We start from the raw sequence: 61,409 nt of genomic DNA, 5'->3' as shown, positions 1-61,409 counted from the left end.
AAGCAATTTAGCCAATTTTTCATTTTTGTTTAGGAGTATTGGGTGTTTTTCTCTATAGTTCATGATTGACTCAGCTCAACGCCCACCTACATAAATAAGTCTCTGGTCGTTAAGGATGGGTTGGAGAGTGGCTATTTTTGAATTTGGATCTATGGGCTCTCCGGCTTTTAACGCAACTAATTCGCGTGCATAAATGCTAGATTGGATTGACTTAACCCACGTGATCTCAGCTAGTACCAGTTCCTCAGCGGTTATGGGCCCACCATTTTTATTTAAGTTTTTTCCTTTGGTGTTCCTAATGAACCTCATAACACATGCTGTGATCCTTAAGTTTTTGTCTAGGAAATTGTGCCAATTTAAATCCATTAAATGGTGAATGCCTGCATGATCCTTTACGTTAAGCGCTAATGATGTAACCTTCCGTCTTTCATTGGCAACAGTGGACATATCTGGGTTTTCTGGACGCAGTTTTGGCCAGTGGTTTTCCGATTCTTTAAACCAGCTAGGACCTTCCCACCAGAGTTTACAGTTTTCTACCTCTCCCCCTTTTATCCCCCTTGTTGGCAAATCCGCCGGGTTTTGTATACATGGACAATGAAAGCACGTGTTCTTGTCTGTCTGTTTTTGAATTTCGCTAGCTCTGTTAGAAATAAACGGCTTCCAATATTTTGCGGTACCCGTTACCCAAGCTAAGGCGATTGTGGAATCAGTCCAATAATAGTGTTTTATGGCGAGGGGCTCAAAAGTGGGTTTAATGTAGTTTGTGATCCTAGCTCCCAAGAGACATCCCATTAACTCGAGTTTGGGTAGTGTGAGTTCTTGCTCTTTTAATAATTTTACAGGGGCTACTCTGGATTTGGCCGTCACTAAGGTTACACCCATTTGACCTGATATGGTTTCAAAGCGAACGAAAACAGTGGCGGCGTAAGCCTTTGTACTAGCATCAGAGAAGCAGTGAATTTCTAATTGTTTAATTTTATCACGTGCTCTCTTGAAATAAAGCCTATTTATCTTAATATTTTGTAAATAGGGCACTTCTTTTGTCCAATTTTCGAAATCCTTTCTCAATTCTTCTCCAAGTTCTCGTGCCTTTGGGATTATTGTTTTAATAAATTTCTAATTGCTACTGACATATTTTAGCAGTTATCGATGCAAGTTTCAAAAAACGATAGTTTCTATAAAATTTAGAGTCTTGTTCTATCTTTCTTTTACAATAAATTAATATGAAAGCGCCAGGGAAGAAAACATAACCTATTACACGAGACTAGAATACCCAACAGCACCGCCGGAGAGTCCGTTATCGCACATTCACAAATAAACATTAACAAGGTAACCGACCTACTACCAAAAAAAATCAGTTTTCAAAACGCAGATATTCTCACTACCCAGAAAAATTAGATTTCAATACGCAGATATTCCAAGTACCCAAAAAAAATCAGGTTTCAAATCGCAGATATTAGCAGCCTCCAACGGCAGATTTTAATTCGCAAATATTAGCAGCCGTCAACTTTAGGTTTCAAATCCCTCATAATAGCAGCCGTCAATTTTAGGTTTCAAATCCCAAATAATAGCAGACCCCAATGGCCGGTATCAAATCCCAAATAATAGCAGACCCCAACGGCCGGTTTCAAATCCCTCATAATAGCAGCCGTCAATTTTAGGTTTCAAATCCCAAATAATAGCAGACCCCAACGGCCGGTATCAAATCCCAAATAATAGCAGACCCCAACGGCAGGTATCAAATCCCAGATATTAGCAGCCCCCAACGGCAGGTATCAAATCCCAGATATTAGCAGCCCCCAACGGCAGGTATCAAATCCCAGATATTAGCAGCCCCCAACGGCAGGTATGAAATCCCAGATATTAGCAGCCCCCAACGGCAGGTAACAAATTCCAGATATTAGCAAACCCCAATGGCAGGTATCAAATCCCAGATATTAGCAAACCCCAAAGACAGGTATCAAATCCGAGATATTAGCAAACCCCAACGACAGGTATCAAATCCCAGATATTAGCAAACCCCAACGACAGGTATCAAATCCCAGATATTAGCAAACCCCATTACCCCAACGACAGGTATCAAATTCTAGATATTAGGAAACCCCAACGACAGGTATCTTTTCACAAATATTAGCAGCCCCCAACGGTAGGTATCAAATCCCAGAGGGTCCGTGACATTTAGGCGCCGCGACATTTAGGTACTGCGACATTTAGGCGTCGAGACATTTACGAGCCAATAATTTTTCCATTAGTTCTACTAAAAATCCGTTATGACCTCCCAATTTCGCAATCTGTGTATTGTCCCTGTGCGTCACTGTATGACTATGTTCGCAATCCCCATTAAAAGATCGACACGAAACCTTACTTGTTTTTACAAAACAATCCTAAAATAATAAAAGAAAAACATAACCTAACCTAAGTTGGGAGGTCAATGAAAATAAACAATAATATTTGGAAAAGGCATATTATTTTGGGAAGTCAATGAAGATAAACAACAACATGGTTGAACTCTGATGTCAGTTGAAAAAAAAAGAATTTAAGCCTAAAAGTACTTGTCATGTTCCTTTATTAAATATCTCAAATCTTTCACGAAAATTTTACGGCAATGTCGCGACGCCTAATTGTCTGGGCGCCTAAATGTCTCGGTGCCAAATTGTCGCGGAGCCTAAATGTCTCGGTGCCAAATTGTCGCGGAGCCTAAATGTCTCGGTGCCAAATTGTCGCGGAGCCTAAATGTCTCGGTGCCAAATTGTCGCGGAGCCTAAATGTCGAGGTGCCTAACTGTCCCGACGCCTAAGTGGCGGTGCCTAAATGTCGGCGCCCAAATGTAACGTTCCGAATACCAGATATTAGCAGCCCTTAAAGGCAGTTTTCAAATCCAAGATATTCCCAGCCCCCAATGGCAGGCTACTCTTAAAAAACATTGCCATGTGTAAAGATTTTAAATCACAATTTATATTTTTCAAACAAATTGGAAGGGAGATGGCTTACAAAGCCAAGCGAAACCTACCATACCACGATATTGAAATATTTAAAAAACGTTAAGCATTATTGGGATAAGTTCTTTACAAAATATTTTCCTTGTTTTACAGTAGTTAGTATATTTACAATAATTATTTAAACTTCCATCGACATCTGCGAGTAACGAAGGTTTCTGTGTTCTAACTAAGAAAGCCGTATTTACGTTCCGAGAGCGCATTAAGGCTCCTCAGAGAAGTCATACTTTTACTTCAATTGAATTTTATCAACTTAAAGTCATTTTCATTACTATATTACCTAATTTGAACCCAGGTTAAGCGATACTGTGACTATCCAATACCACGCTGCCCCGCTGTCCTCCAAGAAATGAAAATAATGAACTTTCTGCTGAGTAACGTTGAGACTAGAGAGAGTGAGAGGCGAGAAAAGAGGTTACGCGATTTTGTCAGCGTGCTTGCCAAAGCAGGCGTATTAAAGAAGGGTTAAGACACATTTCCTAGTAAAGCATTACACTTCTCGTGCCTTTGGGATTATGGTTTTAATAAATTTCTAATTGCTACTGACATATTTTAACAGTTTGCGAGTGAAGTTAGAAAAAGCGATAGTTTCTACATAATTTAGAGTCTCAGTTCTATGTTTGTTTCACAATATATATATGAAACCTCCAGGGAAAAAACATAACCGACTACAGGAGACAAGTATCACTAACAGCACCGGCGGAGGGTCAGTTATCGCACATCCATATAGAAACATTCACAAGGTAACACCAAAAAAATCAGTTTTCAAGACGTAGATATTTCCAGTACCCCCCAAAAAATTGGACGTTGCTATTTTGGCCTGTTTTACGGGCTAAAATAGCCTAACACAATTTTGGCGATCTTGTTCCAGTCTGTAGTGTTAGTGGCCCCTACTCTGCTAGAACCACATCCATACGTTTTATCGAGAAAAGACAGCCGATTAATTCAGCGGGTTCTAAGTCCCGTAGCTCGTAGGTAGCGGTAAATATTTTTGGCGATCCGGGTTTCGTCCATGAATATAAGGCGACCAAGGTACCTTAATTTACTTTAAGCCTCTCGGGAAACAAAGGTAGACCATGCCATTTCGCCACTTATAGCCAAGGATGCTGTCATAAAATTTCCGCCAACAGCGGCTTTGCCAGCAGCGAATTGGGCACGTTCACACGCTTTCGTAGTATAGTCCCTAAAGCATAGCACTTCATTGCCACAGGTTAGGGCCGGTACAGCTACACTCTTCCACAGTGAACGAATGACACGGTATTTGTTGTAAGAGTGGCAACCTTTGTGTTTAATAGCTCCGAGAAGTCGATTAGCTTTACTAGCGAGATGTTTTTCGAAGGTTGCCAGGTACTCGTCATGCGGGGTAAAGGATATTCCCAGGTAAGTCGCCTCTTCTACGATCCGTAGTTCGCTTCCTTGGAGAGTTATGGGGATATCCGTTAACTTGTTGCTTCCAAAGTGCAAGACTTGACATTTATTCGGGCAAAATAGTAAACCGAAGTCATTCGCGTAGTCGCCACAAATTTTTAAGAGATCATTTAGTGTGACTTCGGTTTCAGCCATGACGCAAATATCGTCCGCAAAAAAAACGCCGGGTCTCATAAAATCGAGTGTCGCGTACGATGGGTGTTTAAAATGGTAACCTTTGTGAGACGCCAGTAAGTTCTTTTCCAACGGTTCTAGGTACAGCGCGAAGAGAATAGGAGATAACGGACAACCTTGTTTAAGACCAACTGTACTCTCTATAAAGTCCGTCTTCGTATCTCCAAGCCAATAGCGATAGTGAGTATCGTTGTAAAGTTGGGATATATGGTTAACCAGTGTTGCTGGTATACCCAGTTCGGCCATAGTACTCCATAGTTTTTGACGGTTAACACTGTCATAGGCTTTCTTCAGGTCCAAAAACCCCAAGTATACCTCTCTATTTTCTAATTTAGCCATTTCAATGGTCTGGGTTACGATGAACAGATTGTCTGAGCCACGTCTATCTCGTCTAAAGCCATTTTGTAGTTCTCCAATAATCTTATTATTCTCAACAAATTTTTCGAGGCGGTCCTTCAGGATAGACATGTACAACTTTGAAATGCATTGCGATAGCGCTATAGGTCTGTAGGACGAGAGGTCTTCTTCGTCTTCATTTCCCCCTTTGTATATCAGCCTTATTTCTGTGCGGCTCCATGAGGTCGGTATTATATTAGTGTGGCGCACCTGGTTAAAAAGGTCGCGTAAGCTCTGCAAGGTAAGTGGGCCCAGTCCTTTTAAAAGTTCATTTGCTATGGTATCCTCACCAGCGGACTTTCCAGACACCAAATTAGATATTGCTGCTTTCAATTCGCATAGTGAGATTTCGTCCATTAGATTAGCATTTGACAACAATGCTTTTGATACATCTTCTCTTGGCGTTATCGATAATGGAATGTGTTCATGTTGTCTTTTAAAGTCGGCTTCCACCTCACGACAGTATTCTTCTATTCTGGATTTAATGGAATGTGGCTTGTCAAGGAGTGATCCGTGCGAGTCTTTAATTCTAGTGATCGTTTCTGATTTGTGTGGGTCTTTGAAAAGCTTCCAGAATTTCTTTGCAGCTAGTTGTTTATCAGCTAATATGTCATTCTCTGTTCATTTATCAATTTCTTTTATTTTCCTAGCTACTAAGCGAGCCACGTCTCCCTTCCGCTCCAAGTAGGTCCTCCATGCTTCAGAAGTGTCTATATTAGCGTTTCTTTTCTTTTTCAGAGTTGCCTTACGGTATTCTTTATTAGCTTCTTTTCGCAATTTAATGGCTTCCTTCACCTCCTTATCAAACCAGCGTTTGTGGACCCTTTTCTTCGCATCTTGTACCGTTTAACCCAAATTGGTCTTCGCTGCATCTAATAAAATTTCTTTGAAGCCATCATAGGTGACAGACTCTGAGTCCCTTAGACACTCCTCAACATTAAGTCGGTACTCTTGAATGTTTTCCAAATCGTCCGTACGCCACCTGGTTTGATTCTGAACCGCGGGTTGGGGTGTTGCCCGAGAATTTCTCAACGATAGTGTTAACGTCATGGCATTGTGATCGCTGCCTAGACTTATTAGGCCGTCTTCATCTATCTCCATTTTCTGGATATGCGAGCCCAGGACCCCATTTACTACAGCATAGTCGATGGTAATCGCTAGACCCCTTGCCGACCAAGTATACCGTCCGTCACATAAGGTCTTGTCAAGATTAACAAGGTTTAGATCATTTTGCGAAATCCAGTCTAATAATAACCGTCCAGTGGCATTTTCCCGACCATCCAGTTCTCTAATGTGTGCATTGAAGTCGCCTAGGATACATACTGGACTGTCATTGTCAGGATTCAAGCTCATTAAATCTCGCGATAGGCAGTTTAAAATGTTTTTATTCCAGTCAATGTTTTCCTTCTCCGTTGCCATGTACACTATGGCTAAGAATAAAGGTTGCAGTTGTAAATGGATTTTCACCCAGAGATGTTCCGTGCATTCTTTGAGGACCTCGCATTTTATTTTGTCCATGACCATCAAACCTATACCACCGCCCTTTTTATCGGAGCCTGTTCGATTTAAGCTAGATTCCCACTCGACGGAAAACACGACGGAAACCCGGCAGAAAGGGGTTTGACCGAAAACTCTTTACGCCGAGCCCGACGGAATTTCCGTTCAGTCGGGCGTAAGTTGTGTTCTATTTTTTCGGTCGTGTTCGGCGTTACGCCGGGGTCTCAGCCAATGAAATTATACCAATGAAAACGTCATAAATTTCAAGAGCGCACGCATACGCGAGATCGATTGATAGCCGCCATTTTTTGTGGTTGACCAAGGCTTATCGGAAACATACCACCATGAAAGAAAAATTAAATTAACGGAAGTAAAAAGAGATAAGATGTTAATAAGGAAGACTTTTCTGAGGAGGTTGGAAAATATCCCTTCTTGTACGATCTAAGCGAAAAGGGGACAAAGATACCAATTAAGAGTGTGAAATAGATGCTGTAGAAACAACTCAAATTTGTCACGTGACCCGAAAAGATCTACCGCCAAACTGAAAATTCAGTCGTAGTGTGAACGGTCTACCGCCGGACGCCGGCGTAAGTCAAAATTTCTACCGTTGGCTGTGTGATTTCCGTCGGTTTTTTTCGGTCGAGTGGGAATCTAGTTTTAGACCATACCAAGAATAACCAGGACAAGATTCGGGATACTCTTGATCTCGTAAGAATGTTTCCGCCACCCCGAAGATTGGAGTGTCAGTCGCGCACATTTGGGCGTATAGTTCAGACCATAATTCCCGTTTCCTGCCACCCTGAATATTAAGAAAACCGATTTTTACAGATTTATTTACAGTTTTTCCCCTCCCACGCCGACGACGCTTTCGTTGGCACGGGGAAGCCAAAGGGACCCATCACTGGGAATCCCGGGAATCAGGATCCGCGGGAGTGTTGCGTGATACGCTCCCATTTCTTCTTCTCGACCCAAATCGGCGACGTTCATATTGCTCAGCTCTAGTCAAGTCTGGTCTGAGGAAGATTTTAGAGCACCCTTCTGCGGTAGCCAGAGCTTTAGACTTTCCCAGGACGGATTTCTTCATTTCTACATCTCGAAAAGTAATGCGGATCGGTCTCGGGGAACGGCTGTTGCCTTTGAAACGTTGACAGTTCAAAACTACAAGATAACCTTTTTCCAGGCCTAGTTTTTCTTCCAACCAATGACCGGCTGAAGTTTGCTGTTCCAATTGTTCCTCTGTGGCCCCAAAAACGATGATGTTGTTGGCTTTCTCTTGTTTGTAACTGATTTCGTGCACTGCTCTCTTTACTACATTAGCCACTAAGCCCTTTTGTTCATCCTTCTGTTCCGGTAAATTTGTGAAAACTTCCAGTTGCTGTTTTAAAACTTTCACTTCTTCCCCCATTTTATCCCAATCAGCAGAGGCAGACTTAAAATTTGCTTTTAGTTCTTTGAGATCTGTCAGATTACTTTCTATTCTGTCTTCTACGATGTCATAGCAATGTTGTTCAAGGTCTTGTTTTATATCCTCCAACTTCAGTGAAATCTCTTCAGTAATCTCATTTTTAATTCTATCCAGAGGGGCTAGTTTCTCAGCTAAGTCCCGATTTATTTCCGATCTGAAGTTATCTAGTTTAGAGTTAATCAATTGGGACAAGGCAGCCAGTAACTCCGCATTTGGCCCCGAACATTTTAACTGATCATCCTCTTTCACTTTCAGCTTCGCGGGCATAGTAGAGTTTTTACTTGATTTGCTCGATAGATGGGGCGACAATAGATTTGAAGCATTTAATTTCTCTTTTAATCTAGTGCGTATTTCTAACACTTCAACGTTAGCTGCCTTAGACATCCCTAAACCGATATTGTTTGCATCAGTTCACTAGTGTGTATACTGGACACAGGGTGGCAGCACCTCGTTACGTCTAGCACTCGTGCAGTCCTATGTTGGCCGAGGCCCAAAATGGCGGCATTCACCCAACCGATTTTCGTAGAACGATACGATTTACTAACCTTGATAATATTAAAACCACGAAATCCCCGCTAATAAGGAATATCTCTAACGAAAGCTGGACTTAAGAGCTAACCGTTTTGATAGTATAAATTTTTAATAGCGCGCTATTGCCGTAAAAATAACACTATACAGAGCAGCAAAACAATGTAAGCACCGGTGTGCCTCACTCCCAACCTAACAATAGATTGATGTGGCTTAGTTATGGGCTAGACGCCCTTGTTTTATTGGTAACATTATTACATTGAATGTTGCCAGACTAAATTGTTGCTGGTGATTTTGCGAACTATGTTAATGATATATTAAAATTAGGCCTGTTCGAGTACTCGAATGAAGACGAGTACTCGATCGAGTCTCGAGTCTAGTACTCGACTCGAGACTCGAAAATCAAAATTTTAGGACTTGAAAATTATTTCGAGTCCTTTAAAATCTTCACTACTGGACTCGAGGAGGACTCGAACCGAGACTGGACACCTTATCAAGTCCAAAAATATTTTCCCGGTGACACAGAATTTTAAGTAGAGTGCCGCATCTAGTGGGGTTTAATCGATTTAAAGTTTAGAATAGACCGGTGATTGGACAAAACTTGATTTCAGCTAACCAGAACCAAAAGTTAAAATTATTGTTACTCCGCGTCATTTTCGTCGTGAAATTTATACTTTGCTAGTAAAATTTATCCTTATTAGAAATTAATTTATTATAATTCTTGTATTATTAATTATGTAAAATTAAAGTAATTAAATTAAAATAAAAATAGTATTAATAGAAATTATTTAATAGGACTCGAGCGGGACTTGCCATAAATTATCAGGACTCGACACTGGACTTGAAACCTAGTTCTTAAGCTGACTTAAGGACTCGAGGACTCGATACCAATTAAAAGACTCGACTCGAGATTCTATGAGAGCTTTTTTAAGGACTCGAGACTCGACTCGAACCCTAAAAAACTGGACTCGCACAGGTCTAATTAAAATTTAAATGGAAAAGTTTCATTTTGACACATTCCTTACCCTAAAATTTTGTATTTGGAGCCTATTAATGTATTATAGTGATAATGTAATTAATTTTAGTGTTAAATAGGAAAACATTTAGGCTGAAAGAACAACTCGCGTAGTTTGATCTTATTTTATTATTTCAGTTCAGGGTTATCTATAGTTACCCAAAAAACGTATTGTTTTCGATTAATTTCACGTTAAATATGGTTATTAAGATGAAATTAACGGCTTATCTTCTTTTACTAGTCTTATTTCAGTTTATTATACGAGTTTGAACGAGAAATTGTCCCTAACTGCAAACTTTAGAGGAGTGACTGTTTGACTCTTGCGGAACAATCACTATTTTGCCCCAAAACTTTTAAATATCGCTCCTTTTCAATGGCTCTCTTTTCAAAATGGGGTAAAATGCTTTTAAATGACAATTTAATTAATCGTAAGAATTAAACAGGAAAGTGGAGCCTGGGTGAAAGATAAGTGTAGTTTTAATTTTAATTTGTTAGTTTAATTATACGGTATCCATGAATTTACCCAAAACACATTAATTATACTTGATTGAGTTTAATTTAACGGCTTATCTTGTTTATCTAGTGTGGATTTTGTTTAAATACAAGTTTCAATAAAATATCAACTTTAATTGCAATTACCCTAAAATTTTAATGTATGCGCTTTTGATATATTTTAATGATCATTTAAATTAATTTGAAAGTGAAATAGGAAACTACTGTGGCTGTACGAAAAACTTGTCAGGTTTTAATCTTAATTTGAGCGTGGTTCGTGAGAGTGGATTAAGCTTAAAATTTATTTAAATTTTTTACCCTTATTGCAATGTTTAGTGCAGTTTAATATTTTTGCCATATATTCATCATTATGGTACCCTAAACTTTTGAATTTCGCGGCAATTAATGTACTTTAAAGATAGTTTAAATTATCTTAAGTGTGAAATAGAAAATATTGGGTTTACCAATGGCTTGGGCAGTTTTAATCATAATTAAACAGTTTATTTAAAAGTTATTTGAGATTTTATCCAAAAATGTATATTTTTGTTTAATTTCACGTTAATTTTATTAAATTGAGTTAAAATTAACGTAGGATTGGGTTTTGGCAGTGTACATTTAGGTTATAAAATGAGTTTAAATTTATACTTCACCTTAATTGCAATTTTTAGTGGAGTTTTCGATTCTCATTTTACCCCCAAACTTTTGAATTTCGAGATAATTTAAACTAGCTTAAGTGTGAAAGAGAAAACATGGGGCTTTACCAACGGCTTGGGTAGATATAATCTTAATCAAGAACATCATTTAAGAATTATCTGAGTTTTCATCCCAAAAAATTGTATATTTGGGGTTTAATTTCACGTTAACTACACTTAATTACGTTGAAATTAACTTGTCGTCAGTGCTCATTAAGCTTATAAAATGACTTTCAACAATTAATTCACCTTAATTCTAATGTTTAGAGGAGTTTTTGATTATTTCCAACACATTGCGTTCAATTTTTATCATATCCTGTTCTAGGTTTGTGGTAAGGTAAAGATTATCTATACAATATGTTAATGAATGATGTTATTCTATAGCTCAGCTTATATACCAGTAATTAAATCAAATACCTATACAATTCATAGCAATTTAAACCAATAAACAAACGGCAATGTGGACTATGGAAATAGCAAACAACGTAACCCTCCGTTTCTAACGTGGTTACGTTGAGAGAATCTGTGATGTAAACCTGAAAATTATTTCACCAATTAAATTACATAACGACACTGACCTCCTGGATTAACCAGTACCACTGTTACTTATGAATTAAACAATCCACTGTTGGTAACAAATAGTTTATAAAATGATAACGTAACATCACAGTATGACTGATTCAATAGGATCAAAATTGTTTTAACGAATAATCTGGTCCTCTACATTGGTTTAGTTTCAGGAATTATATCACACACCTTCACAATTAGTAGCATTCTAGTCAGATTAACAAATAATGAAACCGTTTATACGGGGAACACTATTTTACCCCGATTTTATTTTTGCCGAACTTTTGCCGAATTACCCCGAATTCTAAAATAGTAGAAATCTCCCATGCGTCGTCTGCTAAAACATCCTAAATGACTTCTGGCTTCGCCTTCGGCTTTTCGGGGTAAATTAGTGACCGTTTCGGCACTTTTCGGCACAAAAGAGTGGGGTAAAATATAAAAATACGGCCCCCACACTAAAAGTCGCAATTAAATCAAGCAATCATTCAAATCCATTTTAGAAACTAAATAAGCCTAACTAAACTAGCTTCTCTCACCCCAACGACTATTAAAATAATAATTTTTTCGGCAAAGATCAAAAACTCAACTAAACATTGACATTAATGTGAAATGTTTATTGAAACTCAATTTATAAGCTAAATCTACTCTACCGAAGCACAATCCAACGATAATTTCAACTTAATTAAGTATAATTAACGTAAAATTCGACCAAAACCATACAATTTTTCGACAAAAATTAAAATAACTTTTAATTGAACAACATAATTAAGATTAAAACTAAGCTATAAGCTGGTAAATCCCCTTTTTTCCTATTTAACACTGAAATTAAATTACATTATCTTTATAATACATTAATATTCAGGAAATTCCAAAGTTTGGGGTAAAATAGGGTTTTTTCGGCAAGGATTGAATTTTCAATTAAACATTGATATTAATGTGAATTATTTATTGAATCTCAATTTATGAGCTAAATCTACTCTGCCGAACCACAATCCAATGTTGATTTCAACTTAATTAAGTTTAATTAACGTAAAATTCGACCAAAAACGTGCATTTTTGGGACAAAAATTAAAATAACTTTTAATTAAGCCTCATAATTAAGACTAAAACTAAGCTAGAAGTTGGTAAAACCCGTTTTTTCGTATTTGACACTGAAATTAATTATTATTATCTTTTTAATACATTAATATTCAGGAAATTCGAAAGTTTGGGGTAAAATATTGTTTTTTCGGCAGGGATTGAATTTTCAATTAAAAATTGATATTAATGTGAATTATTTATAGAATCTCAATTTATAAGCTAAATCTACTCTGCCGAATCACAATAAAACGTTAATTTCAACTTAATTAAGTATAATTAACGTAAAATTGGACCAAAACGTACATTTTGGGACAAAAATTAAAAAACTTTTAATTTAGCTACATAATTAAGATTAAAACTAAGGTATAAGCTGGTAAATCCCCTTTTTTCCTATCTAACACTGAAATTAATTTATGTTAACTCTATAATACATTAATATTCAGGAAATTCAAAAGTTTGGGGTAAAATAGGGGTTTTTCGGCAAAGATTGAATTTTCAATTAAACATGGATATTTATGGTAATTTTGTATTGAATCTCAATTTATAAGATAAATCTACTCTGCCGAGCCACGATCCAACGTTAATTTCAACTTAATTAAGTATAATTAACGTAAAATTCGACCAAAACGTACATTTTTAGGACAAAAATTTAAATAACTTTTAATTAAGCTACATAATTAAGACTAAAACTAAGCTTGAAGTTGGTAAAGCCCCTTTTTTCCTATTTGACACTTACATTAATTTATATTATCTCTATAATAGATTAATAGTCACGAAATTGAAAAGATTGGGGTAAATTAGGGATTGTTCGGCAGAATATTATAATGCAAAAATATGCCGAACCTTTGAAGAAGTGCGAAATTCCAAAGTTTGGGGTAAAGTAGGGATTGTTCGGCAAGGATTGAATTTTCAATTAAACATTGATATTAATGTGAATTATTTTTAGAATCTCAATTTATAAGCTAAATCTACTCTGCTGAACCACAAGAAAACGTTAATTTCAACTTAATTAACGTAAAACTCGACCAAAAACGTACATTTTGGGACAAAAATTAAAATAACTTTTAATTAAACTACATAATTAAGATTAAAACTAAGCTATAAGCTGGTAAATCCCTTTTTTCCCATTTAACACTGAAATTAATTTATATTATCTTTATAATACATTAATATTCAGGAAATTCCAAAGTTTGGGGTAAAATAGGGTTTTTTCGGCAAAATATTATGGGCGTGAAATGAAAAAATATGCCGAGTCTTTGATGAAGCGCGAAATTCCAAAGTTTGGGGTAAAATAGGGTTTTATCGGCAAGGATTGAATTTTCAATAAAACATTGATATTAATGTGAATTATTTATTGAATCTCAATTAATAAGCTAAAACTACTTTGCCGAACCACAATCCAACGTTAATTTCAACTTAATTAAGTTTAGTTAACGTAAAATTCAACCAAAACGTGCATTTTTGGGACAAAAATTAAAATAACTTTTAATTAAACTACATAATTAAGATTAAAACTATGCTATAAGCTGGTAAACCCGCTTTTTTCCTATTTCACACTTAAATTAATTTATATTATCTTTAAAAAACATCAATATGCACGAAGAATTGAATTTTCAATTAAACCTTGGTATTAATGTGATTTTTTTAATGAATCTCAATTTATAAGCTAAATCCACTCTGCCGAACCACAATCCAACGTTAATTTCCTCTTAAATAGGTATAATTATCGTGAAATGAGACAAAATACGTACATTTCTGGTTAAATATTAAATTAACTTTTAATTAAACTACATAATTAAGATTAAAACTAAGGTAGAAATTGGTAAAGCTCTTTTTTTCTATTTCACCCTTAAATTAATTTATAGTATCTTTAAAAAACATTAATAGGCGCGAACTTCGAAAGTTTGGGGTAAATTAGGGATTTTTCGGCAAGTATTGAATATTCAGTTAAACATTGATATTTATAGGAATTATTTATTGAATCTCAATTTATAAGCTTAATCTACTCTGCCGAACCAAAATCCAACGTTATTTTCAACTTAATTAATCATAGTTAACGTGAAACTAGACCACAAATATACAATTTTTGCACAAAAATTAAAATAACGTTTAATTAAACCACTTTATTACGATTAAACTAAGCTAGAAGTTGGTAAAGCCCCTTTTTCCTATTTCATACTGAAATTAACTTATATTAATTAAATTATCTCTAAAATGCATTAATAGTCGCGAAATTCAAATCATTTTAATTAAGTATTATTAATGAGATATTAACGCAAAACATCCATATTTTTTGAATAGACAGGAATAATTTTTAATGAAACTAAATAATTCATTATACAATTACACGAGTTGTTCGTACAACCGATTTTTTCACTTAAAACTTAAATAAATTTACATTATCATAGAAAAACATTTAAGGCGCGAATGTTCGGCAAAAGATAATTAGGGAAAATTATTTATTGAAACTCATTTTATAAGCTAAAACAATACTGCGGAACCACATTTAAGTGTTAATTTCATATTAATTTGACGTAATTAAAGTGGAATGAACCGAAAACAACCGTTTTTGGGTAAAATTCATGGATAACTTTAATTTGGGTAAAAGTCTAAAATTATAACTACACAAGTAGTTCGTCTAATCTCAAATTGCCTATTTCACACTTAGCACTTAAATAAATTTACACTATCATCTAAATTCATGAAAAGGCGCGAAATTTAAAAATTCAGGTAGTTCGGCGAAAACTAAACTACACTATAAATTGAACTAACACTATTGCGCTACACTTCAGCATTAATTTCAGCTTTACTGAGCATTTTTAATTTGAAATTCACCCTCAACGTCCATTTCCTGGAAAGAGCATAATCCAGATGGATACTAATTAAATTATAATAAAAACTGTCTTTGCAGACAAAGATGAGAAAAAGTAAGAGATAATTGCCGGAAGAAACAGAAATTCAAATTTTGACTTTTGTAGACATGATTATAAAACATTGAATATTTTAAAAAAATTCTTATCTTAGTTTTTTTCAACAAAATACCTTAACTAAAAATATTTTATTATGAAATATCTGCATCGTTTTAAAAACATTAGCAGGAGCATTTTGCTTTGTATTAAAAATATACAGTTAGGTTTGAGTATTCGGCTCCACAAGGAGAATAAAATATACTGAAAATCGTTGATCGCTGATAAAATAAAATTAGTATTGAGACCGATTGAGACCTAACAAAACGTGTTAGTTAATTTTAAGTTTTCAAACATGAACGTGTTGTGTAGCTCTCAAAAAGTCACGATCAAGATGCAGATCTTTTTATCGACTCTAATAACTATATCACATTCAAACGGGCTCTGTAATTTTCCGCTTCGCATTATTTTCAATATTAAAATATCAAAATTTAAATTCGTCAAGTTAAATTTTTCAGAATCCGAGTATTAAAAGCACTTCTTACTCAAAAAAAAAATTCTGGCATCACGCTGGTATCCCTTAAAATATTTTTTGAAATGCCATTTTTTTCTAGAACTATTATTAAGAGCAAAATACTTATTTAAATAATGTTGAAAAATGTTTTCAGCAAATGAAATTTTGTTGAAAAAAACTAAGATAAGAATTTTTTTAAAATATTTAATGTTTTATAATCATGTCTACAAAAGTCAAAATTTGAATTTCTGTTTCTTCCGGCAATTATCTCTTACTTTTTCTCATCTTTGTCTGCAAAGACAGTTTTTATTATAATTTAATTAGTATCCATCTGGATTATGCTCTTTCCAGGAAATGGACGTTGAGGGTGAATTTCAAATTAAAAATGCTCAGTGAAGCTAAAATTAATGCTGAAGTGTAGCGCAATAGTGTTAGTTCAATTTATAGTGTAGTTTAGTTTTCGCCGAACTACCTGAATTTTTAAATTTCGCGCCTTTTCATGAATTTAGATGATAGTGTAAATTTATTTAAGTGCTAAGTGTGACATAGGCAATTTGAGATTAGACGAACTACTTGTGTAGTTATAATTTTAGACTTTTACCAAAATTAAAAGTTATCCATGAATTTTACCCAAAAAAGGTTGTTTTCGGTTCATTCAACTTTAATTACGTCAAATTAATATGAAATTAGCACTTAAATGTGGTTCCGCAGTATTGTTTTAGCTTATAAAATGAGTTTCAATAAATAATTTTCCCTAATTATCTTTTGCCGACCATTCGCGCCTTAAATGTTTTTCTATGATATTGTAAATTTATTTAAGTTTTAAATGAAAAAATCGGTTGGACGAACAACTCGTGTAATTGTATAATGAATTATTTAGTTTCATTAAAAATTATTCCTGTCTATTCAAAAAATATGGATGTTTTGCGTTAATATCTCATTAATTATACTTAATTAAGTTGATTTGAATTTCGCGACTATTAATGCATTTTAGAGATAATTTAATTAATATAAGTTAATTTCAGTGTGAAATAGGAAAAAGGGGCTTTACCAACTTCTAGCTTAGTTTAATCGTAATAAAGTGGTTTAATTAAACGTTATTTTAATTTTTGTGCAAAAATTGTATATTTTTGGTCTAGTTTCACGTTAACTATGATTAATTAAGTTGAAAATAACGTTGGATTTTGGTTCGGCAGAGTAGATTAAGCTTATAAATTGAGATTCAATAAATAATTCCCATAAATATCAATGTTTAACTGAATATTCAATACTTGCCGAAAAATCCCTAATTTACCCCAAACTTTGGAAGTTCGCGCCTATTAATGTTTTTTAAAGATACTATAAATTAATTTAAGGGTGAAATAGAAAAAAAGAGCTTTATCAACTTCTAGCTTAGTTTTAATCTTAATTATGTAGTTTAATTAAAAGTTAATTTAATATTTTACACAAAAATGTACGTATTTTGTCTCATTTCACGTTAATTATACCTATTTAAGTGGAAATTAACGTTGGCTTGTGGTTCGGCAGAGTGGATTTAGCTTATAAATTGAGATTCATTAAAAAAATCACATTAATACCAAGGTTTTTAATTGAAAATTCAATTCTTGCCGAACAATCCCTACTTTACCCCAAACTTTTGAATTTCGCGCTTCATCAAATGTTCGGCATATTTTTTCATTTCACCCCATAATATTCTGCTGAACAATCCCTAATTTACCCCAATCTTTGGAATTTCGTGCATATTAATGTTTTTTAAAGATAATATAAATTAATTTAAGTGTGAAATAGGAAACAAGTTTGGAAAGCCAAAATATTACCTCTCCGAGTGGAGATGACTATCACTACCCCTTAAACAACCTAAATATATGCATCTATCGCTTTTTTTAATTCTTTGCAAGTGCTGGAATTCAATTTTAAAATAGTCAATTGTTCAAGCCTATTCAATATCTCTCAATTGCTGTGGAAACTCTACTCTCTCGCTATACCTCAACCGTATTCTTAGTCTACCACTATGATTTGTAACATTTGTCCATATCAAAGCTGAATCATACCTCGCCACACAAAAAGCAAATGTCCCCAAAACATGAAAGCCACAACCCAATCACACATAAGCTAAGCTCCCACTTAACCAAAATAATTATTAAACAGTTAAATACTCACAAAGATTGGCAAAATCAATCTCCTTCAGTAATACGTAGCGCTTAAATATATTATTTTTCGAACAAAATTAATCGAGCAAATTTAACGTTTAACTTCTGCCTTTGAAATTCTATCATCATAGAGTGATTCAACTGTTTAAAAAAAGGTTTTTTTCGCAAATAGAGTGCTATCATATCAACCGCAATTCCGTAATATTTAAAAAATATACATTGCGAACACTTTTTAGACACAATAGTGGAATTTTTAGCCTCATTTATAACATTATCTCATCTACAAATAGCTTACACATGTCTTTTTTACCAATACCTAGCCGTTTGGATTTTTCTAAAGCAATCTTAGCACCAAAATATTTTTTGATACAAAATAAATGTTCTATATTCTTCATTTTTGAAAATATATTTTTAAGCGTTTATAATGATTACTCTCTACACCTACACTAATCTTACACAAACAAGGAGTATAAATCCACTAGTGGAAGCGGTGTTTTTATTGAAAATATATATTTTTAAGTGTTTACCATGATTACGCTCTACAGCTACACTAATCTTACACAAACAAGGAGTACTATAAACCCACTACTGGAAGCGGTATTTTTATTCAAACGTAAAACAATTTCGCTTAAGTTTATCATCTCTAGGCATCGTTAAAAATGTCTCTATCACTCCTAGGTAACTGTATGCACAGGATTTTACGACATTGTAACTCAAATTCATCTGATTATGTTTTAACAAGGTTAAATCTAACTGGGAGTAAGATGAAAGGAGTAGAAGCTTATCTGTCTTAGGAAATATGAAATTTTATCTTAACAGTTCGTTTAATCATAAGTTTATAACGAAAGAACGCGGAAGGGGAAAACGAGCAGACAACAGTGATTTTTGGGGGTAGAAGGTTAAGAGCGCCATCTGTCGTCCGTGCCAAAGTTGAACTTCCTCTCGAAACGCAATGAGAAAGTGGATAAAATAATGCCATCAGCTACTTAACTGCGTCGATATATTTAACGACTTGACCCATGACATGCGCTTAATGAATCCTATTTAATGTTGGATGCTAGGAAACTTGGTAGACGTAACAGTCTGTACTAGTACCCAAGCATCCTTGTGGTACGCATGGTACAACTAAAAACTAGGATGTGTATTTATCTTTCGACTCACTCCAAGCCTTTAAGCCCTCATTACAGAGGATTTGAAACACTATCGTAATTCCTAGTGTCTCGAATCTCTACGTTCCTGTCCATTATGTGTTAGTAGGCATTAAAAACCCAATCAGAAATAAAAAAGCGTGTTGAGATAAAGAACTGTTTATTAAGTATACAAAAAAGGATGCGCGAGACTGAGTGATACAGAAAAAAACGCGAGACTCGCAAGTCTCCTAAAATGGCTATGGCCTATTTCAAACACCTGCTAACACCCCTCCTGGATTTTGTAATCCCATTTCAATCAGGTGTTCGCGCATTTTAGGACTAGGAACAATTTTCGTCATTTGGTCCGCGATATTGTGTTCTGTTGGGACATAGGTCAGTTTGATTTTTTCTTCATCTATCAATTCCCGTACATGAAAGATTCTTAGCTGTATGTGTTTAGACCGATCAGAAGTAGTTGGGTTTTCTGCCAACTTGATAGCGCCTTGATTGTCAATATTCACGTCGATTTCCTTTTGTCCAATCAAAGGTCGTAGATCTAGTTCTTCCAAAAAATGTCGAATCCATGAGCATTCTTTTGCTACTTCACTTAAAGCGACGAATTCCGCTTCAACTGTGCTAAGTTCGACACATTTCTGCTTTCGGCTGGTCCAATTCACTGCAGTCCCTGCTAGAATGAATGTATAGCCAGTAAAGGATCTTCTATCCATAATATTGGAACCCCAGTCTGCGTCTGTATACACTTGTAACGACTTCTTCGTTTTTCTAAATACTAGGCCAAGCTTCTTTGTCCCATTTAGGTATTTCAGGATGTGTTGGACACCGTTCCAATGATCCTTTGATGGATTTTGACTGAATTGACTCATAAATGAAACAGCAAACGCTATGTCTGGCCTGGTATGCGTAGCCAGACATAGCAGGCTTCCTACCGCACGCCTATAGGTATATGCCATATTTTCGCTGAGCTCTTGCCCTTCTGTACAAGCTTCGTACTTAGTTCCCAAGCATAAAGGTGTTGCGACACTTTTCGCTTTTTCCATACCCATTTCTTTTAGTAATGTTTCCGTGTAGCGTGTTTGATCCATGGTCATTGCATTTGCGGTTTTACTTATTCTCATGGAAAGAATGTGTCTTACTTCTCCTAGATCTTTTATTTCAAGGTTGTTCGATAAGGCTGTCTTCATTTTCTATATCTCTTCATCTGTTCCGTACAGCACTAAGTCATCGACATAGACCGTTATTACGAGTTCATGACCAGGCATATGATACACGCAAGGGTCGGCTCTAGATCTTTTAAAACCTTTTTCCTTCAGTATTTTGTCATTGTGCTTGTTCCATTGACGACCTGACTGATGTAAGCCATAAATGCTTTTGTTCAGTTTCCACACATAATCTTCTGTTTTAAAAGCTTCTCTAGACGGTATGTGTTTGAAGGTTTTTCGTAATTCGTCGGTCAGTTCTTCAAAATTCTCCGGCATATCCATGTAAACTTCTTCTTCAAGATGCGCATTTAAATATGCCGCGGTTACGTCTAGATGATGAATATTCCAATCCTTTTCCATGGCAATTCCAAACAGAATTCTGGTCGTCTTTGCTTGCACTACGGGAGCGTATGTTTTATCGTAGTCCAATCCTGGCCTTTGGGTGTGGCCCAAAGCGACTAGTCTGGCTCTGTATCTGGCCAGGTTGCCTTGTTCATCATACTTTGTTTTGAATATCCATTTTCCTTTCACGGTTTTTCTTTGCTTTGGTCGAGATAGAAACTGGAAGGAATCATTTCGAAGTAAATTCTTTGCTTCTTCCATCATTGCGTTTCGCCATTCTCCGCTTTCTTTCGTCGATAGAGCTTCATTCTAGGGCTGGGAGTATCGAAGATTTTTGGTATCGATACCGGTATCGAATACTGAATATTGTACTCGATACCGGGTATCGGTATCGGAGAAAAAAATACTCGATACCCAAAGTATCGAGTACTTTTTTTTAAAGCGCCACCTATGATAGATTTTGCGTATTTAATTATAATAAGCTATGTTATTAGTTTTTATTTCTTGGAAAAGCATTGCTGCAATATTTTAACATTTAATTTAAATTTATTTAATCTAATGTTTAAGATGTGATTTTAGTTTAGTTAGCGCTATTCACATAAACTTTCTGAAAGCTAGAATCCTTTTAAGTATAATAAAACACGTCGAAACGCGTCTAAGAAAATTTCAGGTCATTTGTATCAATAGGACGAAGGAACTGGCCAAAAAACATACCTCCTCCTATAAAACTTAATATTAATTTTCGGTTACTCCGAATTTTCTTCAAAAGTCGCGCTTATATATGTAAATCCAATTCTTTGATCGGGATTCTATAGCACGAGCAGGTTGCGTAGTATTGGGCGCGATCGAATGGGCTATGGTTGAAGAAGCTACGTCTGACATCAGTCTACTCTAGGGATGGAATATAGAGACTAATCTATGTCGACGAGGGAAACATTCACGTGTTAAAATATAAAGCAAATGATTGGCCGCAAGTTTGAAAAAGAAACGTTCCTTCTATTCCAGGGGGAAAAGATAGGGGGATAAAGAACTCGATGCTTCGGATTTTTCGAAACTACTCGATACCAGTATCGGATCCCAAAAACGGTACTCGATACCGGTATCGAAAGACTGAAGTACTCGATACCAAGTTGGCATCGAGTAGTATCGAGTAGCCCTACTTCATTCGCGGTTAGAGGATCAACTCGTGCTGCATCTATGTTATCCATGATCGTCGGGTTTCGAAGAGCTTTTGAACAAGTTGGGTCTTCACTCATGTCGTAGTCTTTCGTCCAAGTAGGTGGGTTAATTTGTCTTCCCGATCTTGTTTGTATTTCACGAGGTTGTTCTTGTACTTCTAGGGGTTGCAATGATGCGTTATCTTCTTCCATTTCTTCTTCCTCTTCAATGTCAGATTCCTCTTCGCTGATTACTTGAACATTTATATCTTCTTCAATTTCAATGTTCTAGTTTTCCTCTACATCAGCTGATTTGTTTTCTGACTCTAACATGCACCACATGGTATCTTCTAAAAATCGTTCTTTCAAATCGCTTTCACGCTTGATTTTCATAGGGAAGACGTCCTCTTCAAACTTCACATCACGACTTATAAATACAATGTCCGCTTCTGAATCCCAAAGTCGATAAGCTTTAGCGTTCGCGTCGTATCCAATGAAAATGCAGGCAATGCCCTTTGGAGAAAACTTGTTGGTCCTATGTTTGTTTACAGCCCAAGCTCTGCAACCAAAGACATGTAAGTGCGATATATTTGCTTGCTCCCCTTTCCATAGTTCGTACGGGGTCTCTCCTTGATTACTAGCGGTTGGACATCTGTTTCTTATGTATGTTGCTGTTGCTAAAGCGTCGGCCCAGAACTGGGTTGGCATTCCGGATTGCAATAGCAAACATCTTGCCGTGTCGAGGAGGGTCTGTTTGCTCTTTCCGCAACACCATTTTGTTGAGGAGTTCCTGGTATCGTCAATTGCCTGTCAATTCCGAGTTCGCTAAGCGTCGCCTTGAACGAATTTCCCATATATTCTCCCCCGTTTTCACTTCGTAAAGTGCCTATCTTCGTTTCTTGAGCATTTTCTACTTTTCGTCTATACACGTCAAATTTCTCCTCAACTTCGCTCTTTTTAGTAATCAAGTAAACCTCCGTGTATCGTGAATAGTCGTCTATAAAGGTCACGAAGTATTTCTTGCCTCCCTTCGATATTGGCGTGATAGGACCACAAACGTCCGTATGAACCAATCGTAAGGGTTTTTCTTCTCTAGTGAAACTTTTCTTCGGGAAAGGAGTAGCTTTCAATTTTCCTTCCATGCATGTTTCGCATTTGGAATAGATCTTCTCTTCCATGACGTCTAGTTGTATATTACTTTTGTTTGACACTTCTTTAACAGCCGTAACATGTAAGTGACCTAAACGTTGGTGCCATAAGTCTAGCGTCTTTGACATGGCTTTGTTGGCAACCTTCTTTGGTTGTACTTCATGAAAGTAATAGAGACGTTGTTCTTTTCGTCCTATTGCTATTTGTGCTCCGTCTTTTCTTTCTATCGTCGCGGAATGTTTCTCGAGTAAGATGCTGGCGTCTTTATCAGTGATTTGGCTTTCTGATAGTAAATTTCCTTCTTGCTCCGGTATGTACAACGTATTTGCCAAAGTTAGGGTGCAACCTCCATTTTCTGCCGATAACTCGATTTGCACGTCTCCGATTCCAGTTGCAGTTAATACTCCACCCCCTGCCACATCCACAGTAGTACTTTCTTCTTTGAAGGTAATGAAATTTTTCCGGCATGACGTCATATGATCAGTGCATCCACTGTCCAACATCCAACGACCATTGGACGAAGCATGTCCATGTCTTATGGCAGTGAGAGCCGCGTGTGATATGGTTGGGTTTGCTCTGTTAGAATTTTCTTGTCTCTTCCTTACATATGTCGCCTCATGTTTAACGGAAGTCGCTTTGTACTTTCCATTCTTTTCGTCTTCTTCTCTTGTGCAGTTTCTCGCTATATGTCCAAATTCTAGACAAGTATAACATCGCAGTCTAGCGTGGGATTTTGTGTCGTCAACTATACTTTCCACGTTTTTCCTGCTGCTGTTGGACCTATGCATTCTATTATCACGTACTGTGCTTCTGCCTCTGCTATATCGTCCAGTGTTCGACTGTCTGTAGTTACTTTGTGCAGCCATAGCGGAGTTACTGTCGTCTTCGTCTTTCACGCTTCTTCTATACTGGTTGGGAGATTCAAGCCTTCTCTCTTCCTCGAGTAATTTCGACTTCAATGTTGATAAATCAAGGTCATTTTTATCAATTCGTAAACTTCTGACAAGAAATTCATACTCTTTCGGTAGTCCAAGAACGGCAAAACCAGCCAAGACTACTTCCTCAAATTCAAAACCAGAGTGGCTTACTTTATGGTACAGAGCACTTCTTCTAGTGAGGCATTCTCCAATACTTTCATTTTGACCTTTTCCGGTGTTAACGAAATCCTTTAAAATAAGAAGTCCGTGCCACGTGTCGAAAGTAGTGTGTATATTTTTTAACGTATTCCAAATCGCTTTTGCACTTATGCAGTCTGCAATGTCATCTAAACTTTCGTCATTTACAATCAGATACAAGATGGATTTCGCTTTATGATCTAACGCGCTTTGTGCGGTTGACATTTCTTCACGATTTGCATAACCAGGGTTTATGGCTGGCCAGCAACCTTTTGATTCAAGTAGGCCTTGGGCCCTCATAGACCAATGTCGATAGTTTTTCTGGTTAAGCTTCTCAATTCGATATTCGTCTCCCATCTTTGCAGGTATCTTCGTCAGTTATATACTTTCTGCAGCTAAGGTTAATAATCTTCGTCAGTTAGAATTTTCTATCGCGTCGTCTTGTTATCTCGCCGTCTATTTACAATCCTCGTCAGTTAGAAATGTTAGCACGTCTTTTTATGTATTCTTCCGTCGCGAGTTTTGCGAACTTGTGCGTCTATTGTGATGATTGTTCTTTTTTCTCCGTCCTAAGCCTTGGCTACCAAACACGACTTATGTTTTCTTTCTAATTTCTATACAAAACGTCGTCTTACGTTTGTTTTACGCGTTTTCGTCGTACCTAACGCGCATTTATGAAGGGTACCTGGGCCCATAACCTGTTAGTAGGCATTAAAAACCCAATCAGAAATAAAAAAGCGTGTTGAGATAAAGAACTGTTTATTAAGTATACAAAAAAGGATGCGCGAGACTGAGTGATACAGAAAAAAACGCGAGACTCGCAAGTCTCCTAAAATGGCTATGGCCTATTTCAAACACCTGCTAACATTATGAACAGTGCTGTGAGAATGATACATCAGAAAGAGCCATTCAAATCGAATTGCCGAAAATATTATCCATATTTTCATTTCATATATCAGAGAAATCAAACTATTATGGTTCTGAGAGGAGCTTCCCATTTTGGTTGTTGTTCTCAAAAATATATCGCAATGCACGGGCCTTGTTGGATATAGGAGGCAATGAAGGAAATTTATCACAATGCGTGGGACTTGATAGAAACAGGAGGCAATGTAGGAAATATAACGCAATGCACGGGCCTTGATAGATATAGGAGGCAATGATTTAACGAGTTCGGTACTTGGGTTTATCTTTAATATTTAAATAAATATAATTATTTTTAATTATTTTAATCGCCAGTAATTAACTTTAAAAATAGTTAAATCGTTTAAAATAAAGTTGGTCCTATTATCTTTCGAAACTTTGCTAATATTGACGTTTAAAGTGAAGGGTACCCCTCTTGCCCGCTTTTTTCAAATTTTGGGATATATATACGATTCGTTTCCATTATAATAATAGATAAAAACGCATTCGCGTGAACCTTTGGTGGAAGCCCTGACATTGGGAGGCTAGACGTTTCTCGTAACCCTAGCTGATCGCCGCGTAAATCTTGAAACCAAACGATGACGGAGGAAAAGAAGCCAGAATGTACTGACTGGCGTCCATGTGGAATGGACAAAAGACCCGAAGATGGTGGTGCATTGAAGCTGGTGTCAATGTGGAATTGACGAAGAACGGAAGATTGTGGTGTATAGAAGCTGGTGTCAATGTGGAATTGACGAAGAACAGAAGATGGTCGTGCTTGGAAACTAGCAAGTACAGACTAGTGTCCATGTGGAGTGGACGAAAACCAAAGCTGGTGGTGTTGGAACTAAAGTAGAATAGCCAGAGGAGACAAACCCAAATTTCCGTGAACTGTCAATGCAGTCCGGAAATTGGGAACACGTTTGCTCCGATACGCAAACTGCGAACGCGGTCACGTGAGGCGTGACAGACAGACACACAGACAGACACACTCACACACGTCCAGTGTAATACCTCTCCGTGACATACGTCACTCGGAGAGGTAAAAAGCGGGTTTACCAGCTTATACCATAGTTTTAATCTTAATTATGTAGTTTAATTAAAAGTTATTTTAATTTTTGTCCCAAAATGTACGTTTTTGGACGAGTTTTACGTTAATTATACTTAATTAAGATGAAATTAACGTTTTATTGTGGTTCGGCAGAGTAGATTTAGCTTATTAATTGAGATTCTATAAATAATTCACATTAATATCAATGTTTCATTGAAAATTCAATCCTTGCCGAACAATCCCTACTTTACCCCAAACTTTGGAATTTCGCGCTTCTTCAAAGGTTCGGCATATTTTTGCATAATAATATTCTGCCGAACAATCCCTAATTTACCCCACTTTTCAATTTCGTGACTATTAATCTATTATAGAGATAATATAAATTAATTTAAGTGTCAAATAGGAAAAAAGGGGCTTTACCAACTTCTAGCTTAGTTTTAGTCTTAATTATGTAGTTTAATTAAAAGTTATTTAAATTTTTGTCCTAAAAATGTACGTTTTGGTCGAATTTTACGTTAATTATACTTAATTAAGTTGAAATTAACGTTGGATCGTGGCTCGGCAGAGTAGATTTAGCTTATAAATTGAGATTCAATACAAAATTACCATAAATATCCATGTTTAATTAAAAATTCATTCCTTGCCGAACTATCCCTATTTTACCCCAAAGTTTGGAAGTTCGCGCCTGTTAATGTTTTTTAATGATCATATAAATTAATTTAAGTGTGAAATAGGAAAAAAGCGGGTTTACCTACTTCTAGCTTAGTTTTAATCTTAATTATGTAGAGTAATTAAAAGTTATTTTAATTTTTGTCCAAAAATGTACGTTTTTGGTCGAATTTTACGTTAATTAAACTTAATTAAGTTGAAATTAACGTTGGATTGTGGTTCGGCAAAGTAGTTTTAGCTTATTAATTGAGATTCAATAAATAATTCAATTAATATCAATGTTTAATTGAAAATTCAATCCTAGCCGAAAAAACCCTATTTTACCCCAAACTTTTGCATTTCGCGCTTCTTCAAAGACACGGCATATTTTTTAATGTCACACTATATTATTTTGCGGAAAAACCCTTATTTTACCCCAAACTTTGGAATTTCCTGAATATTAATGAATTATAAAGATGATGTAAATTAAGATGATGTAATGGGAAAAAAGGGTATTTACCAGCTTAAAGCTTAGTTTTAATCTTAATTATGTAGTTTAATTAAAAGTTATTTTAATTTTTGTCCCATAAATGTACGTTTTTGGTCTAATTTTACGTTAATTATACTTAATTAAGTTGAAATTAACGTTGGATTGTGGTTCGGCAGAGTATATTTAGCTTATAAATTGAGATTCTATAAATAATTCACATTAATATCAATGTTTAATTGAAAACTCAATCCCTGCCGAAAAAACCCTATTTTACCCCAAACTTTCGAATTTCCTGAATATTAATGTATTAAAAAGATAATAATAATTAATTTAAGTGTCAAATAGGAAAAAAGGGGCTTTACCAACTTCTAGCTTAGTTTTAGTCTTAATTATGAAGCTTAATTAAAAGTTATTTTAATTTTTGTCCCAAAAATGTACGTTTTTGGTCGAGTTTTACGTTAATTATGCTTAATTAAGTTGAAATTAACGTTTTATTGTGGTTCGGCAGAGTAGATTTAGCTTAAAAATTGAGATTCAATAAAGAATTCACATTAATATAAATGTTTAGTGGAAAATTAAATCCTTGCCGAAAAAACCCAATTTTACCCCAAACTTTGGAATTTCACGCCTATTAATGTTTTTTAAAGATAATATAAATTAATTTAACAGTAAAATAGGAAAAAAGGGGCTTTAACAACTTCTACCTTAGGTTTAAACTTAATTATGTAGATCAATTAAAAGTTATTTTAATTTTTGTCCCAAAAATGTACGTTTTTGGTCGAATTTCACTTTAATTATACTTAATTAAGTTGAAATTAACGTTGGATTGTGGTTCGGCAGAGTAGATTTAGCTTATAAATTGAGATTCAATAAATAATTCACATTAATATCAATGTTTAATTGAAAATTCAATCCTGGCCGAAAAAACCCTTTTTTACCCCAAACTTTTGCATTTCGCGCTTCTTCAAAGACTCGGCATATTTTTTAATGTCACACTATAATATTTTGCCGAAAAACCCCTATTTTACCCCAAACTTTGGAATTTCCTGAATATTAATGAATTATAAAGATGATGTAAATTAATTTCAGTGTTAAATGGGAAAAAAGGGGATTTACCAGCTTATAGCTTAGTTTTAATCTTAATTATGTAGTTTAATTAAAAGTTATTTTAATTTTTGTCCCAAAAATGTATGTTTTTGGTCTAATTTTACGTTAATTATACTTAATTAAGTTGAAATTAACGTTGGATTGTGGTTCGGCTAGCTTATAAATTGAGATTCAATAAACAGTTCAAATTAATGTCAATGTTTAGTTGAGTTTTTGATCTTTGCCGAAAAATTTATTATTTAAATAGTCGTCGGGGCGAGAGAGGGTAGATTAGTTAAGCTTATTTAGTTTCTGAAATGGATTTGAATTTTTGCTTGATTTAATTGCTACTTTTAGTGTGGGGGCCGTATTTTTATATTTTACCCCACTCTTTTGTGCCGAAAAGTGCCGAAACGGTCACTAATTTACCCCGAAAAGGCGAAGCCAGAAGTCATTTAGGATGTTTTGGCAGACGACGCATGGGAGATTTCTACTATTTTAGAATTTGGGGTAATTCGGCAAAAGTTCGGCAAAAATAATTTCGGGGTAAAATAGTGTTTGCCCGTTTATACCTGTCCTCAAATGAGAATGTTGAATTAACTGCGCTAAGGTAAACACTAATCTTTTAACCGCCGTAGGGAAAACACATTGAACATTTGGTCATCTTTCCTGTAATATATTGAAGTTGAATTCTTCACAGGGTGAAAACACTACCGTTCAATTCTAAACCATAATAATTTGGATATATATGCCATTTTTTACCAACAAACGGTCATGATCAATACAGTATTAAGTTACGCGTAAAACCTAGGCCCTAGGGTTAGGATTTGCAGCATGAATCGAAGCAGACTGCGTATTTTTGTAAATCCAATCCAAAACAGTGCTGGAAATAAGCTTTCTTATAATCTTTAAAAGGAAAGACACTATAAACACTATATTACATAGACAAACTAAAACTTGAGCCTTGGCCGTAAAGAACGTCGAAAAGCTTGCTTTAAATGATATAAAAACCTCTATTAACTGTAATTATTTACCTGAATTACTTTTCTAGACGAAAATTCGACCTGATAACGTCATATTTCTTATTAAGGGTGCTACAGTTAATTAGAAAATACATATAAAGGTGCTCAAGCTCGGATGAAATACCTAAGTAATTTGTTAGCGTCTACTGCTAAGAAATTATTAAAATCAGCAAGAAACCCAACATTTGAAATTTGTCAACGTAACTTGTTAGCACCCACAAACTTAGGACCTTCTAGTTGTCAACGAGAACGAAATGAAGAAAATAGGTTTAAGCGCGCTATAAGGTTAGGCTGACCTCTGACCCAAAATTAATTTTTTGACGTACTGTCTTAATTAGTTAAATTACAAAAATTAGAATTCATTAATTAAAAATCGAAACAGGTAAGTTTCCCATTTAATAAATGCTTGTTAATTTAGAAGTATTCCGAAGACTAACTTCGCTATAATTTTCCGTATGGCCTATGACCATTTCGTTAAAAAAACGAAACTTTTTTAATGCTTTTTCTATGGGACGCTAACCCTAAAAGGTGTGACTTTTTCTTTAACATTACGGAAGGGTGTCATGTCATATCTACAAGGGCCTACCGGCCCTGTAGAATTTTGACGGGGCATCAACATAGAGAGGAAGCTTAACGGTTTCCACTGCTTTAAAACAACTGCTCAACTGTAGGTTTCTTAGCTAGTTCAAAATATATACGGCCACATAACAAATTATTGCAAGGCCTACTGCACGAGTCGCTTAAAATAAAATGATAAACGTAAGGAAACATTTTTTTACTTAAAGAAAAACAAAAAAAAAACATTTGTAGAGCGTTAATACCACCTTTTTTCACGCTTAATTTCAAAAAATATTCAAACTAATGTTTGCGTTTAATATTCCCGTGATTGAGGTTATTCAATTGTGTCTGGAGCACAATGGAATTGGCATAACCATTCGTATCCTTTTTTTGGATGGTTTTTCTAGTCATTGACACAGGTTTGATGGAACCATTCTGAACACCCGTCACATTGTATCATCTTGCTGCCATCGTATTCTTTTCTGCAGATACAATAAACTAGGCTGCGTGTACTTTCATAGTACACCTTTAAAGTTCCAGGATTCTTTTCTTTGATTGGAAATGACGATAAATGATTCTTTTCAAGACAATCATGGAGATGCTTCCTCATAGTGTTTTTGCTCGTGTTGTATATGACACTGTAACGGGATAAATCCTACAATCCGTACTTTTAAGCTATTTCGCGGGTCAGAGCATACATCGTACTATTACTGGGGTCCGATAATTAATAAAGGAAGAATACGTTACTTTCTCTAGTTACTCTTTATTAATATCAAAAACGTTCCTTATCGTATGGGGATGTGTTGTCCATCCCCGTGACCGGCAGACCGCTAACTAACCCCTAAACTATGCCGCCCCTACTGCAGGTTAGACCCGGGCTTATATACCATATAAGCGGGTACTGTGAGGTTAAAGGTCAGGTCACGAACGTCTAACGGCGCCATCTGGCGGCGGCCGTTACATATTCCCCCCAACACATTCGCATACGATAAGTATAAGGAAATATTTAAAAGGTTACAATCGTTAATGATAATAAACATAACAAAATATAATTTCATTAAGTAACAAAACTAGTTTAGAATTTAAAATTTTAGTATATTATTTAAATTTAAAAGTTAGTTAGTTGTGAACCATATTCGAATGGACTCCAGCGTCTCACTTCTAGCCTGTATCGCTTGCGATACAATTCGGCCCTGGGTCTTCTTTCTGGCTTGCATATAGCCCAGGAACTTCGGCTTCTCGTTTCGCACTAGCGCATCTTGCTTCCGTTAACGATTCCGCTTCCAGGACGTTTGGTACGGTCCCCCTTCGACGGAGGGTAACGGACCCTTGGAATACCAGTCCTTCCGTGGTGTTGCATGATGGAGCCCGCGATGAGGGTAACTCTTCCGGTGGTTCCAGTTGCGGCAAGGTATCTTGTCCCCGTAATAGGAAGGAAATCCTCCTCCGATGTCGTACAAAGTTGACTTCCCAAGGAGTTCCGAGGCATCAGATACAATTGATTTGATGGACTGGTGACAATCCTCCAAAACGACCCGGAGTTGTTTACGCAGGGCCCTTGCTGCTTGTTTGGGTATGGAAGGTGCATGTAAAACACTAGGTTTCGTACTCACGTCCTTTTGCGGAGGCTGGATCGGCTTCATCCCGACTGAACTTTCATCATTTACCGTGGCTAGCAGCGGTTGTTCTTTCTGATGAGGTGCTGTTGGGGTACTGGTTAAGGCTGCAGGGCGCAATGATTCTTTAGGCCTGGCATCTGCCGTTGCTTGACTGAGTTCATGGTGACAGTAAGGGCATTCCCACAGACCTGAGATCGATCCACTTGCTTCCGTTGGCATCGTTGGCATAGGGAGGGGGCAGCGTTCCCCCAACGTGTCCTCAGCTTTTTCAGTACGTCAAGCGGTTGAAACATAAAGAGTTGACTTATCTTATTTCCAATGAAGGATATGATTATAATACATAATCCCATATCGATTATGCTCAGTAATATAGGTTCCATCCTGAAAATCGTCCTTCCCCCAGTATGAGGGCTTGTCACAAGGCCAAGGTCCTGTGATCCACGTTGCTACAAGTCCGGACTACCACGGGCCACGAGTTTATCGGCCCTAACTTGTCCAAAGTAAGGGGAAGTAGGCAAGTTAGGCCCAAACTAGGCTTAGCGAGAATGACGGCAAAGTACGTTAAAACGTAGGACGGCTACGATTGAGAAACTTAATTCGTCCGCCGAGGCTTAATGACAGTTCCCCACATGGGTCACCATATGTAACGGGATAAATCCTACAATCCGTACTTTTAAGCTATTTCGCGGGTCAGAGCATACATCGTACTATTACTGGGGTCCGATAATTAATAAAGGAAGAATACGTTACTTTCTCTAGTTACTCTTTATTAATATCAAAAACGTTCCTTATCGTATGGGGATGTGTTGTCCATCCCCGTGACCGGCAGACTGCTAACTAACCCCTAAACTATGCCGCCCTTACTGCAGGTAAGACCCGGGCTTATATACCGTATAAGCGGGTACTGTGAGGTTAAAGGTCAGGTCACGAACGAATAACGGCGCCATCTGGCGGCGGCCGTTACAACACATCCAGGCTCAACGTGTAAGCAAGCATTTACATCATTGGCCACAGCATGAGCACCGCACTCCACTGCTTCTTGCTCGGAAACTTTTATGAATCTGAGATGCAATTTCTCGACATTAGTATTTTTGAATTGAGCGCTTAACAGTGATACCAATTGTGGCAATCTGGAACATCGTTGTTCTAGCGAAAAGTATTTAAGGGAATCGTAAATGGAGATGTTGGCATCTTCTTCATTGTAAAACAGAGCGCAACAAATCAAATGCTTCTCGATATTATAAATCTGCACGAAATAGCCTTCGTTGGGCACTGTGTTCTGGATGAACGGAATTCGATGTTTTCCATAGTCAATATTTGTTCTGAATAAGGAATTTAATCCAGCAGTGACGCTTTTAAATTGGGTTTTTAATATCAGCTGAGCAGCGTCCATCACCTCACAATGCATATATGTTCTTGATAATACTCCCATTTTGTGTTCTTTGGTTAAGGTCATGGGTTTACTCAGCCAAATATCCATTTCTTTTACGTCTTGGGGAGGATCCGGATAGTCTTATTTTGGAATTTTACAGGCGTTAGTGAATGCCTGTTATTTTTCGCCCTTTTAGGACTGTTTTCAACGTTTCCTTGAACTTTCCTTCTAAGACGGCTTCTCTTAAGACCAATAACGGTTTGGAATATGCCTTTCCGCCTTCCCACAACACTCAATTTCTGTGGTTCTTTTACTTCTGGCAAAGTCAAACATCCTTTTAAATCTGCTTTGCTTTCAACATTTTGCTTTCCATCATTAATAAACCCGTTAAACCCTTGAGCTGATACTCTTCTTCGTCAGTTTCCTCAATCACCGGATTTTCTACGTCACCACTATCGTTGTCTTCATTTGCATGACGTATGTCACTTTCCATGTCATCATCCTTTCCTTCATTTGCCACACTACTGTCACTTTCCTCGTCACCACGTTCCTTTCCTTTATTTTCCTGATACTTGTCATCTTCCTCGTCATCATCGTGTCCTTCATTTGAGGGATTTTCGCCCCTATCGATGCTCGAGAAGCTTTCCTCATCATCATCGTTTCCTTCATCATCATTTTCGTCACTTTCATCTGATTTACGAGACTCATCCTCGCTTTGCTCCTCTAACTGACTTTTTCCTTTCAACCCTCTTTCCAGTTTCTTACGTTCGCTATCTTCGAGATCAGGATCGAACTCTTTATTTCCAATCCTTAGTTCGGCCCAGGAACTACCAATTTTATTAATAATTTTGATCCTTCTTTTGAATGTTTCTTGGCCACAAGATGACAAAACATTTCCAAGAGTTTCGAGAATAGGCATAGCTTCTCTATACTTTTCTTGAGAAGTCTTGCACTTCTGGGGTTTTGCTGGATACCGAGTTTGAAATAGTACTCTTTTATTGTGAACGCTTTTTGATTTCAACCCTTCCACCCAGAATGATTTTGAGAGCCTTTTGGACAAAATTTCGTCGGCGAAAAGTGTCTTTTCCAAGTGTTTTCGAGCAATAAAAATGTGTCTGAATGGAATTTCTTTTGTAACAAAAGTAGAACAGGAACATTTAATGTCACTTGCGATTGCTTTCGGATGGTTGTCTATTTTTATGATGAAGGAATCGCAATTGTCGACTGGTGTACAGCTAATTTTGCAAGTCAAAGATTTTAGAAGGTTTTGGACTATTGTTTCCGCAAACGCTGGAACCACTTTGTCGTGAATGTCTTGGGCCAGATTCTTCATTTTCGAAAGTGTTTCGAGAAAATGTGTTTTTAGTTTTTGCTTCAAATTTTTCGTGATCATTAAGTGTCTCTACGTAGGAACAAAAAATCTTTAAATCATTGTAGAATTCGTCTAGCTCAGCGTTTCTTTTGCAAATTCCTTTGATTTTCTGATTATAAGACTTCAATCTATTGTTCGTGGCTTCTCCTAGGTTAAAATGTTGCCTACGGTAGACTTGAACCCACATTTCCTTAATTGAAATCCAATTTTCCTGCATGTACTTTTGGAATTCGCGATTGTTAGCTAGTTCCTCGTCAGCTAACAAAGCCTCGACATTGTCTCGGAACGTATTTGCCCTATAAGAAAACGCCATTTTTTGGGCATGATTTCTTGCCGCTAAACTTGCAGCGGTCGTCATTCTTAGGGATGATATTTTTACTTTTATCGCCTTTAACACGTGAAATGAACAAATTTCGATATCAGCATGAGAAAAAAGTTCTCTTAGCACGGAAATTTCTCTTAGATCTTTATCCACCATAATTGATCTCGTATTCTTCCAATTTTCGTTGTGGGCCTGGAAAGCCTCGAAAAGCTTGTAACCGTCCACACCAAGCACCTCCTTCCCGGGGAAAACTGCGTCGTCTGCTTTGTTCATTTTTCATTATTTACATTTATTTTTGTATAATGTTAAATTGTCCCGAAGTGGCGCCTTAAGCGCCACTGCTGTCAAACTGATTAAAAAACGTTTTCGCGCGAATAAAAACCCCCGCCTCCGTCCATAACGTGGGTCAGTCGGTAGTTCCTTTGTATTCGCGCTCCTGTCTGGACGCTTTTATTTTTGTCAATAAAGACCAGTATTATTTCAATTACAACTGCGTTTTATTCTACGATGGATTACCTGGTAAAAATTTTTAGTCATGGACAATAAGTCCTTTAAACGGGAACCTGGAAACTTCTTAGTTTTCTAGTTTTGTATTAATATCTTTGTGAGCCGTGAAATTAGGCCCCCTTCCTACATTTAAATTTTACGGTTACATAAAGTGGCGAGCTTGCCAGGACCCGTTAAGACTAACATTACGTTGCACTTACTACACGCGTACTTGTGAATATTACTTGTGCCATTGCTTGAACTAACTGTCGCGTCATGAATCCCGCCGATCCGCAAGCTTTGTTCGCGGCTCTCAACGCGCATTTACCGGGATCCTATACTCCCCCAAGGAGGAACATTCCTCCTCCAAGCCTTGGTACTAGTCCGGCCTATGGACAAGGACAAGCGACAGGAGGAATCCCACCTCCGCCGCCACCACCGCAAGGTGCTGTGTCAAATGTTTTGATTCAAACTATTCAAACACTTGCGACTACGTTAGCGAACATAGGAACTAGACCAGCCGCCAAAAATAGGCCAAAACCACCCCCTGACTTAATATTTAGTGGTGTTGAAGGTGAAAGCGCGCCGGAATTCCTTTGGACTATGACGGAATTCGCTGAATATCACAGCATGACTGGAAATAACATTATCGCGCTTCTACCCCAAATATTAAGGGGCCGTGCATTAATCTTGTTTAGAGACATGAATAGGCCTAATCAAGTTCTAACGTGTCGTACAGTGAAAGGCGCGTTTAGAGACTATTTATTTTCTTTAAGAGCGGAGGAATCCCTCCGCCAAGAAATAGCGCAGTTGAAACAACCCGCCGATGTATCTTTTGACGCGTATATCGCCAGTATTACCGCGATGAATCAAAACCTACGCGTTCCGTACACTGACTCTGAACTTGTTGGTATTTGCAAGAAAAATATCCTCCCCGAAATACGCATCCACGTATTTAACGACAACATAAGGACAATGCGCAGTTTCATTGAGAAGGGCCGCGTAACAGAAGAAATTTTACGAGCGACCCCCTCTAGCTCATTTTATCCTAGAGACAGTGCAAAGTCTACCCCGCGTGAATCCAGTGGGAGAAGAAATTTGATAAAACCGCTGGGGGGGGGGTGCAAAATCAAAGGTTGCTACATCAAAGGCAAGAAGTACCAATAGACCAAAGACTTCGACACAGGTTAAGCCCGAGCAAAACGATTTAAGTCACGTAGAATGCTATAAGTGCGGACTCTTAGGGCATAATGCCACAACCTGTCCGGACAAACAAGAAGTCGCACAAAGACAAGCTTCGGAAAACGCAAAAGCGGGAAGACAAAAAGGGGATCGTCTTCCCGCCGCGCGAAGAAAGTAAAGCCCCTTATGGAATTTGGCTCTATGGATGTGCGTCGCTGTGAGGTTGATCCTCCCGTGGCCATAGAGGCAGTGTATTCGCATGGGACTTTCGCGACTAGACTAGATTCAGGCGCTGATGCTTGGTTTATCAGCTTATATCAGTGGCGTAATTTAGTCAGAACTTTGAAACCAGACTTAGTACTTCCGGAAGAAGAAGAGACTCAGTAAATAGTGTTAGGCGATGGACGTTATAGCTTCACGAAGGGACGCGCGCGAATAGACTTCCGCTTAGGACAGTTGAAACTAAAGCAGGAATTTCACGTAGTTCCCTCACTACCAAAAGACTTTATTTTGGAAAAAAATTTCCTGTATAAACATCGTGCCATTTTGGATGTTGGTACAAAAATTTGTCAGATTGACGGAACAACGTTTCCATTCGTGCTTAATCTCGCTGGGTTAAAGACACCGACCCCTCAGATTATCGAGGATATTGCACAAGCTGTCGCGTCGCCAACACTGAGTCCTAAACAGAAGGAAGACTTAAAAACTGGTTTACTACGATTTCCAAAACTATTTTCGGAAAAAGCGGGACGTACGAACTTAGTCTATCATGAGATACATACTACCACCGAAGTTCCCGTTAGTCAACGCGCGTATCGTGTTAGCGACGAGAAAAAACGGATAATTGAGGATCATTTTCACGAAATGATCCGCGACGGTATCGTGAAGCCATCCGTTAGTCCTTACGCGTCGCCTGTAGTACTTGTCCACCAGAAATGCGGAAAGATACGTTTCTGCGTCGACTATTGCGCGTTAAATAAAGTGACCGTGAAAGATCCATATCCGCTTCCCCGAATAGAAGAACTCTTAGGAAAATGGGAGCCCCGAAGTTCATCACAGCACTGGACTTAAAGAGCGGCTATTGGCAGATAGATCTCCATCCGCAGGCAAAAGCAAAGACTGCTTTTATCACGCATGCGGGGTAGTACGAGTTCAAGGTACTTCCGTTCGGTCTATGCAATGCGCCGTCATCGTTTCAACGACTCATTGACGAAGTCTTCAGGAATGGACATCACTTTTCCATCTGTGTCTATCTGGATGACATCGTCATTCCATCCAGTACTTGGGCAGACCATTTACTAGCCTTGGAATATGTCTTTCACTGACTGTCTGAAGCGGGGCTTACGCTTCAGACTAAGAAATGTCGCTTTGCGCAAAGCGAAGCGACCGTATTAGGGTACAATGTCAATGAACGAGGGATTCATATTGATCCCTCCAAGACTAGGGCTATAGTAGACTTTCCCGTCCCAAAGAACGTGAAAGAAATCCAAAGATTTCTTGGCTTAGCGGGATGGCACTCTCGATTCATCCCGCAGTATTCCAAGATCGTTGCCCCGTTAAACCATCTCAAGAAGAAAGACGTGCCGTTCCAGTGGAAAGAAGAATAGCAGAAAGCGTTCCAGGCCATCAAGGATGCGATCTGTATGGCGCCTCCTTTAGCGGCTTACAACCCTAAGTTGCCGTGTATCTTGACCACGGATGCTAGCGACGCTGGACTTGGAGCTTCCCTGTCACAAATCCAGGATGACGTCGAGGTACCTATTGCCTATGCCAGTAAGCAACTGACCGACGTCCAGAGAAGATATACCACCACGGAAAAGCAATGTCTTGCCATCTATTGGAGAGTTGGAAAGATCAGGCCATACTTGGAGAATATCCCGTTCACCGTGATCACGGATCACAAGGCACTACAGTGGTTATTCACCTTGAAAGAACGCAATTCTCGACTTTTTCGTTGGGCAATGTACCTGCAGACGTATGACTTTAAGATCATACACAAGAAGGGAGTTGAGAACAAGGTTGCGGACGCATTATCAAGAGCGCCTGTCTCTTTATTAGCCATGTCTTTAGAAGACATGACTTCACCGTCCTCGTCAGAAGATTCCAGTCCAGCGGAATCTTCTTCAGTGACGTCGACCTCGTCCTCAACCAGTAACGGATTAGCTCCTCCCGCCAATCACGCATTGTACCACTCTTTCACGCTGGACGAAGTGCGAAAGGCCCAGAGAGACGAACAAGCCAGCCATGACATCATAGTCCAGTTATCCGGAGATAATCCTCAAAGACATCGGTACTACGAACTAAAGAACGATGTCTTATACCGAAAGGCCTATGGTAGACAACCAGCGAAAATCTATTTGCCACAGCGGTTCCGGCGGGACGCCATCCGCTTATTTCACGACCACCCTCTATCTGGACATCGTGGTCGGGATCGTACATTCGATAAGGTTCGGGCCAGATACTGGTGGCCATCGTTCCGGCAGGACGTTACCGAGTACGTCCGCGGATGTTCTTTGTGTCAGATGCACAAGGGCCGCAAAAGAAAACGTCCAGGTCTCATGCAACCTACTGCCATTACTGAGCCATTTGATTTGCTGGGAGTGGACATAATGGGACCTCTACCAAGAAGCCGTCATCATCACAAATACCTCCTGGTATTTACGGACTATGCTACCAAATTTGTCGAACTGTACCCGATGAAGAACATCACCGCCAGAACGTGTGCGAAGAAATTCGTCTCCGTGATAGTTCGCTACGGATGTCCGAAAGTCATCGTAAGCGACAACGGGACACAATTCGTTTCTCAACTTTGGAAGGACATTCTCAAGATATTCAAATTCAAACCACGATACATCACTCCGTATCATCCACACAGTTACATCGTGGAGCGCACAAACAGAGAGAAATTATTTCGGTGTTCGTTGGTCGAGATCACCGAAGATGGGACGAGAACTTGCCATTGATCCAGTTCGCCATCAACTCGACTACACATACCACAAAAGGAAGAACTACTTTCTACCTTAACATGGTCAGGGAGTAAGGAACGTTAGAGGGAGTGTTGATCTAATGCTAAAAAAAACCGTCATACAGTGGCAAATGGAGAAAGAAAGTGGGGGGTAGGAATTTTTATCTCCGTTCCTCAATTTCAGCTAACGCGCAGGCGCGAGTGACGTCGTTCACTACCGCTAGCAGAGAGAATTTAAAAATTCTCTCTGCCACCAGCGCCAGCTTCCGCTTCCATCGACTGCTGCCCCACTCACTCTGTTCAACCAACAATCAACGTCTGTTGGGACAAAGAGAGTATAGGGAGGAGTGGAAAGAGGGGAAAATCTTGTTTCTCTTTTCTACCGCGCATCTTCAATGAGCAGTACCGAGGCATTTCCGTTTGAAACATTAAATAGTATCGTAGGTGGCGCGACTGAGCCGGAAACTCCCTCGTACCACTAGTATAATTTAGGGGCAACATTGTAATTTAGCCTTGTGGAGCGGGGGAGCTTCCACTCCTCCCCTATACTCTCTTTGGTTGGGAGGAAACCGAGGCTTAATAAAAATGCCATTTTTTTTTGTAACGGTTGTAGGAATGGATTCAAGGTATTCGCTTAAAAATATATGAAAGGAATATGCTTCCACGCGTTTCCAAAGCCAAAAACCCAGATAGAAAAATGTAAAAGATGGATATTAGCTTGTGGAAGACCGATTTCCACTAGCTTCTATTCACTTTCAATAAATTTCAAGCTTTGTTTTTGGTTTGGGAAATGGTTTGAAAACGATATTTACTATGTCGGGTCTTGTTAAATTCTTAGGGTCACTTGAACAATTAAAAAACAACACTTCTTATAGTTAACCATGGCAGAAATTCAAACACGACCTTCCCCTTCTAGTTCAAAGCCGGTTTTTAACTTTGACGCATGCGCGCGGACACCGCGATGAGTCCCCGAGTCAGCGCCAGAGACAGAGACGATTTTAGCCAGGAAAGCGAACGAATGCGCCTATTCACTTTAACACTCCCTCTCAAGTCTCTCCTCCCTGACATGGGTAGGGAACCGAGATTTCCCTGGGACTTGGACGTGGGTATGCCAGTAGCGGACTTTGTTGAAAGGTCCGCATCGCTCTCAGCTTTAGCGAAGCAACTTGCTTTGTCTAAAGAACTTGCCAAGAAAACGCAAGCACACCAGAAACACTACTACGATCAAAGGCGGGAAGGGATTGAATTTCCCGTTGGTGCGCTTGTCTGGAAGTTATGTCCCAAATGGGAGGTTCCCTACAAAATCGCAAAGAAGATAGACCGATTGCGATATCAATTAGAAGACCCAGAGACTGGAGAAAAGAAAGGAATCGAGAATATCGCTCATTTAAAGCTGTATTGGTCAAACAAAGATGTCTGCCAACCGGACGGAAGCCAGTCATCCTCAACTTCAAGCAGTTCATCTTCAAGTTCTACAACGTCACAGTCCGTACCTATACTTCAGGACGCTAGAGTCAGTACTGGTGACGAGCGTCGTGAGACTCGACGAGAACGAAGACAACGATTGTTGAGAGACCAAGAAGCGCAAAACCGAGTCGTCTGGAGAAGAAACGAGGAGCAATCAAACCTCACCTTCATCCAATGATGATGATGGATCCGCTTATGTTTCCTCGGAAGAAGTACCAGATCTACCTGCGGAATCTGAACCAGACGCTTTCGCTTTATTCTCAGATCCTCCCGCGGTCTTCCGAATGAATCGGATGCCGCCAGACCTTTCTCCACCTTCCTCTCCTGATAGGAGCTTGAGGGAGAAGGCTCTCCCTCTACCCTCTCCTCTATCTCAACCTGACGATTCCAGTTCTTCCTCTGAATCTGAGGAAGACGACACGGAATTGTCCAACCCTGTTCCCATAAATCCTATGAGATTTGTCAATCCTTTCCGTAAAGGATGGAAACGTGAGATAGTACTGAGGAAGCATCCAAAGTCTGGAGGTCCTGAACTGGACATAAATTATCACGCTCCAGCTAATTATCCGCATCAGACTCTTCGGCCTCGCGCAGACGTGGAACAGTATTTACACGTGCATGCAATCACAGATGTGACTTCTCGTAATTTTAACTTTTCGCGTCAAGCAATCTCGCGAGAACCCTGGGAGACTGTACGGGACGATCATTGACAGTATCTATGCAAGGGGATTCAGCATCGGCAACGCCATTTCCCGTGGAACCCTCGGTGAGGCCCAAGACTACTCCACCGCACATGGTCCCTGATGTAAGGTCCACTGCGAGGCGTACAAGGCCCGCCGAAGACACAGGCCAAATCAAGATGGCGCCGAATCTGCGCCGCCTGACACACACGGGTCCAACTCACCTTACAGCAGACGACTTTTCTTTGGGGGGGGGAGGATGTAACCGTCCACAGCCAGAACCTCCTTCCCGGGAAAAAACCGCGCCGTCTGCTTTACTCATTTTGTTTTTTTATACTCAATTTTGTATAATGTAAAATTGTCCCGAAGTGGCGTCTTAAGCGCCACTGCTGTCAATGTATAAAAAAACATTTTTCGCGGGAATAAAAACCCCCGCCTCCGTCTGTAACGGAGTCAGTCAGTTCAGCAATTGTCAGTCAGTAGTTCATTTGTACTCGCGCTCCTGTTGAGACCCGTTTTTTGTCAAAATAAATACAAGTATTATTTCTATAACACACTGCGTCTTATTCTACAATGGACTACCTGGTAAATATAGTTAGTCATGGACAATAAGTCCTTTAAGTGGAAACCTGGGAACTTCTTAATTGCTAGTTTTAATTTAAACTCTTTGTGAGCCGTGAAATTAGGCCCCCTTTCCTACATTCAAATTTTACGGTCACAGTTTAAAAAAAAGTTAAAAAATAAGAAAAAGGTTTAAAAACTTTAAGGAAAAACTCAAAAAAAATTAAAAATTTTAAATATCTCAGAAAAGGTTTAAAACTAAAACTTTAAGAACAAAGGTTAAAAACGTTTAAGAAAAAGTGTTTAACGTTTGGAAAAAATGTTAAAAAATAAGAAAAAGGTTTAAAAACTTTAAGGAAAAACTCAAAAATGGTTAAAACCTTTAAGGAAAAACTTTAAAAAAGGTTAAGAACTTTAAGGAAAATCTCAAAAAGGTTTAAAACTAAAACTTTAAGAAAAAAGGTTAACAACTTTTAAGGAAAAGTGTTTAACGTTTAGAGTAAATATTAACAACTTTATTAAAGGTTAAAATATTTATGTAAAGGTTTAAATTATTAAATTGAAGGTTTAAATTATTAAAGTGAAGGTTTAAATTATTAAAGTGAAGGTTTAAATTATTAAAGTGAAGGTTTAAATTATTAAAGTAAAGGTTTAAATTATTAAAGTAAAGGTTTAAATTATTAAAGTAAAGGTTTAAATTATTAAAGTTAAGGTTTAAATTATAAAAAGGCTATCTGCAAAATCAATATTTTTTCCCATTAAATCCTACCAAAATGGTAAATAATAATTAGAAGTAATTAGTAATTAATTTTGCACACCAATTAGTACCATTTCCATGGAGAAAAACTCATTTCTGGAGAAGTTCACTTCAAAAGTTTTGTACACTTATAAGGAATCTCAGGTTCCCAAAGAATGATTAGAAGTTTCATAGATTTATAATTTAGAAAAAAAAGGGTTTCAGTTTTTTTATTGTGCCAAATTATCGGTACTTATATTACATGTTATATTCTCCGCCAAATTATCGGTACTTATATTACATGTTATATTCTTCGCCAACAAATTTCGTCTTTCAAAATACCATCGTTGATAACTTTGGTCCTCGACGGGGTGTGTAAAATTTACCGCCGATGAGAGTTGCGATTTACGCGGCATGGAAAAGGCACACCTAATAAAACTCGACGGCCCGGGATTCTTCGCGCGTCGACGAGGTGTGCAAAATATACCGCCGATGAGAAGAGAGGTGTGCAACGGCATGGAAAAGGCACACCTCCGACGGCTCGGGATTCTTCGCACTAAGGTTGATAGCACTCCTCCTAACTTTTTTGTTCGAAGAAAGGAGCACCATACTCAAAAATAATTTGCGGTTTCCTGGAGAAACCTTTTGGTACTATTAAAATAAATTTTTGTAATAGAACTTCTTCGTAAAACCTTACCAGTATTTGATGGTTTAGTTTTTAATATTTAATGAATTTAATCCTTTAGACCTAAAGTATCGAAGCAAGCCATCAAAACAAAAAAGAAAGAAGCTGCCAAATTATTTCGTAGAAGGTTACAAGAAACTTCTAAAACCAAAAAATTCAGAAAAATGTTAGTTTTACCGAGCGCCTATGTAAAGTATTATGCAGGGGCAGTTTCCGTTGGCACACTCACTGCTACTACTTTAGTGGAAGGTAAGTTGAAGTGAAATGTATTTCAAAAATTGCTAATGTCATATTTTGAGAGAAAACTCGTTCGGAAATAACTGATTTCGAGCCGTAAATTTCTGAAATATCAAATATTCATATTATAGTTAGAAACGTAACTCCTCCGGAAAAACTTTCAAGTTTGATCAAAAAGAAAGATGTAATAATTATTGCTTTTTCCAAAATTGATTAGCATATTCCCAATATTAACAAGATAAATATATTTCAGGCCACAATAGCTATGATTAGTACGCTTAAAAAAGAAATAGCCTCACAAAAGGACACTCTAAAAACAACTGAGGCGGAAATTATAGAGACGAAAGAAAGTTCAATCCGTTAGTGAGGAAAGGCGTGTCATCGCCAATTTAAGATCATTTTTAGAAAAAGAGGAAATCGAAAAGGAAGTTAGAAGCATGATGGAAATGAAAAAGAGAATGAGTGAACTCGCGAAAAAACACAAAACTACCGAAAAGAATCTATTAAAATATTTAGAATAACAATTGAAAGGTAACTTTGTAAATCGCAAGACTTAATATTCAATACAACTTTATTTAAGGAGAATTTTAATTATAATAACCAGTAAAACTGCAATATAAAAGAGCTTCAGCAGCAAGTGCGAGTTCGAGTGGAAGTTCAAGTTCAAGGTCCAGCGACGAGTCGAGCGACGACTCGAGCGAAAACTCGAGTGATTCCAAAAATAGCGATGGAACCGATTCAAGCAGTAAGGCTACTACTTCCGCTTAATTTTCAGCATAACCTAAAAACATTGTAAGTAGAGTGATAATTTTCTAACAATCATTTTCATTCTTCTAGCTGCTTCGAGTCAAAGAAGCATTGATAACATAGTTCAAAATAGTTAACATGAAAAGGTGGGGACGAAGCTGAAAGAAAAAAAACTGTTGAAAGGCTTTTCACAATCGTTATAAGTGTAAACTGTACAATAGCACCAACGAAGTATTTTCATTAATTTCTATGCGTATAAAGGAATGGCTGGCGATTCCATAACGCAACTAGGATATCAAAATGCAGGAAAAGTATTGCCTCCTAAACAAGTAAAAAACGAAGACGAAATAAGAACAGCATCATCGAAAATAGTAGAAAAAACATGTCCAGGTGAAAAAAATCCAGAAATGCTATTATTACCAATGCGTAAGTCTTCGTTCGAATTAAACTTGCTAGATAATTAGAATAAAATGAGAAATTCTTATTTACATTTTTGGGCAGCAGTGAAAAGCCAAAAAACCGAATACAAAAAAAAGATCTCATCGTAAGAACCAAAATTCGACGATACAATTTTTAATTTTCTAATTTGATATTTTCAATAAATTTTTACAGGAAAAAACGAAAGCCCAAGTTCAAAAAAAAAAATTTAAATATTTTTTCCATTTTTCCATTAAAACTTGTGTGACGAAGAAGCCACCCCTCCTACGTCGTCTGCTCTTGGTTTCATTTTTTAGATAGGCTCCTTAAGCGTCAATATTCTTTTCCCGGAGTGGCTCCTCGAGCGCCACAACATTATTATTTTTTATATCCGCCATAAAAAGGCGCGGACAAAAATTTAAACAGAGTAGTGTCAGACCCAGTTGTTTGTACTCGCGCTCCTGTTCGGACGAGTTTTTTTGAATAAATCCAAATATTATTATTATTCTACCACTGCGTTTTCTTGCTACAATGGTTCATTTGGTTAATATTATTAGTCATGGACAATAAGTCCTTTAAAGGGGTAACCTGGGAACCTTTTAGTCTTCTTTTAAATTATATTCTTTCTGAGTCGTGAAATTAGGCCTCCTTTTCCTACATTCTAATTTCACGGTTACATAAAGTGGCGAGTTTGCCAGGACTCGTTACGACTGACATAACCATTTGTGTTTAAACGCGTACTTCTGAACATTACTTGTGCCTTTGCTTGAACTAACTTTTGCGTCATGAATCCCGCCGACCAGCACGCTTTGATCGCCGCGATTATCGCGCAGTTACCGGGATCTTACACCCCGCCGAGGAGGAACAGTCCTCCTTCAAGCCTTGGTACTAGTCCTATGCATGGACAAGGATTAGCGGCAGGAGCAATCCAATCCGCAAGGTGCAGCGACAAACATTTGGCTACAAACTATTCAAACTCTAGCAACTACGTTAGGTAATGTAGGAACTATACCAGCCGCCAAAAATAGGACAAAACTAACCCCTCACTTAATATTTAGTGGTGTTGAAGGTGAAAGCGCGCCAAAATTCCTTCGTACTTTGACGAAATTCGCTGAATATTGCAGCATGATGGAAAATGACATCATCGCGCTTCTACCCCAAATATTAAGGGCCGTGCATTAATCTGGTTTAGGGACATGAATAGGCCTAATCAAGCACTTACGTGGCGTACATTCAAAGGCGCGTTTAGGGATAATTTCTTTTCTGTAAGAGTGGGGGAATCCCTCCGCCTAGAAATAGGGCAGTTTAAACAACCTGCCAGTGTATCTTTTGACGCGTACATCGCGAATATTACCGCGATGAATCAGAACCTACGCGTTCCCTACACTGACTCTGAACTTGTAGGTAATTGAGAGAAAAATATCCTCCCCGAAATACGCATCCATGTCTTTAACGACAACATAAGGACAATGCGCAGTTTTATAGAAAAGGGGCGCGTAACAGAAGAAATTTTACGAGCGAACCCTTCTAGCTCACTGTATCCTAAGAAAGGGCAAAGTCTACGCCGCGCGAACCGGGTGGGAGAAGAAATTCTCCCACAGCTGCGGTTTTAACTAAACCGCCTGCGGGGGTGCGAAATCAAAGGTTGCGACACCTAAAGCAAGAAATACCAATAGACCAAAGACTCCTACACAGGTTAAACCAGAACAAAATGTTTTAAATCAAATAGAATGCTATAAGTGCGGACTCTTAGGGCATTATGCTACAACCTGCAAATACAGGCTTCGGAAAACGCGAACGCGGGAAGACCAAAAGGGGATGTGCCGGCTCAAAAATTTAACCCACGGATCTAAGTCTTCTTTTTACCTCTCCGAGTGACGTATGTCACGGAGAGGTTCTGTAACGATCGTGTGTGTCTGTGTGTGTGTGTCTGTCTGTCTGTGTGTCTGTTGTTACACCCACGTGACCGCGTTCGCAGTTTCCAAATCGGAGCAAACGTGTTCGCCATTTCCGAACTGCTTTCACAGTCACGGAAATGGCTCCTCTACTTGAGTTCTCACACCACCGTCTTCTGGTCTTTGTCCGTCCCACACGGACACCAGTCTGTACTTACTGGTTTCTAATCACCACCATCTTCTGGTCTTCGTCCATTCCACTTGGACACCAGTCTGTAAATACTGGCTTCTAATCACCACCATCTTCTGGTCTTCGTCCATTCCACTTGGACACCAGTCTGTACATACTGGCTTCTTAACACCACCATCTACTGGTCTTCCGTCTATTCCACATAGACACCAATCTGTCTCAATAGCTTCTAACTCCATCGTCATCGTTGGGTTTAAGACATTCGCGGCGATCAGCTAGGGTTACGAGAAACGTCTAGTCTCCCTAAGGTGGGAACGGCCACCAAAGGTTTTCGCAATTGCGGTTGTTCTTGCTTTTAGCTGTAGTTCGACACCCTTATATACTACCTATTTGAGTAAGGCCAAGCAACCGGCGTATGTTCATTTCAAACGCCAATATTAGTCAAGTCTCTCAAGAATGTTTAATTGTTCTTTATCAAAACGATGTAACGCTCAATAAGGCGAACAACTAACGAAGAAAATATTTAATATTAATTGTATTTATTTTAATATTTAAGATAATCTTGTTTCTCAACTCAAAATTAATACGGAAAGAGTTAAAAAGCAGTCTATGTTTTTACCTCTCCGAGTGACGTATGTCACGGAGAGGTTCTAATTTCGACGTATGTGTCTGTCTGTGTGTGTGTGTGTGTCTGTTGTTACACCCACGTGACCGCGTTCGCAGTTTCCAAATTGGAGCAAACGTGTTCGCCATTTCCGAACTGCTTTCACAGTCACGGAAATGGCTCCCCCACTTAAGTTCTCACACCACCATCTTCTGGTCTTTGTCCATCCCACACGGACACCAGTCTGTACTTACTGGCTTCTAATCACCACCATCGTCTCTTCTTCGTCCATCCCACATGGACCCCAGTCTGTACATACTGGCTTCTAATCACCACCATCTTCTGGTCTTCGTCCAATCCACTTGGACACAAGTCTGTACATACTGACTTCTAATCACCACCATCTTCTGGTCTTTGTCCATCCCACTTGGACACCAGTCTGTACATACTGGCTTCTAATCACCACCATCTTCTTGTCTTTGTCCATCTCACTTGGACACCAGTCTGTACATTCTGGCTTCTAAACACCACCATCTACTGGTCTTCCGTATATTCCACATAGACACCAATCTGTCCCATTGGCTTCTACTCCATTATCATCGTTTGGGTTTAGGATATACGCGGCGATCAGCTAGGGTTACGAGAAACGTCTAGCCTCCCTAAGGTGGGATCGCCACCAAAGGTTTTCGCAATTGCGCTTTTTCCTTACTATTATAATGGAAACGAATCGTATATATACCCCAAAATTTGAAGAAAGCGGGCAAGAGGGGTACCCTTCACTTTAAACGTCAATATTAGCAAAGTTTGAGATGATAATAGGTATAACTTTATTTTAAACGATTTAACTATTATTAATGTTAATTATTGAAGATTAAAATAATTAAAAATAATTATATTTATTTAAATATTAAAGATAATCTTGTTTCTCAACTCAAAATTAATACGGAAAGAGTTAAAAAGCAGTCTATGTTTTTGTCTGTGTGTGTCCGTCCATTGTTACACTAGTGCGTCGCGTTAGCAGTTAGCCTTGCGTTGATGTGCTAAGAAATCATACAGAACCTTAATATTCCCTTTTTCCATAATATAAAGTGAATATGTTTAAGTATTTTTCGTAATTATGATGCATTTAGTACTTTTGTAGCTTTAAAGCTCTGTTTCATTTTGATATTCCAAAGATTTTTTTTAATATTATTATTAGAAATGGCTGTTTATATATTACTTAAGCTATACTACATCTGTATATAGAATAATCCTTGGTTTAGTGATTTCATGAAGAAAACTAAGACCTAGACTCCGGCGGGTATATTAAGTATCATCCGCAATAGGCTTAGTGAAACAAAGAGTAAAACATTGAGGCCTGAGGTGAAGTAAACTTTGGGCTTTGATTTTCGTGTCTGAAATGAAGAGACATCAACGGTTTAGAGTGAGCCGAAAGTTAAATACACTATTAAATAATCGGGTTAAGATTTTATAATAGAAGAAAAGATCCTGGTGGCAATTAGAATAGTAAAAGGGCTAATGGTAAACGGGTAGTAGCTACAGACTTTTTATTCTCTTTATGGTGCGCATTGACTATTAGTGCGTCTAGCTACAATTTAGCTTTGGTGTTATTTAACTTTAACGTTAACATTCATGTTGGCAAACTAAGAATATTGTTGAGGTGAGACGAGAGGATAGTGTTTACAATGCAAACCAGTTGTGAATGTAGCTATCAGAATATACGGTAAACAGCTGGAGCGTAGACTTCATTTCCTGATCTTTTCCCCATTGACTGATTTCCATGTGTCCAAGATTTATCCTTATTGGATGTAAAATGTCGTCTGCTTTACTGTATTATTCGCTATGCTTGGAATACTGCTTCAATATTTCGTAAATTTTTACTTCAAAAAAGAGAAATAATTCCATAACTTGGTAAATAAGTTTGTAGTAGTAGACCTCTCGACTCGGAGAGGTAATATTTTGGTTTTCCCAACTTGTTGTCTGTGTGTGTCCGTCCATTGTTACACTAGCGCGTCGCGTTAGCAGTTAGCCTTGTGTTGATGTGTTAAGAAATCATACAGAACCTTAATTTCCCTTTTTCCATAATATAAAGTGAATATGTGGAAGTATTTTTCGTAATTACGATGCCTTTAGTAGTTTTGTAGCTTGAAAGCTCTGTTTCATTTTGATATTCCAAGGACATTTTTTAATACTATTATTTGAAATGGCTGTTTATATATTAGTTAAGCTATACTACATCTGTATATAGAATAATCCATGCTTTTATTATCACAAGATGAACGCTAAGGCTTACACTCTGTCGGTCAAATCAAGTATTAACCGTAATAGGCCTTGTAAACAAAAGAGTGTATAATTGAGGCCCAAGGCGTAGTAAACTATGGGTTTTGATTTTCGTGTCTGTATTGAAGAGACATTAACGGTTCAGAGTGAGCCGAAAGTTAAATACACGTTTAAACAATCAGGGTTAGATATTATAATAGGAGATAAGATCATGGTGGCAATTAGACCAGTGAAAGAGCTAATGTTAAACGGGTAGTAGCTACGGTGCGTAAGACCTTCAGTGCGTCTAACCACAAATCAGCTTTGGTGTTATTTAACCTTAACACGCATGTTGGCAAACTGAGAACATTGTTGAGGTGAGACAAGACGATAGTGTTTACACTGCAAATCAGTTGTGAATGTAGCTATGAGTATATCCAGAAGAAAATAGGGGAAGTGGGTAGCCGTAGCCTTGAGCCATACAAGTCGTCCAGTGATTCTCACTTACAATGGTCGATTCCCCTACCACCCTTAAAATTTGAATCTGGCCAATCGGCGCGAAGCATAAAATAGTACCAGATTTCATTGCGAACGCCACCATGTAGCGAACTGTGGAACTAACTTGTGTAGTCTGCTTATATTTCTGCTGTGCTTCAGTTTGAGTTAGGGTTACGTCAGGCAACGGGTTAATGCGGATATTGGTTTAATTAAGGACGAAAATTCGGTTATTTAATAAAATGAATGTCGTTAAGAGTACGCAGTGTGATTTAACGTACTAGGAAACTACCGATAAGAAAACTCAGGCTGTGTTGAAAGGAAAAGTAAGATCTACCCAAACCAATCCCAATGTTAAAAATCAAACTAGAACAACTTGGATACAACTTTATTACTTTGAACTCTTCCCTATCACAGTTTAAAACTTCGGACAAGTTAATTTTTTCCCTGGAACTTAGAAATACCATTGTATTTAAAAATAAAGACATATTTTAAAATAAGTTATGAATTTAGTACTTACCACTCGATTCCAGCCTCTGCCATTCTGCCTGAGTGCCTCACTGCCTCTAGCAGACACGTGTAGTCAGTTGGAAGGCGTAGGACCGTACTGTCCACAGAATTACGTCACTCGTGTGTTAATGCGCGTAAAAATCCTATCTCTCTTCACCCCCACGGGGAGGGAAATGGCGCGAAAAATCCGTAAACGGGACGCCTTGCGAAGTTGCCCAAGCTACCCACTCCCCCTATTTTCTTCTGGTATATCGGGTAAACAGCTGAATCGTAGACAATTGGGCCTTTACAAACACATAAAGGTTATATCTCTCCAAAATGTATACACTTTATTTCCTGTTCTTTTCCCCATTGGCTGATTTGCATATGTCCAAGATTTATCCTTATTTGATGTAAAATGTCGTCTGCTTTACTGTATATTCGCAATGCTTGGAATACTGCTTCAATAATATGTAAATTTTTACTTCAAAAAAAAGTAATAATTCCACATCTAGGTAAATAAGTTTGTAGTAGTAAACCTCTTGACTCGGAGAGGTAATATTTTGGTTTTCCCAACTTGTTTTTTCTTACGAGCAACTAATTTAACTTCGCTTCGAAGATTCTTAGAAAGATGCCATACGACAAACTGATGATTTATTTCTTCGTAATTTTCTCTAAGAAATTTTTGAATTTATATATGCCGATCACTGGTTAGCTGATTAATTTTCACCACACAGTCATACATTTTTCTCAAAACATCTTTTCAGGCCTTCAAGTTCCATGTTCGTTGATTTATAATTGGTTTCTGCCTTATTGACTATTTCGAAATGAATGCATTTGTTTATGTTTTGCTCCACTAAGGTTACAGTTCAATATTTTGAACTATGGCTTGGTGAATCATAACGGTCATCAGTAGAGACTTTTATTTCTGGACACTGTTTTAACTCCTCTATTACTTCAGTTTGTTCTTTTCTCCAAGCTCTCCTTATTTCTGGAACTAAAAAATTACGCTGGATATCATAATAGGTGGATTTTCCAACACTGTTAGAAAAAACCGACCAGAAATAATCCAATTTTGGGAGTTTTCGACCAAAGGTGGGCAGATCCGATAATGGTCTGCCAAGTTTGTACGAGTCTTCCCAAATATGCACAGATCCCAAAATGGCATACCAAGTTTGCACGTCTTTGACCTAAGTTGCACAAATCCCAAAATGGCATACCAAGTTTACACACTTTTGACCCAAGTTGCACAAATCATAAATTAACACGCCAAATTTGCACATTTCAGACAAATTTTGGCCAGGGAATAAAATGACCTGTCAAGTGTGCTTTCAGATTGCACAGATCGTGATACACTCTAAGAAAAAGCGTTCAATGGGTATTCAAACTTGAACACAATTGTTCATTCTTGAACAGTTTGAAAATATTAGGCGACTAGGCGTTCAATCGCGAAAGGTTTGCAGAATCATCCAAAATAATATTGAAGGTGTTCAATCCAGACAGTTTGCCTAATACGCTCTGAGGTTTATTAACAAAACCTTCATTAAAAATCTAATAGTATCCGATAATATCTCAACAATTTACTGTAAAATGCTGATTTATCCTAAATGAAATATAAATTGGTCTTTACAAACATCATTTTAAAATAATATGAATGGAAATGTCAAGGATTATTGCGTATTTTACCTTTCCCTTATATTTATAAAAGACTTCAAATTGTTTGAAAATGAAATGATTTGCTAGTCCATTATTATCGGAAGAAAATGACAGTGACCACATTCGTCAAGTGCAGTCCCTGGAGGCTATTTATTACTTTTTGTCAACCGTCCAAGGTGCGGTAGGAATCACACGAATATCGAAGGTTTGCATTTTATGAAATAAAATAGCCCGCTACACTATTCAAAACAGCCACCAATTTGTCATTGTCATTTTTTACGTTGCAAAATTGACACATTATGTGTGCCAAATTGTCGACTTTACTGTTAAATTTTGCATCTCTAAGAAGAAATCCTACCACACACAGTGTTCAACAATGAGCATGAAAGTGCTCAACCTATCACACCGTTTTGGTGTTCAATTTTAGTACCTGTATTTACTGTTCAAAACTGAACGAAAAAGTGTGCTCCAAGTGTGTTGAGGCTTTGCACAATAATTTGTTCAGGTTGGAACAAATATTTGTTAGAGTGTATTTTTTTGCATTCTCCATCATTCATGTGACATTAAACGGCAAAAAGTCTACCAACCAAAATATTTCTTCTTAAGTAAATTTGTTAAATTATATTTAGTTCAAAACTAAAATTCATTCAACAGAGTAGTATCACAACTACCCATAAGCCAAAGGCAGGTAGACGAAATTACTCTATTATTGTACAACCAAAAATTTTATTATTTTAAACAATTCAATTTTGTCTTGACTATTTTTTTTAAAGGGCGAGAGTGTGTTAAAAGTTGGGTTTTCGTAATATTGAAAATCAACAACGAAAGCTAGGGTGTGATACATTCAGAACTTATTTAAGGAACCTTTGAGGCGCAAAGCAAAGGCCTATGCAATAATATATCATAATTCTTAATAACTTTCTAGATTCTACTCCTTAGTTCATACTCCCTTCTTGTTTTTACCTTGTGCTGGTATGAAAAGAACTCTTTCTAAACCATAAAATTTTCGTATTGCAAAATTTTAAGTGAAAATATTGTAAATATGTTTCGGAATTACGATTCGTTTAGTTATTTTGTAGCTATTAACTTCTCATTGATTTCGATATTCCAAGAAAAACTTTTGATATTAATATTTAAAATGGGGTGTTTATGTTTTAATTTAGCTTGACTACATTTATATAAAGTGTAAACATAGATTGCAACTTCCCAAGAAACAATGGTAAATAATTCTTAACTTTTGCTTTCCATGAGGTGTTATATCGGATTTATTAAATGCACCGAAGGACGAAGCAAGCCAAAATAGGTGTTGTTTCGCGTCCTCTCTGAGGAGGTCCTAACGGTTCAGAGTGAACCGAAAGTTAAATACACATTTAAGCAATATTGGTCATTTCCTTTATGTGCACCATGAAGACTGTGCAGTAAAGGAGTAGACGCTTAAGCAATATCTCACCATATTGTACTATTGTCTGATTTATTTCTGTTTAAGAAGTATAATAATTGGTTTAAAATGTTGTCTGCTATCCTTCATGGAGGTGGGAGTGGTATAAACGTGGCCATCGTCGATATTCCATGCAAAAAAATTCGGTTTTCCAATTGGAAATATTCGACGTAAAAGCCGTCGATTGTCGGTTGTCCGATCCAAGATGATCGATTTTCTGTTCAACGATGGCCGATATTCTGTTCAAATATGGTCGGTTTTCCGTTTTAATATGGTCGGATTTCCAGTCTAAAGTGGTCGATGAGCCTGCCGTTGATGGTCGAACATACGATCAAAGATGGTTGATTTTCCTGCCTTTTATTGTCTGTAGTCCGTTCAACGATGGTCGGTTGTCCGCTCAAAGCTGGCCTTGCTTCTGTGTAACTTCGCACAACCAAATTAATGCGCACATTAGCACTTGATTTAATCTGTGCAGATTTGGTTAAAAATCTGTGCTGTCTCAGAGTCACTACTCTGCACATGATTTTGTCCAAGATTGAACAGTTTTTTTTAACAGTGAACACCCATAAATCCCATAAATTTGAAAATTGAATCAACTCGGTCAATAGTAGCCCCAGAGAGTAATATACTAGAAACTAAAAGCAAGTTTCGGGCAGGCATTTTACCCAACAAGAGCTGTGATAAAAGTGTTTTTGGCCCTTCTAAATTTGCCTTGGAAGTAGAAGTTAAAGCCGCCGTTCTTGGTTCATTACGTATTGGGCTCAATGATTGTAGTGATGAAGCTGCATAAGTGAGGTCTTTCATAGCCAAAGTGACTATTTTTATAGAAGTCATCCAATTCTGTTTGGATACTTTCTTCGATTCAAGTGTCTCTCCCAATGCTAACTTTCTCGGCATCATCCCACAAGTTACCAACGGTCTGTACCTCAAGTGCCCTTGAAATAGGTATTGCACTTACTTCTACAGAAACTCAATTAGCTAATATTTCTTCTGACGCAGCTTGGTCTTCACCGGGAATATCTATTGCTTTAGAAGCCCATTCACTCGTTTGGGGGACATTAAATGTTGGAATGGAACCAAATTTCAGGGATCCTTTATTTTTTATCGATCATAATACAGTCTTTCGTAAAATGATTTGCACAAACTCGAAAATGACCAAATTATTCTTTAGAACGCTGGTGGATGGCAAAAGCTTATCTGTTTTAGTCGCAAAATAAGCATCTTTAACCCGATCATTCGCGGCTACAAGCCATTTTTTAGTAAGATCGGGATATTTTGAAGGGTCGGGAACTCGAAAAAAACTAATTCCCCACCTATTTATACAAACTGGCATTATAAAATGTTGCGATTGCGAGTTGGAAACTTGGGACCAAACAAAATCGAGAAGCGTCTGCACTCTCCACTAGCAATTTCATTGGTTCACCACAGCATCCGTTCAGAAAACTGACCAAAAATCAGGGTTAATGGCGCCGCTCATTTCAAATAATGAAAATGTATATATCTTAATTATAATTAAAAATTAATTTTTTATCATTATTATTTTGCATTTAAGCCTAGTGCCGTTCATTTTAGACCGCATATTACCGAGGGTGGAACTTACCTTTATGGTGTAGTCATTCTTCATTTCGTCTTCAATTTGCTTTAAAGTGATTGGTCCGGAATCTAGTTGCTGAATTAGTAACACTGACTCTAATGGAAGTGGAGGTTCTGCTTGTGGTACTTGTATAGGTAGTCGGCAAAGCGCATCAGCAATGGCATGAAGAAGTCCTTTCTTTATTCGATAGTGTATCGATACGCTGATAAAGTCAAGACCCATCTCTGAAGCCTTGCTGCAGCCATTGGAGGTATAGACTTCATCTCAGAGAGCAGATAGATAAGAGGATGATGGTCTGTCACCAACGTGAATCTTCGTTCAAGTAAGTAGTCCCGGAACTTCGTTACCCCGAAAACAAGAGACAAAGCTTCGCGCTCAAGTTGATAGTAATTCGTCTCAGCAGGTACCAAGGTTCGGGAAGCAAATGCAATAGGATACTCGTTGTTTTCGACTACGTGGGATGTTGCGGCTCCAATTCCTCTTGGTGACGCGTCACATGCCAATCGAAATTCATTCTTCGGATCGAAGTGCGTTAGGAAGTTTGATCTTGCTAGTAGATTCTTAGCATTAGCGAACGCTTGTTTGTTTAGTTCAGTCCATTCCCAGTTAGATATTTTCTTTATGAGATCAAAGAGAGGAGAAAGTTCTCTGGCTTGGTTCGCAATAATTTTTGAATAGTAATTGAGAAATCCAATAAAAGAGCGCAATTTTTTGAGATTATTTGGTTCCGGCGCGTCCATGATCACCTTCATTTTACAGGTTTGAGGATGAAGTCCAACTTTGTCCAAATGGTAACCAAGAAAATACAAGCTTGAACACATAAATTGGCACTTGTCTCAACCAAGCTCCAGTCCGTTTGACCACAGTGTAGTTAAAAAATTATCAAGTTTCTCGTTATGGTCTTGACAATCGACGCCTCCTAAGAGAATGTCATCTTGATATGGTGAGACTGATTTGTGGTCTGCCCGAAGGATTTCCATATGTTTTTGGAAAATAGCGGAAGCGGAAGAAACACCAAACGGGAGTCTGTTATATTCAAATAGGCCTCTCTATGTGTTAATTACTGTAAGCTTCTTGGATTCATCATCGAGCTGAAGTTGACTGTATGCATCTTTCGGTTTTCATACTGGGACTATTGGTACTACGAAACTTGCGAATAGAATTTGATTAATTATTCCAGCGTCTTCCATCCTTTTTAGCTCATACTCAACTTTATCCTTGAGTGCGTATGGTACTGATCTGGCTTTATAAAACACAGGCTGAATATCAGTTTTCCGGTAGAGATGAACCTTGACATCCTTGAGACATCCCAATTGGTCATTGAAAATTTCTTCGTGTTTATCCAGGATGGCATTACATTCCGGTGTCTGCTTGACATGAGAAACTCTTGATAGTTGAGCCTGGACTCCATTTTGAAGTATCGGCAAACGTGACGTCGTCCAAGTTTTTCTACACAGTGTTGGACCTTCACCGCAATAAATGACTAAAGGAAGTACATCTTCATCATTTTTTAACGTGACTTTAGGATAGATGACTCCAGCTACGTCAACCTCGTGACCAGAAAACGACGAAAGCTTCATGTTGAGAGGTTTCAATTCATATGTCTTCAAGAGATCTTGTACTTTCCTACTTGGCAGAAGTGAGTATGCAGAACCGGTATCGACTTCCATTTTGAAGTTTTGATTGTTGATTGTAACAGTAATCTCATATGGTTCTGGAAGTTTGCTATTCGGGTGCGAATCATCAAGGTGATTAATTCGTGATTCTTGTAGTAAGTATTCCGGAAATACGTCATATCTCGAATCTTGACGAGTGATTTTGTCTTCAGCTCTTGAAACTTGACGATTGATCTGGTTTTTAAACGATCTTCCTGGATTGGACCGGCAAACTCTCAAAATATGACCCAACTTCGTGCATTTGTGGCACTTTGATTCACGAAATGGACAGTCAGGTGAGGAATGTCTTGTGTCGTTACTTTGGGAACATTTTGAATGCTGTCTTTCTTGTGATTTTTGAGTCTGCTTCTGATAACCATTGGATTGATTCTGGTGCGAATGCTGATTAGTATTTCTTTTCGACGATATCTTCTTTCGGTGCCGTATAGTGATAGCGTTCCGTTGATGGTGGTGCTACTTGGCTTTAAATGTTGAGAAGGTTGCGACTCGCTGTTTCCATTGCTTGGGCAATTTGAATAGCTTTGGCTAACGTAAGGTTGTCTTCGGAAAGTAACCTCTGCTGTAGAACATCATCACGGCATCCACAAACTAAACGGTCTCGTAACATGTCGTCTAGCGATGTTCCGTAACTACTAAATTGAGTCATTTTGCGTAGGTCGGATATGTAAATGGCTATGGTCTTACCGGCTTGTCTTTCTCGCATGTTGAACTTGTATCGTTGTATTATTTCGGAAGGTACTGGGTTGAGCTGCGTGGCAAGGGCGTCAATAAGTTCTTTGTATGTCTTGTCCTATGGGTTCGTCGGCGAGACTATGCTTCTTAGAGTTCCATACGTCTCGGCCCCGAAGAAAATCAGTAGTTGAGCTCTCTTCATCTCTTCCGTCGTGACTTTTGTGACAATGAATAACTGGTTCTATCTCTCTGAGTATAATGACCATGGCTTGACGTTGCTGTTAAAGGATCCAAAGTAGCTGAATGATTCCATAGTGTCATGATGGGTACGTATCCCGGCAAAATACGTCTGTTGTGCTTGAGATGTGTCTCCGTGCGTAGCTTTGACAACCTCAGACTTCAACTTTATTTAATCTCGCCACTTACGTAAAACCTGGCGCTTTTTTAATACCTCGCGACTTATCTAAAATTCATTTGGTATTAAATATCTCACCTCCGTCGTCCATTTGTTGTATATTAGGTCAGAACTACAGCAGAGGTATTAAATAAAATACTAATATTCATTACTTGGTCAATGAATGATAGAATACAATAAAATATAGACATATTTTATATTATATATATTACATCGCTTCCCATTTCGAGTTAGACTGCCCCCGTGGCTTACAAGGGCTGCGTTCAGTAACCGTCATCAAAAACATTGATGACTAAAAGATGGCATCGATGTCTTACTGAACGGTTTTTCGCATCTTTGGGCGTGACATCGGATGCCCATCAGAAAAATCAGCTGTGAGAGGAGGTTTTTTTGATGAGCATCGGATTCATGACGTAAATTTCATCATTTTGCGCCGTGACAAAAAATTGGAGGGAACTACATCCCAATCTCCTACAATTTTATATAATGAAAAATTGACAAATATTATCCATCTAAAAAAGGGATTATGACAGAATTTTAAGGGTATGAGAGTTTTGATTTAATTGATGAATTGAAGTACAATATCTTTGTAAATAGTTCGATTTTATTATTTAAGCCTCTGCCATAACGATATCATAATATCGTCGCGATTTTGAAAAGCATCGATTACACAAAATTGTGCTGATCAACAACTGCAACGTCATCATGACGTCAAAAGAACGCCTGTTTCAATTTCCCAAACATCGATGTTTTTCCTGATGAGTGTTACTGAACGCAGCCAGGTTAGATTTCTTATATACCGTTTGTTATCAGTGGAATAGGCCAAGAGGTTTTTTTATATGTATACATCACAGAGAAACTCTTTTAAATCTCAAAAACATTTTGAAAAAAGGGAAAATTAACGCTTCTTCTAGCGGAGCAAATGTTCAACCTGATGATTTCCCGGAACATTCTGCACTTTCTAACACCGATTTTTGTGACCAATTAACTACGTCAGGTACAGTATTAGAACCAAAACTTCCCTTAAAAGTTATTTGCATTCTAGATGAGCTCTCAGAACTCGCAGCTCCACCGAAAGCAACACTAAACCTGGCTATTGTCGCTGGATTAGCCAGATGAATTATCAGATTGATGGAAGAAAGGAAATTTTGTGGCTTTTGCCAATAAATATATCTGAACCACATCTTCGAGCACCTCTGCTTGACCTGATAAGTAGCACAGATCAGGGTGAACTTTGCTATCAAAGCCCAGCATTTGCCTGGCTGATATCCACAGTGGTATCTCTCGTAGACAGAGCAGTACCGCATTTGCAAAGCGCTCCTCACATCCGCGCCAATTTAACAACAATTTTGGAGAAAAAGGTACAACGTTTACCTGTAGTCCTTCTGTGTGAGTTTAATGATGATGTGGAGCATCCTTTCTAGTTGCCAAATTCATTTGCGTAAAGCTTGTGCCCACTAAAATTGTAAAATTTCCCGAAAAACATCAGAGAAATACCAGAAGACCAAAGAACTTGTCTCAAAACCACTTTCTAGAAACATTCATAAACTGTAATCTTTCACTTAAGCCATGTAAAACAGAAATAAATAAAATACTTTTAAGTTTGTGGCTTTTATTTAATAATATTTTTGTTTGTTAACCAACGGGTCAAAAATTCGAAACACCTTAATTTTTAGTTCTTTGTTTTTCACTTATTTGCAAATTAATTGTAAGCATTAGATAAATGATACAATAAATAAAAAAAAACCTTTATTTGCCTTAAATACCATATTTGATTCAAAACACTTCCAATTCTTCAAATAAATAATTTTTCCTTCCAATACTTTATTTGACAATTAATTGTAACCATTAGTTAATAAAAATAAATAACACCTTTATTTACCTTAAATACCATAATATTTTATTCAAAACACCTGCATTTTTCAAATATATCATTTTTCCCCAATACTTCATAGTTCATGGTTTTCACATTGTAACTGATTGGGCCCGAAAGTAGGCTTACAAGTTTTAAATAATGAACTAAAGACAGATCTTTAATGCTTAAGTTCTTTTTTTATTGATCAGGTACTTGTTAGTCTTTGGTTTTGGTTATACAAAAATAATAAGTTAAAAAATATTATGTAGGTTAAATTAAACTATGATATGTACAATGCCAAAAGTCAAAATATGGGTAACGCCATAGGGTTTCTTCTTACTATAAATTAATTACACTCACAGAAGTGTGAAGAGCCATTCTGTGTCCAGTGCATGCTCTTTAAAGCAAAGCGTGCCTAGACTACGGTATACGGACTAAATACCCCCAAGACAAAAGACCCCCGGTCATAATCCCCCCATTTTTAAAAACGTACAAAATCCCCCCTCTCTCAAAACAAAATCCCCCGGTCATTTTCTCCCATCCAAGTCAAGAGCACAAAATCCCCCCACTATCAAGACAAAATCCCCCACTCTGTAGACAAAATCCCCCTACTCTCTAGTCAAAATCCCCCTACGCTCTAGACAAAATTCCCCGGTCATAATCCCCGGTTAGGTTAGGTTATGTTAGGTTCGGTTAGGTTGCGTTGGGTTGGGTTGACATGCAACAGTTCTTGAACTGTATCGGAAATAATTTGGCTTGGAATTAAGAAAATCTACTTTCAATATTAAAGAATATAATTATTAAAAGCATGGATTGATGTTTTTTTTCCTTATAAATCTTCATATAAATTGAAATCGTTCTCTAGGGTATTTTGTCGTAAACACAGTTTGGGGAGAATTTGTCCTGGGGCTGGGGGTATTTTGTCTTCGGCATCCATTCGGGGGGAAATTGTCCGGGGGATTTTGTCTCCTACCTGAGGGGATTATGTCCTTTTCTTCTCAAATGTCCGGGGGATTATGTCCTACATTCCTAGACTACAGTAGTACGAGAGCCAGAAAATCATTTGTGCTAGAGGGCCGAGAATGCCGAACCCTCAACCTCGCCGATAAGGATATCTTGACTTAAAGGGAGGGTGATGAGGATAATCCAGCGATTTTTTATAGACTCTTTAACTAAAAATAATACTTGTTTGCATTGTAAAAAAAATAAGAAATAGCTGCGAGACGCCGAATTTTGTCGATTTTCAAAAATTTAAACAAGGACTGCCGACCAATCACAGAGCGCCCTCTTTCGAACCGATTGAAAGGGCAAAGTCGCGCGCATTCGCGGCGTGCTTACCCATTCTTTTCCGATGCGTAATTTGGAGAACGAAGGCTTTTTAGACACCTAATATTCTTTCTTATAACAGACATAAACTCTAAAAACATCAGAATAGTTCTTCTTTTTAAAGTTTTACGCCACATTTATTAAAAATTTCGGTCCAGTTTTATACGTGAACGGTGAAAATTTCTAAAAACATCAGCTGAACGCCAAGGCTTTGTGGTGAGTGACAATT

The 61,409-nt window shown here is 37.8% G+C and overlaps 1 protein-coding gene and 1 long non-coding RNA gene across 3 annotated transcripts; both read right to left on the bottom strand.

The window, feature by feature from the left end:
• Positions 1–10,852: 10,852 nt before the first annotated feature.
• LOC149594033 (uncharacterized) lies at positions 10,853–28,922 on the bottom strand. Of its 2 annotated transcripts, XR_016379498.1 has the most exons (4): positions 28,761–28,922; positions 11,281–11,439; positions 11,101–11,219; positions 10,853–11,031 (listed from the first exon to the last, which is right to left on the bottom strand). It is a non-coding gene; the product is annotated as an uncharacterized LOC149594033 (long non-coding RNA). The 2 variants fall into 2 exon arrangements; XR_016379497.1 differs by having other exon boundaries at positions 10,853–11,219.
• Positions 28,923–51,417: 22,495 nt separating this feature from the next.
• On the bottom strand, positions 51,418–57,615 carry LOC149594032 (uncharacterized). The gene is made up of 9 exons (XM_089861590.1): positions 57,415–57,615; positions 57,212–57,373; positions 56,364–57,161; positions 56,098–56,285; positions 55,455–56,046; positions 55,243–55,413; positions 54,788–55,044; positions 53,972–54,065; positions 51,418–51,738 (listed from the first exon to the last, which is right to left on the bottom strand). Exons 1-9 carry the CDS (start codon positions 57,613–57,615, stop codon positions 51,418–51,420), a joined length of 2,784 nt encoding a protein of 927 aa, XP_089717716.1.
• Between the last annotated feature and the right edge of the window lie 3,794 nt (positions 57,616–61,409).

The sequence above is a fragment of the Phalangium opilio genome, unplaced genomic scaffold (assembly GCF_054372755.1).
Source record: "Phalangium opilio isolate 3A_F unplaced genomic scaffold, DU_Popi_V2 ptg000391l_1, whole genome shotgun sequence".
NCBI lineage: Eukaryota > Metazoa > Arthropoda > Arachnida > Opiliones > Phalangiidae > Phalangium > Phalangium opilio.
This window is presented reverse-complemented; position numbering and strand designations above follow the sequence as displayed.

What these genes read in the sequence shown, in the direction of transcription:
- LOC149594032 (XM_089861590.1), bottom strand. Translation starts at nt 57,615, where the DNA reads ATGCGAGAAAGACAAGCCGGTAAGACCATAGCCATTTACATATCCGAC. An exon ending in TCGTAGTACCAATAGTCCCA is followed by an intron (nt 56,286 to 56,363) that starts GTATGAAAACCG and finishes ATTAACACATAG; the next exon opens with AGAGGCCTATTTGAATATAA. An exon ending in AATAATTTGGTCATTTTCGA is followed by an intron (nt 54,066 to 54,787) that starts GTTTGTGCAAAT and finishes GGTTGTGCGAAG; the next exon opens with TTACACAGAAGCAAGGCCAG.